This window comes from Pavona decussata, unplaced genomic scaffold (assembly GCF_977016875.1).
Source record: "Pavona decussata unplaced genomic scaffold, jaPavDecu1.1 SCAFFOLD_300, whole genome shotgun sequence".
NCBI lineage: Eukaryota > Metazoa > Cnidaria > Anthozoa > Scleractinia > Agariciidae > Pavona > Pavona decussata.
In genome coordinates, this window is record NW_028145697.1 from 3,871,762 (window position 1) to 3,943,850 (window position 72,089).

The 72,089-nt window shown below is 39.0% G+C and overlaps 2 protein-coding genes and 1 long non-coding RNA gene across 5 annotated transcripts in view; 2 read left to right on the forward strand and 1 right to left on the reverse strand.

Moving 5' to 3' along the window:
- Positions 1–873: 873 nt before the first annotated feature.
- On the forward strand, positions 874–6,096 carry LOC146454704 (uncharacterized). The gene has a single exon (XM_085095369.1). It carries the CDS (start codon positions 874–876, stop codon positions 6,094–6,096), a length of 5,223 nt encoding a protein of 1,740 aa, XP_084951495.1.
- A 14,812-nt stretch (positions 6,097–20,908) lies between these two features.
- On the reverse strand, positions 20,909–50,613 carry LOC146454705 (uncharacterized). 3 transcript variants are annotated; one of them, XR_014859233.1, is made up of 7 exons: positions 50,502–50,613; positions 44,005–44,157; positions 42,900–42,990; positions 25,527–28,913; positions 24,903–24,973; positions 23,179–23,415; positions 20,909–22,820 (listed from the first exon to the last, which is right to left on the reverse strand). It is a non-coding gene; the product is annotated as an uncharacterized LOC146454705 (long non-coding RNA). The 3 variants fall into 3 exon arrangements; XR_014859234.1 differs by having other exon boundaries at positions 20,909–23,412; XR_014859231.1 differs by having other exon boundaries at positions 20,909–23,415.
- Positions 50,614–54,473: 3,860 nt separating this feature from the next.
- Positions 54,474–72,089, forward strand: part of LOC146454706 (sugar phosphate exchanger 3-like) — a 55,065-nt gene continuing 37,449 nt past the window's right edge. Inside the window, exons 1-12 of the mRNA XM_085095387.1 lie at positions 54,474–54,603; positions 58,716–58,815; positions 59,436–59,468; positions 61,213–61,272; positions 62,202–62,233; positions 62,636–62,687; positions 64,429–64,507; positions 64,882–64,948; positions 66,313–66,379; positions 70,161–70,190; positions 70,607–70,691; positions 71,957–72,007. Coding sequence (XP_084951513.1) covers positions 54,542–54,603; positions 58,716–58,815; positions 59,436–59,468; positions 61,213–61,272; positions 62,202–62,233; positions 62,636–62,687; positions 64,429–64,507; positions 64,882–64,948; positions 66,313–66,379; positions 70,161–70,190; positions 70,607–70,691; positions 71,957–72,007 — 718 coding nt within the window. The 5' untranslated portion in view covers positions 54,474–54,541. The remainder of the gene's footprint in view (positions 54,604–58,715; positions 58,816–59,435; positions 59,469–61,212; positions 61,273–62,201; positions 62,234–62,635; positions 62,688–64,428; positions 64,508–64,881; positions 64,949–66,312; positions 66,380–70,160; positions 70,191–70,606; positions 70,692–71,956; positions 72,008–72,089) is intronic.

Sequence of the window (72,089 nt, forward strand, 5' to 3'; positions counted from 1 at the left end):
GAAACATGGCATGCGCATATAATTTTAGTCATAACAAAACATAAGCATATTATTTTCAGCTATCTCCAAATTTGGTGCGCACATCTAATTTTTGCCCATAGCAAAACAAGGCTTGCGCATACAATTTTCGGCCATACCGAAAGATGGCACGCGGATATAATTTTCAGCAACAACAAAATATGACACGCGCATATAATTTTCAGCTATAACGAAACATGGCGCAAGCATACGATTTTTTTATATTCCCCAAACATAGCGTGCACATATAATTTTCAGCGATAACCAAACAGCGCGTGCATATAATTTTCAGCATTAATGGAACATACCGCACACATATAATTTTTAGCGATAACGACACATAGCGCACGCATATAATTTTTGGCGATAACCAAACAAAAAGTGAGCATATAATTTTCAGCAAAAATAAAATATCATGCATAAAAATAAATGACAATGATAACGAGACATGGCATGCGCATATAATTTTCAACCATAAAGAAACAAGGCACGCGCATATAATTTTTAGCAATAACAAAATATGGCATGCGCATATACTTTTCTGTCGGACCCGAAATGGGGTTCCTGTGGTGCGTGTGTGACGTAAGCCGAACCGGTCAGGACCGGTTTTGACACTAGAACACGAGGAGAAAAGGAGCGAGCGATCTTGTGAGTACGAGCGAGTTTATCAAACGAGAAACGAATAAATTTTGTTGAAATCATCGCAACAAAAGGTGGTGACCCTGCCAGGACACCTGTGATTCGAGAAAGTAACAGCGAGCGGCGAGAAGTGAGCGACGAGAGGAATTTTACATGTGAACACAGCGAAGAAACACCGAAGTCAACAACATAAGCGCCGAAGGCGAAATCAAAACAATGCAGGAGAAGATTCAAGGTAAACTGAAAATGCTTGAATTTACAGCGGGAGATACAGCGAAAGTAATCGAGACCGGAGACCTGAAGACAATTGAGAGGTATGGAAGCGCATTGGAGCACGTTATTGACAAAACACATCAGCTCAAATTGGAAGTTCAGGAGTTGCGTATTGAAAGTGGGAATGACCCTGTAGAGGTCAGACTTTGGACCGAAACTTTAGATAGCCAAATCAGTAAATTTGAGGGAATTCTTAAAGAAGTGGAATATGTAGCTACCGGTATTAGATCAATCGAAGAGGAAAAACGCGAGGAAGAGAAACGGAAACGGAATTTGGAGGAAAAGATCCAGCTTGAAAAGGCTAAACACGAAGCGCGAGCGAGGCTTGAGAAAACGGCGAAGGCATCCACGGAGGAATCTGGGAATTTGAGCAGTGTCGGAGCGAAATTGCCAAAACTGGAGATAACTAAATTTCAAGGGACTTTCCGGGATTGGATGAGGTTTTGGAATCAATTCGAAACTGAAATCGACAAGGCTAAACTAACTCAAGTTGCTAAGTTTTCTTACCTGAAGGAGTTACTAGTATCCAGTGTCCGCGCGTCCATTGACAGACTCCCTTTCACGACGGAGGGCTACGAAAGGGCCAAAGCTATATTGAAAACCAAGTATGGTAAACCCAGTGAGGTAGCAAACGCACATATGCAATGCATAATTGGATTATCCACAGTTCATGGTGGACACCCAGCAAAAATCCATGATTTCTACGAGAAGTTAACAAGTCACATACAAGTGCTAGAGACCATGGGCAAGGTTAACGAAATAGGAGGGTTTGTGCGTGCGACGCTTGATAAATTACCTGGAATCAGAGCGGATCTGGTACGTCTAGACGATAACTGGCAAGAGTGGGGATTTGCAGAGCTTATCGAATCCCTGAGGAAGTGGTGTGACCGTAACCCTATTGTCAGCGAAAACCTTAAACCTGAACCGCCAAAGCCTGACCTGCGAAGTCGTTATCCTCCGAACCGTGACCCGCGAAATCGCTTCCAAGCAAGGAAAAATCCTGCTTACCAGACCAAAGATGAGAGTGTGAAGGTGGGGCGTAACTGCATCTATTGTAATGGCGAGGATCACAGCTCCACCCAGTGCAAGAAAGTCCCTGGCTTGCACCAGCGCAGGCAGATCTTGAGTGACAAGAAACTATGCTTCAACTGTACAGGAACAAGACATCAAGCACGGGAGTGCCACAGCAAGTACACTTGTCAACATTGCGGTGGCAGACATCACACGTCTATTTGTGACAGGCTGCCTAGCAACAGTCAAATGATGTTGGCAACTGGTGAGGGTTCTGTTATTTATCCGGTGGTAGTGGTGTTCGTCGATGGGATCAAATGCAGAGCATTACTAGACACAGGTGCGGGTAGCTCTTATGCCTCAGCGGCTCTGATTGAACGGCTTAACAAGCGACCAACTCATATCGAACATAGACAGATTGACATGATGCTTTGCTCAACAGTTCAAAAGGTACAAGGGTATTCAGTAACGGTAAAAAGTGTTGGTGGGAAGTTTGAGATGATGACGAAGATCAATAAGGTGGACAAGGGTGTTCTACTCACAGTCCCAAATCCGAATTATGGAGAACTGATCAGCAAGTATCGTCACCTGCAGGGAGTGGTCATGGATGACGATGACAAGAAGAGTGAGTTACCCATTCATGTAATACTCGGCGCCAGCGAGTACTCAAGGATCAAAACTGAGACGAAACCTAGAATTGGTCAGCCGTCTGAGCCCATTGCTGAGTTCACTATGCTGGGGTGGACGATGATGTCCACAGGGAGAGAAGCCGCGCTATCCAACGTTTATTTGACGAAAACATCGGCAGCGGACTACGAACAGCTCTGCTCTTTAGATGTTTTAGGACTCGCAGATAGACCAGAAGCAGACCAGCAAAACGTGTTTGCCGAATTCTCAGAGCAACTGAACCGAAGTGACGAAGGTTGGTACGAATCGGGTTTGCTATGGAAGCCGGGTCACGATCACCTGCAATCGAACGAACGCGGAAGTATCAGGAGACTACAAGGTCTAGTGAGGAAGTTGCAGAGAGAGCCTGGTCTGATAGACAAGTACGATGAGATCATCCAAGAGCAAGTCACTGAAGGGATAGTTGAGAGAGTTGTAGACGAGCCAAACGAGAGAGTATTTTACATCCCTCACAAACCTGTGAAAAAGGAAACTGCCGTGACCACAAAACTCAGAATTGTATTTGACGCATCGGCTAAGCCAAGTGAAGATAGTCCGTCGTTAAACGAGTGCTTAGAAACGGGGCCTCCCTTGCAGAATCTGTTGTGGAACGTTCTTGTGCGAAATCGCCTAAAGCCAGTAGCCTTAGCAGCTGACATCAAACAAGCCTTCTTACAAGTATGCATAAGACCTGAAGACCGGGATGCACTACGTTTCCACTGGCTCAAGAACAAGGACCCTTCAGTTATTGAAGCCTTGAGATTCACGCGAGCGCTCTTCGGGTTGGTCCAGTCGCCATTCTTGTTGGCGGGAACACTAAAGTTGCACTTGCAAAGTCTAAGAGAGAAATACCCAGTGGAGGTAGACGAGATCTTGAGGAGTCTATACGTTGATGACGTCATCACGGGGGGCAACACCAAAGAAGAGGTTCAGGACCTGAAGAAGACGATCCTATCAGTGTTTGGGGATGCTAAGTTTACCATGCACAAGTGGAACTCCAACGAGCCTCAGCTAGAGAGTGAGAATGTTGTTCCGGTGCACGAGCCTCAGCTAGACGGTGAGAATGGGGTGCCTGTTGATGAACAGCAGTGTTACGCAAAGCAACAGTTGGGAGTTAAGGAAGGTGAAGCCAAGATATTAGGTTTGCCGTGGAACAAGAGAGAGGACACAATTGCAGTGACTTTCCCTGAGGAACCTGTTGATAACACTAAGAGAGGAATGCTACGATTCTTAGCTGCGGTGTACGACCCGCTTGGTGTAGCGTCGCCCACAACATTAGTGGGAAAGCTTCTATACCGCGAAGTATGCGACAGTCGACTACCGTGGGATGAGAAACTGTCAGACAGAATTGGACAACAGTGGCTGAAGTTTGTGAGGAGCCTCCCCAACAAGGTTGAAGTACTGCGGAGCATACCAAGGTTCAAGGAGCCGATCGAAGGAGTCCAGTTGCATGTATTCGGTGACACAAGTGGAGTTGGTACATCAGCGGCCGTCTATGCAGTGATAACGCAAGCCTCCGGCGTGAGCAAGGGCTTAGTAGCAGCAAAGTCAAGATTAGCAAAGAAGAATCTTACAATTCCAAGATTGGAACCTGTGTCCGCTCACATGGCCGCTAACCTGGTGGAGAACGTGAGAGTCGCACTTGAACTCCACTGGATCAAGGGGGGAGGTACTTACAAACAGTTTGTGGCCAACAGAGTCCGCAAGATCAACGACAAAGATTACATTGAATGGAGACATGTCGACTCCAAACACAACCCAGCCGACATAGGAAGCAGAGGCTGCAAGGCAGATCAGCTGTGTAATGTGTGGTTGCCGGGACCACAATGGTTGTCCAAGCCAGAGCTGTGGCCGGGAGACGTAGTGACAGAGCCTAACAAAGAAACGGAAGCAGAAGCTAAGCTTACTAAGGAGGTGTTTGCAGTGGCAGTGGAGGCGAGGGACGACTTCGATGAAGTGCTGGAAAGGCATACCTTCTGGCGAACGATCAGAATCAGTGCATGGGTCATGAGATTCCTTCAAAATTGCCGGAACAAGAAGTGGAACCGAGTAAGCGGACCCTTGACAACAGCTGAGACGGAGATACAGGTCAAGTGGTGGATAAGGCGGGAGCAGCAGAGACACAGTGTAACAGACAAGTTTCTGGAAGACCAAGAAAGGCTCAACCTTCAGAAGAATGACCAAGGAATCTATGTGTGCAGAGGAAGAATTCAAGGACATTATCCGGTGTATTTGCCACCCAGGGTAGTCTTATCAGAAAAAATGGTGCAAGACGCCCACATCTTGACGCTACACGGGGGAGTCGGCCTAACGATGGCGCATGTGAGACAAGAGTATTGGATTCCCCGTCTCCGGCAACTGGCGAAGAACGTGGTTAACCACTGCTATGGGTGTAAGAAGTTCCATGTGACAAAGCTCCAAAATCCACCGCCTGGAAACTTACCAGTGGATCGTACAGAGGGGACATTTCCGTTCCAAGTAGTAGGGGTGGACTACGCCGGGCCCATAACTTACAAGATTTCGAAGAAGAAAGAAGGCAAGGCATACATTTTACTCTTCGCATGCAGTTTAACGAGAGCGGTCCATTTAGAGTTACTCACTGACCAGACCACTGCTGGTTTCATCAGGTGTTTGAAACATTTCATTGCGAGACGGGGGAGGCCTATGAAGATTTATTCGGACAATGGAAGAAGTTTTGTGGCTGCATCCAGGTGGCTCAAGAGTGTTATGAGGGAGGAGAAATTGCAAGACTATCTGGCCCACCACAACATCCTTTGGCAGTTTAACCTCGCCAGAGCCCCATGGTGGGGGGGTCAATTTGAACGGTTGGTTGGAGTTGTGAAACAGTCATTTTACAAATCTATGGGACGAGCGTACCTGACATTCGGAGAGCTTGAAGAAGTTGCGCTTGAGGTGGAGGTGGCCGTCAATAACCGCCCGTTATCCTATGTTGAAGATGATGTTGAACTTCCGGTGCTAACGCCAAACGTCATGATGCACGGGCTACCTAACCTCCTGCCAGAGGAGGATGCAGAGTCAGTGGAGGATGTGGAGCTACGTAAGAGGACAAGATACCTCCGTCGCTGCAAGGACATTCTGTGGTCAAGGTGGACTACAGAATACATCAGGAGTTTGAGGGAGAGACACAATCTCAAACACAAGACCAAGGTGCTGACACTGAAAGTTGGAGATGTGGTGCTAATTCAGAGTGAGGAGCGCAACCGTGGAAAGTGGAACATTGGAGTTGTAGTGAAACTCATCAAGGGGCGTGACGGCGTCGTCCGAGCAGCGAGGTTGAGAGCGGGGAAGTCCTACTTGGAGCGAGCAATCCAACAGCTATGTCCTATGGAGCTGTCGTGCGACGTACGGGACACACAGTTGAGAAACTCGGTGCAGCTTAATCCTCGAGCCAGAGAGTTCGCCCCTAGGCGGGCTGCTGTAGCTGCGGCGAAGCGGATCAGAGAGATTGCAGAGCAAGGGGACAAGTGAACAGACCCAGGGACTTGCGGAGTCACGAACTATTAGAACTCTTTAAAACTGTTGCTGTTATATAAGCATGGAGCTGTGTGATTATATTTGCTCCACTTGCGTGTATCAAATAGGGGGAGAGTGTCGGACCCGAAATGGGGTTCCTGTGGTGCGTGTGTGACGTAAGCCGAACCGGTCAGGACCGGTTTTGACACTAGAACACGAGGAGAAAAGGAGCGAGCGATCTTGTGAGTACGAGCGAGTTTATCAAACGAGAAACGAATAAATTTTGTTGAAATCATCGCAACATTTCAATAAAAACAAAATATGGCACGCACATATAATTTTCAGCAATAACAAAATATTGTGCGCGCATAATTGACAACGACAAGGAAACATGCCATGCGCAGAAAAATTTCAGCCATAACAAAACAAGGCGATCGCATGTAATTTTAACCGATAACGAAAGATGGCACGTGCACTATTTTCAGTGATAATAAAAAACATGGATTGAGTATATAATTGACAGCGATAATGAAACATCGCATGCGCATATAATTTTCAGTGATAACGAAAGATGGCACGGGCATATAATTTTTAGCGATAACAAAAGCTGGCACACGCACATAATTTTCAGCAATAACAAAATATGGCGCGCGCATATAATTGACAAGGATAACGAAACATGCCATGCGAACATAATTTTTAGCAGGAACAAAATATCATGCGAGAAAATAATTGACAATGATAACGAAACATGGCATGCGCATATAATTTCCACCCATAACGAAACAGAAGCATATCATTTTAAGCTATATCCGAACTTGGCGCGTGCATATAATTTTTAGCCATAATGAAACACGCATTGCGCACATAGTTTTCGGCGATACCGAAAGACGGCACGGGATATAATTTTCTGCAATAACAAAATATGTCACGCACATATAATTGACAGCGATAACGAAACATGGTATGCACATATGATTTACAGCCATAACGGAACAAGGCGCATGCACGTAATTTTCAGCAATAACAAAAGATAGCACGCGTTTATAATTTTCAGCAATAACAACATATGGTGCGTGCATATAATTGACAGCGATAACGAAACATGGCATGCGCACATAATTTTCAGCAAGAACAAAATATCATGCGTGAAAATAATTGACAATGATAACAAAACATGGCATGCGCATATAATTTTTAGCCATAACGAAACATAAGCATATAATTTAAGCTATATCCAAACTTGGCGCGTGCATATAATTTTTCGCCATAACGAAACACGCTTTGCGCACCTAATTTTTGGCGATACCGAAAGATGGCACGCGATATAATTTTCCGCAATAACGAAATATGGCACGCGCATACAGTTTTCAGCAATAACAAAATATCGCACGCGCATATAATTGACAGCGATAACGAAACATGGCATGCACATATGATTTACAGCTATAACGAAACAAGGCGCATGGACATAATTTTCAGCGATAACAAAAGACGGCACACGTTTATAATTTTCAGCATATGGTTTGGCATATAATTGACAGCGATAACGAAACAAGGCATGCGCACATAATTTTCAGCCATAGTGAAACAAGGCTCCTGCATATAATTTTCGGCAATGACAAAACATGGTGCGCGCATATAATTTTTGGCCATAACGAAAAATGTCGCGCTCATATAATTGACAGTGATAACGAAAAATAAGCATATAATATTCAGCAACAACAAAACATAGAATGAGCATATAATTTTCAGCGATAACGACAGATAGCACACGCATATAATTTTCACCGATAACGAAACATGTAATTTTCAGCGATAACATACACAGTACACAGTAGCTCTATTGAAAACAACCAGCCATGAATAGCTAACGAACACGAGTCACGTCCTATCAACAATATTCTACTGATCTGTCTGTAAAATCTAATTTTTCAAATGTTTTTCTGTTTGCTTACCTTAATTGAGGCTTTAAGCTGTTTTACAAACTTCAAGCTATATATTTCTTTATTTCATGTTGTAAAACCACTCCCAGTGTCAAATGAAGGAAAATACACAGAATAAAGTTTAAAGGTGTGTTTATATTTGAATCAAATTTATGCAAGGCTGAACTGCGTAGAAAACTTAACACGACTGCGGCATGATAGAGGCCAAACCGAACAGAATGCGGCAACCGTGGACAGCTGTTTCGAGCTGGTTGGCTCTCATCAGCACGGTGTTGCACAGCAAAAAGTAGAACACCAACGCGAGTCGAGTCTTCTACCAAATGCACGTGGTAGCCGGTATCAGATGGTCCCAAATTCAGACATCCGTCCACGTCAGAGCACGTGACTACGAACAATGAACAAAAGAACTGAAATATCATGTCGCTGTCATCAAGTTAAAAGAGAAAAGCAAAACTTTCCTTCACAGGTACATGGCCAAACCATGTTAAAAGGTACAGCATATCGGATCTAAAAAGATCTACGGTCCAAAACATAAAAGCAAACTATGAGCAAGGAACCTCACAACGAAAATGCTGTAGGTATACGCAGGATCTGTAAAAGATCTAATCAGCCAAAAATTCCCGAAATCGAAAGTTCAGAGTGAAGTTGAGCAGGCAGTATCAAATTAAGAGTGAGAAATCAGTCAAATTTCAAATTAAAATCAGGTTTCAGAATACACATACAATTTGACACGAACAGACCTTATCACGGTCTTGGAAGCCATCTTGAATGGTAGACAAACAAGTCCGGAAATAACAGTGTTTGTATTGAAATCCGATGTCAAATAATTTTTATGACATCACTTCTGAAAAATTCATAAATTGGAAACTTTAGGCAGGCAAAGGATTTTACCCAAAATAACTGAGGAATGTAGCTGTGCTAGAAAGCATCTAGTTGCATTTTGACATCTCCCTATTTTGCCTGTAAATCTATTCCAGTGAACCAATAATAAAAATAGTTCACAGGAAAGATACAGGGAAATGTATGGGAAAACCAAAACACGACTGGACAATTTCTGGCACAGCTACATCCCTTCAATTTTTTTTAAATCCTTTCCTAGTGCCAAAAGTTTTCTATTTTTTAGAAGCGAAGTTTTATGAAAATTATTTGACATCTGATTTCCATTAAACACTGTTATTTCAAGACATGTTTGCGTACCATTCAAGATGGCTTCCAAAACCGCGATGAGGTCCACACTGTTGTGCCAAAAAATCTGACCAAACAATATTATTGTAGTGGGTAACCTTGCCTTAAAATGAACCAAGTAATTTTTATAATCTTATTATGGTTAATCTTAATTAAACAATAACATTAAAAATGAAATTGAAGTAGTGTTACTTGTTGAATTAAATATATTTTTGATGAATATAATTCTGTAGTCTGCATTTGGCTATTTTCAACATTGCAGCCTCAAAAGATAAAGTGATCAGCATTATTATTTTATTCTTCTGTGAAATCAGGCCATAGTATGAATTCACTTCACCAACACATGAAATTTGAGGTCCTACAGACCATTGCGTTGCTTTCAAAACAGTCTGTGGGGAAAATTGGGTGATTACTGATAACCAAATCAACCCCAATCCCAGGGCTATAGAATGGTAAAATTCGAAAAAGACCAAGATGCAAAGACTCTCACTTAAAATCTGAGACTGAGATTTGACTATTTTGTTTTCAAATCTGAGCCTTGGACAATGCGAATCAAAAATATAAGTGTGACATGCTGTGAAATCAGCCTTGCTCTTTTAAAGCCATGATGCGGCAATTTACAAGCAGAATTCATCCAAGCCTACATGTGTCAGCCTGCGCGATTGCCATGTTGAGCTGCTTTTCAGTATTTTGTTTTCTGTTGTTTTGTGACGGTCATTCAGATTTAGTAACTTGGCTTGCGAGACTTCGAGATTCAAAATCCAAAATACAAGATTACGAGGCCAGCTTTATTTTTTTATACTAGCTTGGGATTCCAAGATCCCCGAAAATTTGCAGAGACCCATCATTTTTCCAGGACCATTCTATACCCGTAATCCCCAAAGTATACATTATTATAAACTTTGTCGAAAATGAATATTCTGGTTACTTTATAAAGGCGCCAGATAGTCGCCTTCCGCCACTGTTGCTCGGCTGCTAAAAGCATTACCAGGGGCTACGAAATCAAGGACGTGCAACATGTGACTTCACTGGCAGAGCCTGTATGAGACGGAAAGGCATTTCTCAGCATTTGTGAGAATAGCATTTCTATTCTCACTGAGACCTTATTACCAGTGCTTTAAGCCCCCAAAACCATCTCCAGTGTAGAACATGTACAGGCTGTTCAATGGGTGACACAGGGACACATTACAATATAGCAAGAGTCTGAACTGTCTAAAGATACAACAGTTTGGCTAATAACACTATCAGTGTTACTCACGATTATAACCTTCATATCTTTTCAGTTCCAAAGAAAGAATCTATTTCAGAAAGTCCATTCTTCATCAGACCAAGGTTTATAACTCTGTCTTTTCAACCGTTTAAATATGCCTGTCCAAATTGTCTAGTACCTATACTCATAATATTGGCAAATTTAAAAGGTGCCTCATTTGGGATAATGCAACACAGACAATTTACACGGTACCACAAATTTAACTAACATTAGTGTCTATGGTCATAAAAACCACACAACCTTTCTTTCAAGAACTTTGCTTGATTGATGATGATGAATATTAAAGACCTTGTTTTTCCTCCATAATATACATACAGACATCAGCATGTGCATCCAGTCCCATTTGACTGGGAGATACAAGTTACAATCTTTTGGTATTAGATGACCTGTTAAATTGTCTTTGAAATCTTTATCTCATTAGCTTACTTAATAATATTATTCGCTTTCATAGATATTATCATTACTGTAACTTTTAATCTTATTATCACCATTGTCATTTTTAACTTGTATTTAATTAAAGTTGTAAGAGTTCTTGTATGACATAAATTCACTCAAACAGTAACAGTTTAATTTGTAAAAGTGTTTGAATCAAATAAAGTCTGCTATCTTTTGAGGCAATTGTCTTATATTGCTCAAAAACCTTTCATTTAAATTAAGGATACATGGAAAAAATGAGTGTATATAATATGCGAGCCAGACGTACGAGGCATGAACAACCCCCAACATAAATGCTAACCGTTAAGCTAACCGGGGAGCTATTTAAGGTAACCTGAGTGCTTTTAGGGCTAACCGAAGTGCTTTTTAGGCTAACCTGAGTGCCTCGCATGCCTCGCTGGCTCACAGATTGTACAACCCCCGAAAAAACATGCAGTGTTCAAAACTGCCAACTATATTGAATTTTTAAACATATGTTGCTACTGACTACAACTGCAGTCTAGTTGTTGGCTGTGTTTTTTCAGTTTAGTTGAGTAGTTGACTTACATCAAATAGTCTTGGTCAGCTGGTCAGCGGTTACCAACAATCGTGTTTGTAGGAAGCACATTCTTGTAGTCCACCATGTTGAATGTTAAAGTTGCAAGTAAAAGGAAGTTTTGCTATTTGTATTGGCTGCAGTAAACCTTGATAAGCTCTTTTTTCCTTTTTTAAAATAGATTTCCACTTGGCTCAACTAGTTTAAGAGTTTAAGAATTTCCAAGACAGTAAATGATGTTATGACAGATTAGTGCAAGTATGAAAATTTGATCTATGCTGTATGTGTCTTTGGTTCATTTTTTACTTTTACAATTAGATTGGAAGTAGCTCTTATTCTTATTTAGTCACCTCATAGACATAACACTTTTGTAATGGTTGAACTTTAGAGCTAGTGATTCTGACCAAAAGACAAGGTTGTTTAAATCAGTCTGCAGGGCTTTAGTATCATTGCCAGAACCAACCGTCTAAAGATTTTTGTATCATTAGCAAGGCATCCCATCTCAGATGACTCACAGAAATAAGGCAAGTTGTGAACCAACAATACGAACAACAGCGTTCCCAAGAGTGATCCTTTGGGTACACCTGATGTGACAGAAGACTCTCTGGATGTGATGAGTAAATAAGCGCCAAACCAGTCATAAAAGCAAACAGTGACGTTAGGTGGTCCATGCCTTGCAATTTCTCCGTTACAGGAATGTAGCCAGAAGCTGTTGCACATCCCATGTGCCCTGAGACCCAAAGCAGGTGCCCCATGTGCCAACACCTACTGTTCAGGAAGCAGAAGACCAGCTCACCTCAAAGACTGTGTATAGCCGGTACAGAGCTTAAAGGTTTTAATAGAATTTAAGCAGGCTGAATATTCATCTTAAGTATCATTGATCAGAAATACCAATGGACTGAAGGAAGCTGCATGTAATCTAGCAGTATGCAGGGTGTTTTTCCCATGAACCTATTTTAACAGCCTTAGCTCCCACAAGTTTCCTGTAGCTCAGGCACAGGTACAGCATCCAAACTAGTAATCGGAAGGTATGAGGTTTGTCTCCTGATGGTGCACTCAAATTTTTTCCGAGTATGCCTGCGTCACTTACTTAATAATACATCGTTCACATTTATTCCCCAGGCTTAAAATATTCCATCACATTTATTCCATTTGTGCATATATGCCACACATGACATTCCAATCCTAGCAGTATGAAGGATGTTTATTCCATGAACCTAGTTTAATGGCCTTAGCTCCCACAAGTCTCCTGTTGCTCAGTGGTAGAGCATCCGAAGTAGTAATTGGAAAGTCTTAGGCTCAACTCCTGATAGGACAATCAGATTTTTTCAGAGTATGCCTGTGTCACTTACTGAATAATACATCATGGAACACCAAGAATTTTTGGCAATAGAATTTAACCAGGTGGTGTATTCATCTTAAGTGCCACTGTTCAGAAATACCAATTGACTGAAGGAAGCTGCATGTGAATATAATTCGAAGGTACTTTTTTCATTTTAAGTTATTCCCCATGCATGACATCTCATTTAAATGGAACACAGTGATCAGCTCAGAGCATTGATTGTGATCAATTTTTTCTTTTTTGTATAGGAAATCGGTAACCAAATAGATATTCATTACTATGCTAAATGCAAATAAATCCACAATTTTTAATTTAAAAGTTAATGCAAATTAATTAAGTTACTTAAATAAATAAAAAGTTAATTAAATAAATCTTATTGACAAGAATGTATTTTCATTTTAGTGAATTGTAATGCTGTTACTGAAAGAATCGCATAAACTAAATTTCAAGTTATAAAGCAAAGGATGTGACTTTTGATGTAATGTCAAATTCTCCTTTTGTTTCACAAACGAATGCAAGACAATTTGGAAGGACAATCTAGCAATTTATCACAAGTAATTTAAGGTACCCTTGCATTTCTTTTGTTTTCGTGTCCACCAAAACATATCTGTCCAGCTCTTGCAAAGAAAGCAATAGAACGAGTGTACCCCAACTAGGGAAAAAGTTTTGTGTTCAGTCCCATGATCAACTGCAACCAGAGTCCTTTGTTGATGGAGGAAGAGAGAGGATGCTGGGAAAGAGGTTGTCATTTCAAACTACACTGACAAACACCTTTTATGGTAATAATTGTACCATAAAAGATGCAAAATGTAAATTGACATGAACATATCAGGCAACATTATTTGGGGTTACCAGGTTGTCAAAAATGTACAGGTGATATAGGGTGTATGGGTGTTTAAAGCTGTACAAGTTAACACATGGTGTATAAGAGTTTGAAGTATGCAGTATATTTAATGGCCTTAGCCCCCACAAGTCTCCTGCAGCTCAGTGGTAGAGCATTTGAACTAGTAATTAGAAGGTCTTAGTTTCGACTCCTGATAGAAACACTGGGATTTTTTCTTAGTATGCCTCTGTCACTTACTAAATAATACATCATTCTTGTTTATTCACAAAGCTTAAAATATTCCATCACATCATTTTATTCCATTACACATATCCATAGATGGCATCTCAATCCTAGCAGTATGCAGGATGTTTGCCCCATGAACCTAGTTAAATGGCCTTAGCTCCCACAAGTCTAATGTTGTTACGATCAACGTAAGGACACCGAGCATCAACACAACTCAACAACTTTAATGGCGGCGAGCAAAAGACCACGAGGTCCGATTACATAACAATAAATCACGTGATACAGAAATGCATGCTAATTTATGAAGTATCACAACATCTTCCCCTTTGTAAAAAAAAAGTGTCTTACTGAGCCTTGTAAATTGCGACTGAGTTTCTTAGCAAAATAAACAACAATGTTCAAAATAAAGTTTCTAACAAAGTATACAGTTTAAGTTGCAAAGTCCTGAAAACGGGCTGGTGGTTTGACAGTACGACCACTCCTTGTAACAGTGGGAGGGGATGCAGCTTCCACATGTTCAGCAGCAGGTTTCACAACAGGTGGGGGGTCTGTTTGTAGTACTGATTGTAGAGGCTCAGCTACTGGTTTTGCAACAGGGTGGAAATCTGACTGCGGCACTGATCGCAGCTGTCGGCGATTTTGACGGTAGGTTCGACCACCCGATACAACCACATATGAACGGGGGCCAATCATTTTCTTGCAAACAGCTTCTGACCAGGTAGATTCTTTGGCCTCTTCATCCTGACAGTCTGTCCAGGTTGCAACTCAGGTAATGCTGTACCTTTCAGGTTGTAGTAGAAAGCCTGCTTTTGCTTAGAGTTAATCAGTTTATCTTGCACAACCTGTGGGGGAACTGACTTAGGCTCTAGTTGTTTACTTGACAGCAGTAACAAATTGCGTGTTCTCCTGCTGAACAACCTTTGTGCTGGGGATGAACCAATTTCCGTAGGCATGTTACGATAGTCTAGGAGGGCAAGATAAGGGTCAAACTTTCCATGCATGGCCTTCCCCATGATGTTTTCACAGATTTTTACCGCACTTTCAACCTTTCCGTTACTTTGGGGGTTCCGTGGAGAGGAAGTGATGTGTTGAAAGTCCCAGTCACTTGCAAACTTTGCAAACTCTGCAGAAGCATATTGTGGTCCATTGTCAGAAATGACGATTTCCGGAATTCCATGCCGGCTAAACTGCATTTTCAACTTCTCAATAACAGTTCTGGAATCTGTCACGTTAAGCTTATCCACCTCGAAGAAAGAAGAATAATAATCAACAGTAATCAGGTACTGCCGCTAATCAAACAAGAACAGATCTGTGCCAACCTTTTGCCAAGGCCTTAATGGAATTTCATGTGGCATTAGTGGTTCTCGAGGCTGTGCTGGCTTGTACAAGTTGCAGATATCACACTTGAGAATGAAATCTTTTAACTTGGGATTCAAGCGCGGCCAGTAGAACACTTCTCTGGCTCGTCTAAGGCAGCCCTCAATACCAAGATGGGACGAATGGACCTTTTCCATCATTTCCTTTCTTAACTTGGCAGGTACAATGAGGCGCTCGCCCTTGAACAGCAAACCATTTTGGGCTGTGATTTCATCTCGAACTTGGAAGTATGGCTTGACCTCAGCTGGAACTTCATCTAGGGTTTTAGGTCAACCTTCTAGGACATTGGACATGAGAATCTGAAGGATGTCATCCGAGGCGGTGCCCTCTTTGAAATCCTTCAGTCGTGCTTCTGAAATAGGGAGATCCTCCACAAGTACTATCTCCTCGAGCTCATTGCAAAACTCGGTCTGTGAAGGAGGTTCGTCGAGATAGGCTCGAGACAGGGGATCAGACATTACCATCAAGCTTCCTTTTTGATACTTGACATCAAGGTTGTAACGCTGTAAGCGAAGCAACATCCTTTGAAGACGCTTGGGAGCAGAACCAAGGTCCTTCTTAAAGATGGCTTCAAGGGGTTGATGATCTGTTTTAACATGCACCACATCTCGACCATACAGGTATGTATCAAACGTCTCACATTGAAAAACCACGGAGAGAAGTTCCTTCTCAATCTGAGCGTAACAACTTTCCGCTGGAGTTAGAGCTCTTGAGGCAAATGCAACTGGCTGTCCCTCCTGAAGTAAGGAGGCGCCAAGTCCACTGAGAGACGCATCACTTTCAATTGTGACTTCACGATTAACATCATAAAACTTCAACACTGGAGCTTCGCAAACAAGACTCTTGATACTTTGGACAGCTTCATCATGAACAGGCAGCCAACACCACTCAGCATCCTTAAGCTCCAGTCGCCTTAATGGCTCGCAGAAACTTGACAGATTTGGTAAGAACTTTGCTAGGTAAGTAACCATGCCAAGAAATCTTTTCAAGGATTTGACATCTGTCGGGACAGGCATGTCACGTATGGCACGAACTTTGTTTGGGTCAGTCACAACACCATCCGCTGAGAGTAAATGGCCCATGAATGGTACACGTGATAGGCGAAGCTTAATCTTCTGAAAATTACGTGTTAGATTCAACTCACGGCAACTTTGTAGAAAGGCGGTTAAATTCTGATCATGATTCTTCACTGCTTCATCTACCGTGTCTCCAAATCCACAAACAAGGAAATCATCAGCAATTACTTCAACTCCTTGCAGACCCTCAATGGCTTCATGCATCTTCCGCTGCCATTTCTCAGGCGCAGAACTAATGCCGAATGGCATCCTCAGCCAACGGAAACGGCCAAAAGGGGTATTAAATGTGGTAAGGTAACTGGAGTTCTCAGTCAGTTTAACTTGCCAAAAACCACTTTTGGCATCCAAAACACTGAAAACCTTGGCATTGGTGAGACGAGAGGTGACATCTTCCACTGTCAGTAAGGGATAGTGAGAGCGCTTAATTGCAGTGTTCAAATCTTTAGGATCCAAACAGATGCGAACTGATCCATCCTTCTTGGGCACTGCTAGGACACTGGATACCCAATCAGTTGGCTCAGTAACAGGAGTAACTATCTTGTCAGCAACCATCCTGTCAAGCTCTGCCTTCATTGCTTCCTTCTTAGGAACAGGCACTCTTCGTGGGGGGTGAACTACAGGTTGCACATCCTTGCTGAGCTCAATGCTGTATTCTCCAGGTAAACAGCCAATACCTTGAAACACATCAGCAAAAAGGATTAGTAGAGGATCCTTTGTGACATTCTCAGAAACTGCTGACTCTTTCTTTGGAGCTGCAACTACATTATTGACAGAGGTATCAACACCAGGTACCATAATCTTCACAAGACCCATGCCTTGGGATGACTTCAAACCAAGCAAAGGAGTAACATCTTGATCAACAATAACAAAGTTAAGTTCATGCTTGCTACCTTTATGTGCCACTTTCAGCCTTGCAAAACCAAGAGCCTTTCGCTTTGAGCGATCGTGCATAACTAGTGTGATGTCTTTAGGAACAATGTTAGCTTTACTGTAATCTTTTGTTGCCCTGATGTAATCCTGTAGTGGCAAGATATTTGCAGAAGAACCAGTGTCAATTTGAAAGGTTACTGATGCTGAACCATTCAAAGTAAGCGAAACAAGAGCTTGATCTTTACCACTGACACTATGAACGTAAAAGACTTCTTCTTGTTCGACCATGTGAACTTTTGCATCTTCAGACTTGCTTCGGCACTTGACTGCAAAATGGCCTTCTTTACCACACTTCTTGCATTTCTGACCTGAAGCTGGACACAATTTCCTTTCCAGTGCATGTGTACCACCACAAAACAAACACTCTTTAATCTTGGGAGGGTCCTTGCTGGGAGGTTTGCGGCGCGGAACTTTCCCGCGCTTGGGTTTCGACCTTTGCCCCACTGCATTAATATCTTCGTTAGCTGAAAATTCTTCTGAGATTTCTGTCGCTCGCGAGTGAGTAACTTGACTTGCTTTGATAGTTTCGATGGCTTTATCTAGGTCAAGGTCTCGCTTTCCAAGAAGCTTTTCACGAACTCTGTCATCCTTCACACCAAGAATTAGCCGGTCGCGAACGAGCGATTCACGAAGTGCGCCAAAACCACATGATTCTGAAAGCTTCATCAATGCAGTTATGTAACTATCAAGCGATTCATTTGACCATTGCTCACGTTTGAAGAAAACATATCTTTCGTAGGTTTCGTTATGTGCAGGGACACAACGCTCCTCGAACTTTTCCAAGACCTTGTCAATTTTTAGAGCGTCCGACGAGTTTCCCCATTGAAAGGTTTCGTACATGTCCATTTCTTCTTTGCCGATCACATTTAACAACGAAGCCACCCGAACTTCCTGTGCTTTCTTGTGAATGCCAGCCGCTAGCTCGTAAAACTTCCATTCACGACGAAATGATTTCCAATTTTCTCCTTGATGCAGACGGTCGGAAAGATTCAACGGTGAGGGGATTTTAGCGGTAGTACTAACAGCAGCCATGTAAAACGTGCGACGATCCAAACACACTCGAACGAAAACTATAGACTTCAGTGAGCCTACCAATAACGGACGAAGCGTTGGACTTGAAGACTTCCAAGCTAGGAAGTGAACCTTGATAATTTGGTCTAGACCTGCTCTCTGACACCATGTTACGATCAACGTAAGGACACCGAGCATCAACACAACTCAACAACTTTAATGGCGGCGAGCAAAAGACCACGAGGTCCGATTACATAACAATAAATCACGTGATACAGAAATGCATGCTAATTTATGCAGTATCACAACAAATGTAGCTCAGTGGTAGAGCATCCGAACTAGTTATCAGAAGGTCCAAGGTTCGACTCCTGATAGGAGCACTCGGATGTTTTCTGAGTATGCCTGTATCACTTACTGAATAATATACCATTCTCATTCATTCATATTCTATCACATTTATTCCATTGTCCATATGCCACTCATGACATTCCAATCCTAGCAGTATGTATAATATTTGTCCCATGAACCTAGATTAATGGCCTTAGCTCCCACGAGTCTCCTTAAGCTCAGTGGTAGTGCATATTCATTACTATGCTTAATGCAAATTAATCGACAAATTAATTAATTTAATAATTGATGCAACTTAATTAAATAAAGATTATTGACAAGAATGTGTTTGTATTTTCATTTGAGTGAATTATAATGCTCTTACTAAAAGAATCCCATGAACTAAATTTTGCTTTATAGAGCAAAAGATAGACTTTTGATGTAAGGTCAACTTCTCCTTTGTTTCACAAGCGAATACAAGACAATTTGGAAGGAGAATCTAGCAATTTATCACAAGTAATTTAAGGTTTTTTTTGCAGGCACCCTTGGATTTCTTTTGTTTTTGTGCACACCCCAAAATGTCTGTCCAGCTCTGGCAAGGAAAAGAATAGAACAGGTGTACCCCAACTGGGGAAAACGTTTTGTGTGCAGTCCCATGATCAGCTGTAACCAGAGTCCATTGTTGAGGGAGGAAGAGAGAGGACCCTGGAAAAGAGATTGTCATTTCAAACCACGCTAACACCTTTCATGATAATAGTGCTATAATGTAGTATGTATCTTTCATGGCCTTAGCTCCCTTAGCTGCTGTAACTTAGTGGTAGAGCACCTGAACTAGTAATCAGGTCTTAGGTTCAACTCCCAATAGGAGCACTCGGATTTTTTCTGACTATGCCTGTGTCAATTACTGAATAATACATCATTCTCATTTATTCAACAGGCTTAAAATATTCCATCACAATTATTCCATTGCACATATGCCACACATGACAATCCAAATACTAGCAGTATGCAAGATGTTGGTACGATGAATTCAAACTTAGTGCTAGAGTATCCGAACTTGTAAGTGGAAGGTCTTAGGTTCAAGTCCTGATAGGAGCGCTCAGATTTATTCCGAGTATGCCTGTGTCATTACTGAATAATATATCATTCTCATTTAATTATTCACCAGGCTTAAAATATTCCATCAAATTTATTTCAAGAGTATACAGAGTACTTAAGGTACTGTAATTCCTTCCTTAAGGGATATTCAGAATTTTCTAATAAATAATTATAATAATAATGTGTGGAGGCGAGGATTGTAGATAAGGAGAGAAGACAGTAATCCTGTTGGAGATAAGCTGCCCTTTGATTGAGAACGGGAAGCAGAAGGACGAGGAGAAAACCCACAAGTACGCCCCACTACGATGGGAAATCAAAGGAGTACCTGGGCTATAAGATCACACAAATCAACATTATAATGGATGTACTTGGTGGATTTTCTAAGGGACTGAGTAGTAGTTTGAGGGAAATACTAGGAGCAAAGTGTAGCAGAGATGTTCTAGGACAGATGCAGAAGTCTGACCTAAGTAGTAGCCTGAACTTTCAAGGTCTTGTGCTACATTAAGATGCTCAAACTCCCGTTGCATCCACCTAATACCTAGATTAAGCATAGACCATTTTAAGATTTTTAAAATTTTAATTTTTTTTTACTCATATTTTTTTAATATTAAATTGATTTTCTTTGTTTATCACATGATTTTATTGTAAATTTAAACGCAGGGCTAGCCACGGGTTAAAATCTAGCTCCTTCCCTGTGTTTTTTATTTCATATCTGGCATCCACATGTTGACAATACTGCCTCCATAATAATAATAATAATAATAATAATAATAATAATAATAATAATAATAATGATAATAATAATAATATAAACTTACAGCTACACGGAATACACAAATCTATACAGAGTACAAAGGGTCTACAAGGCCAAGGGTATACAGAGTGTACAAGGATATGCATGGTACATAGGGTGTAGAACGGTATATAGGGCACACAGTGTCCAACTTTATCTAGGATATGTATGGTGTACAACATTATGTAGGGTATGCATGGTTCTGTACTTTTTTCTCTGGGTACAGCATTTAAACACATGCATATCATTTTGTTATAGTGACTTCAGTGTGCTGACCTGGATTTGTAGGTCATTTACCTTGTTTGAAATGATGTGTTCCCTCGTCATACAATTCAGAGGCTCATGTGAGCATCTGCAGCAATACAGCTATACAGGTATACCAGTTTTGGTGTGGATTCAGGTTTCCATGCAGGCTGTAATAATCTTGTTTTTATAAGTGATTAAGTTTTCAATCTCCCATTTACATTATTTATACTGGGCATTCAATAAAGTCAAACTGACATTTAGACAGTGCTGCTGACTATGTAAAGTGGCAACTCATTTATTCTAAAATACTCTAAATAAAATCATAAAAGATAAGAAATAAAAAATTAAGAAGATTAAAAATTGTTATTAATAGAAAAGCTGTTTTAAGCATCCGCCCCTGTTTTTTGAGTAAGGAGTTTTGTTCTAGTCAGTCACGATAAGGTTTTGCCATCCCTTTATGTTAATATGCAGACAAAATATCCAGTAACCATGTGTGTTTGCATATAAATATGCCACTCTGTGCAGTTACTCACTGATAACCCAGTACCAGCTTAGCACATTAAAGATTTCATTCCTTTTCTAAGATTAAGTAGGGTCACAGTCAGATAGTGATGGTACTGTTTGATACCAACAGGTCACTCCTTTATTTACAATATTACGCAAAAAAATACCCTTTCACCATGTGCCATGCTGGCATGCTAAAGATTTCATTCCTTTATTTCTACAATTAAGGAGCGTGATAAGAAACAAAAACTAATAAATTCAGGAGTGTCAAGTAGTCAGTCGGTGATAGTTACGGTGGATGGCACCACTCCTTTTGTGAGATTAAGGATTGTCATGTAATCAGTCAGCAACAGTTATGTGTGATGCTAATAGGCTGGCTCAAGTTATATGCACTCCCTTATTAAATACCCTGCAATCACATTCTGTCTTGGCATATTAAAGATTTTACTCCATCACATGAACAAGCAATAAGTATTGCATAGTCAGGCAGTGAGGGTTGTGATTGATGCTCACAGGCTGCCAGTTATTTGTGCATAAGCAGTTAAAACACCTTATGTCCATGTGCCGCATTGCCACATGTAAGAATTTACTTATTTATTTCTAAGGAGTCATGTATTCAGACAGTGAAAGTCATGACTGATGCCAAATAGGTTACCCCTTTATCTGCTATAACTATTCTGAGATAAAATACTCTGCAATCATGGTGCCATCTTTGCATATTAAACATTTTACTCCATCATTTCAACAAGAAATGAGTGTCACATAGTGTTACGTTTGAGGCTGGCTGCACTCATATTTAACATAACTCAGTAGCACTTAGCACATTAAAGATTTCATTCCTTTTCTAAGATAAAGGAGTGTCACATAGTCAGATAGTGATAGCAATGTTTGATACCAGCAGGCTACTCCTTTATTAACAATATTATTCAGATAAAATACCCTGTCACCAGATGGCTATGTTTGACATTCACAGGCTTTCCTCTATTCATATAAAAGTACATAAAGCAATGTATGTCCAAGAAGTCATACATTCATTCAGTGAGAGGTATGTTTGATCCCAATGAACTAACCCTCGTTTTGTTATTACAACATAAAATACTAGGTGAGCATGTGCCATCTTGGCATATAAAAGATTTTGCGCTTTCATTTCTAAGCAAGAAGCGAGTGTAATGTAGTCAGCCAGTAACAATTTGATGTCAACAGTGTACCTCTGTTTGTTCACCCTGTGACCATAATTCATTTTGGAATATTCATCCTTTTAAGCCTCAACATCAACATTCATTTTCTCCTCACTATTCTTCATATTTTTCTCATGACATTAGTTAGAAGTATTTGTCTAAATATTCTCATAGGCTGAATTCTTGAACAAGTCGTGATATTGTGAGGAGAATTTGCATGTGTGTCACTATCTGGGCTTAATGGTTAAAGGAACTATCCCAAAATACTAGAAGTAATTTTTAAATAAATAAATAGTCGGCTCAAAGGAGTCAGCAGATATAATAGCAGTCAGTTCATGTTAATTGCATAGGAGTTGGCTACCAGTGGTCCACGCCAAAGGTAAATGTGACCATTTCTTCTGACCAATACTTTAGATACTGGTAATAAAGATAGAGAGAAAAAAAACTACAATTCATCTTGCATCAAAAATTTAGGCTGTTACCTACAGAAAATTTGATGGAGCCCCGTGAGGCCAGAAGCTGTGAAGTTCAAGTCCAACCTGTGAAATGTTAGAAGCTAGAGTAAAACATTTAGGTGGCCAAAAAAATTGCTTTGGACCTCAAGCAATCTGACTCCTGTAAGCTAACAGCCTTGATCATCAGAAAGGCACTGGACAAACATAATATACTTTCACATGTGGAATATTTAAAATATTTACTTGAGACATTTTTGGCTGCTGAGGCCTCAAAAACAGCCAAAAGTGTCAACAAATTTCTTTGATGTAGTTAGCTTTACCCATAACGTTGTCATCTGTCTCAACATGCACTAAATCCAGCTCTTCATTAGTTGATTGAGGTTCAGCTCAAGCTGTGAGAGCACAGTTGTATCCAGGAGTGGCGTTCTCTGCCCCAATTACTGCATATGAAGGTAGTTGGCTGCAAGGGTGTAGATGATGCAGTCCCAATTTGGTATGATGTTTTCTCTTTCCAATCATCATTTATGTTTTGGTTGGCCTTCCAAATACTTGTCCTGCTGGAAATGATGTCATAAAAAGACGTAGTTACTAAAACAAGGAATGACCTAAAATGACCTAAAATGATCTAAAATGACCTAAAATGACCTAAAATGATCTAAAATGATCTAAAATGACCTAAAATGATCTAAAATGATTTTATTTTTTTAATTTTATAACAAAGACTAGTGAGCAGCACAACAGAACACTTCTTGTAGTTTATTTCCGACGCGTTTCGTCTCTACCAGAAACTTCTTCAGGGAAATTCCCGATAATTACTGTATCACAACCGCGGCTTTGATTGATGCAAAGTGTCTAGTTTTTCCCCAGCAACGTGGTTTTGATTGGTACGAAGTGCCTAGTGTTTCCCCAGCAACGCGGTTTTGATTGGTACGAAGCGAAGTTCCATGTTTCGCCCAGCAACGCGGTTTTGATTGATGCAGCTATTTTATATGGAACTGGCACAGAGAGAGTTATCTTTCATTCATGCGCTACCCTTGACTTGTTAACTGCGTGTTTATTTAAGGAAATAGGCCTTATCATGGTGTTCGACGCCATTTTGACGAGTAGGCAAACAGGCTTGAAAAAACAGTGTTTGTATGGAAATCCGATGTCAAATAATTTTGATAAAACATCGCTTCTGAAAAATTCATGAATTGGAAACTTTTGGCACTAGAAAGAGGATTAAGAAAAAAAAAATTGGAGAGACGTAGCTGTGCCAGAAAGCGTCCAGCCGTGTTTTGAATTTTTCATACATTTGTCTACATAGCGAACCAGCCGTGAACTGCTGCTAAAAATAGTTCGCGGGAAAAAATACCGAAAACCGTGATAAGGCCTATTGATGCACAGATATGCCTTTACATTGTTTACAAAAGCGTTTTATCAGTGTTTACACAAGTATTTAGCCTTGTCGTGTGGCTTTTAATGTGCGACCAGAAAACGAACCCGAAAAAAATTGGTCAGTGCGATATTTTTAGGTCTTCCAGACCGGCCAAAAAAAAAAAAGATTCGCTCATTTTGCGGTTTGTTTACGCAACTTTGTCATCGAATTGGCTTACGTGCAACCATCGGCACTTTTCAAGTCTTCTGTCTTTCCGGTAGTTCACAGCAGCTTCCTGGTATCAGCCTTTACTTTGGTAAGCACTCAGTTCTGTAATTCTGTAATTTTATCTTGGTTTCACTTCATTAAGATCATTTAAGAATATTTCAGATTTATTTTAGATGATTTTAGGTCATTTTAGATCATTTTAGGTCATTTTAGGTCATTCCTTGTTTTAGTAACTACGCATAAAAAGAATGCAATCAAAGGTCACAGAAATTAACTCCATTTTTTTGTCAAAATAAGATTGTGGTTGTTGTGGTGTCTGTTTCCTGAGAGCATGTGTTCCATTTCTTATGACCTTACAATATATGTTTGAGATAACCTTGAAAGAAGAAGATCAAAAGACAAGCTTGAATTTAGGAAAAATATTACTATGTTTGGTGATACAAGTGACCTTTTCCTTACCACATGCTTTTCACTGACTGGTTATAATTTGTGAAAGAGCATCTGCTACTGTTCCTGGTTGCTGTTAGTGACTGTGGAAAAAGTATAAAGATTTAAACTCTAAACCAGCCATAACACAATAAGCTGTCTTCAGGAGTTCAAAGAAGGACAAAACTAATGTTATGTACAAGTATTCACCACTTCCTCTCTAAAGCTTTTAAGTCTTTCATGAGGGTTGAGCAGCTTTGCATTATTTCTAGGACTTTTTAAGTTTTATTTTATTAAGGGTCAACTAACAGGGGTCCGGCTACACAAATCAGGTATCCTTTACATAGAGCACAACAATGAAATTCTGCATAGAGGGAAAATTTGTAAAGTTATTCAATGTCCAGAATCATGCTTGCTTCTAAACTCTAGAACACGGGGAAATTTGAAGAAAAAAAATACCATTTGACAAGTCATTAAGGTATTTACTGTGGAAGTTGAAGGCCATTTACATTCATCTTAGTTTCATGACATATAAATTCCTTTGTGCAAGCAACAAAAGAAAGGTAAATTTCCACACCTCTTCAATACAGCATCCTACAGAAATGTCTATTTTGCAGTAATGTAATGACAGCTACACCCCAGTCAAAGGTCACTTACATGCATGAGGCATTTTCTTTCTTTCTGGATGATCCCCTTTTTGCCTTCTTCTTTGGATGTCAGCCTTCTTCAGTTTTTACTAGTTGAGAGACAAACCTTAAGAGCACTTATGAGAGAACGCAAACCAAAACACTTGGCAACGTTGAAATTAAAGAAACTAAACATATTACACTGACAATACAAAAAGGAGATGAACTCCTTCATGGGGGTCTCTATCGTATCATTTTAATTACTGTGACAGATTGCTTTCAAAACCAGTCTAACAAAGCAATGTCTTAAATCTTAAAATTATAAAACTGTTCCTTCCTGTTTTCTCACTACCAAGACGTTTGCCAGTTAATTATTACTTTCCAAACACGACCATGCACTTGCCAACTATTTTGTGGTTGTTTTACTTCAAACTGGAAAATGTTTCACCACAGATTTCATCAGCTATTGAAAAAATATCCATGTTTTAGCGTCAATGTTATATAGAAAAGTTCAATATCTCTTTCTTACAAAATTCTCATTCAAAACCAGTCTAACAAAGCAATCTACACTTAAGTAAAAGGTTCGTCGTTCCTGTAGAAAGGGAATTCATTCAGTTCTCACAGGCGAATTTCCAGACTAAACACTGCATACTGAAAAAGTGAAAAACCTTTATTGCCTGAGAAAAGTAATGTTTAAAAATAAAATCAAAGCACCTAAGCCCAGAGTTGGGAAGAATGTCCCACAGCACTAGAACTCTTGTTGTGAACTATGGACTTGCCAAATCGGGAATAGATGCCCAATGAGAACCATTGTCTCTTCATTAACATCATAAACCATGGACAATAAAAGGCTCTCTGGTCCTGCAAACAGTGGTCAGGCATTTGTCATGCTTTACAGTGCTCATTGATGGTACAGCTCTGTGGAGGCGCGGTGGTGTAGTGGTAAGCGCGTCAGACTTTCAATTGAAGGGTCGGTGGCTCGTGGCCAGGTTGGTCTCTTCATTGCTCTGTTGTTTCCTAAGACAAGAAACTTTGCTTCTTCACCCAGGTGTATCAATGGGTACTGGCGACATACCGCTGGTTGTAACCGTGCGATGGCCTAGCATCCCATCCAGGGGGAATAGCAATATTCCTAGTTGCAGCATTGAAAAAAATCTCCATGTTTCATTCTCAATGTCATATCAAAAGTTTAATACTTCACACTTTTATAGAATCAACTCTGCATACTCTACATTTCTTGTAGTCAGCTGTCGACACGCCAAGGCGGGAAAGAACAAAAATGAGAAATGTTCCCTAATTTTCAACATCCCAAACTGCAGCCAGTATAAGGCTCTCTGTTGCTGTATAAAGGGCATTCATTCAGTTCTCACAGGCCAATTTCTACATTAAGCATGGCATACTAAATAGGTGGAAAAGTTTTCGTGCCTGAGGAAAGGGATGTTAAAAAAAGGACCTAAACCCAGAGTTGGGTAGATTGGCCCACAGCATTTACAACTCTTGTTGTGATGTATGGACTCGTCCAAAGCGGGAATAGATGCACAATGAGAAATATTCTCTATTCTTTAGCATCCCAATCTGCAGCCAGTGAAAAGGCTCTGACTCTTTCCCTGCATATAGGGTATTTATTAAATTGTCACAGGCCAATTTCCATATTAAATACTGCTTACTGAATAAGTGGCAAAGTTTTACTGCCTGAGGAAAGAGATGTTTAAAACGAAACGGACCTAAACCCAGATTTGGGTAGAATGCCCCACAGCATTTACAACTCTTATTGTGATGTATGGACTTGGCCAAAGCGGGAATAGATTCTCTATTCTTTTACATAAAAACCATAGACAGTGAAAGGCCCTCTGGTCCTGCAAACAGCGGTCAGACGTTTGGTTTGGTTTATGAATACCATTTAAGGAACAACTCTTAAAAAAAAACACTCACATGTTGTAGGCAAATTTATTTCTTGTAATTTGTGGTTTCTCTCTGGAGGTCTTCATCGTATATCTCAAATTTCTGGCAACTGCACAATCTTTGGTTTTTTCTGTTCTGGGAACTGGTCTCCTGATTTTTCTAGCTTGAGAAAAGCCTATTGTGCACTTATGAGAGGAAGCATGTAAACAAATGACAATCCTGAAAACTGAACTAACTGTACTTGTAATGCATAATTACTTAGTTGTTCCAATGCCTTGTTGGCATTATCAAGGTGAAAGATCTAATTGACACTGATTTTTAATTTGATACCTGAATCTATATTGCCCCTGTTCAAAATTTCTGTGCATACATCACTGTATCTTTTATCCCATGCATAAACAATGCAATTCTCCTGACTCATCACTTTTGTATTTCATATAACCTCTGAAAATTTGGCAGTTTTGCATGGTTGCCAATCAACGAAAAGGCGTCCTGTTTTTCTTCCAAGAACCTCCATATTCACGAGTTAAAAGTATTAACCCCTATACAGGATGGATCATTTTAATTTTAATCGCTGTGACAGATTTAGTTCAAAAACCAGTCTAAGAAAGCAACCTACCCTTTTTTTCTTTGGTCTTGTTCAGTGAAATTCATAATAATCAAACTATTGCTTCCTGCATTCTCACTGCCAGGATGTTGTCAGTTAATTGTAATTTTTCTAAAACGACCATGCATTTGCCAACTATTTTTTGGTTGTTTTGCTTCAAACTGGAAAATGTTTTGCCACAAATTTCATCATCTATAAAAAAAATCTACATGTTTCACCTTCAATGTTATATAAAAAGAGCAATATCTCATTACTTTATAGAATAAACACTGCATGCTTAGTGAGTGCAAATTGCTTCATCGTCTGAGGAAAGAGATGTGTTAAAAGAATAATTATCCAAACCCAGGATTGGGAAGAACGGCCTACAGCAATCTTTATAATCAAATGTAGACACAACCAAAGAGGGAAAGGACAAAAATGAAAAATTGTTCCCTATTCTTCAACAACCCAATCTGCAGCCAGTAAAAGGCTCGCTGTTCCTGTAGAAAGGGAATTCATTCAGTTCTCACAGGCGAATTTCCAGACTAAACACTGCATACTGAAAAGGTGAAAAACAAAGGCTTTATTGCCTGAGAAAAGTGATGTTTAAAAATAAAATCAAAGCACCTAAACCCAGCATTGGGAAGAATGGCCCACAGCACTAGAACTCTTGTTGTGAACTATGGACTCGCCAAAGCGGGAATAGATGCGCAATGAGAACCATTGTCTCTTCATTAACATCACAAGCCACAGACAGTAAAAGGCTCTCTGGTCCTGCAAACAGTGGTCAGGCATTTGCCATGCTGTACAATGCTCATTGAAGGTACAACTCTATGGAGGCGCGGTGGTGTAGTGGTAAGCGCGTCAGACTTTCACTTGGAGGGTAGGTGGTTCATGACCAGGTTGGTCTCTTCATTGCTCTGCTGTTTCCTAAGAGAAGAAACTTTGCTCCATATTGTCTCTCTTCACCCAGGTGTATAAATGGGTACTGGCGATATACCGCTGGTTGCAACCCTGCGATGGCCTAGCATCCCGTCCAGGGGGGAATAGCAATACTCCTACTTGCAGAATTGAAAATATCTTCATGTCCCATTCTCAAAGTCATGTCAAAAGTTGAATACTTCACACTTTTATAGAATCAACTCTGCATGCTGAATAAGTGCAAAATGCTCCACTGCCTGAAGAAAGGGGTGTTTTATAAGAATAATTGTCCAAACCCAGGATTGAGAAGAATGGCCTACAACATTTACATTTCTTGTAGTCAGCTGTAGACACGCCAAGATGGGAAAGGACAAAAAGGAGAAATGTTCCCTACTTTTCGACATCCAAAACTGCAGCCAGTATAAGGCTCTCTGTTCCTGTATAAAGGGAATCCATTCAGCTCTCAGAGGCCAATTTCTACATTTAATATCACATACTGAATAAGTGGAAACGTTTCACTGCCTGAGGAAAGGGATGTTAAAAAAAAAAGACCTGAACCCAGAGTTGGGTAGAATGGCCCACAGCATTTACAACTCTTGTTGTGATGTACGGACTTGTCCAAAGTGGGAATAGATGCACAATGAGAAACATTCTCTATTCTTTAGCATCCCAATCTGCAGCCAGTAAAAAGGCTCTGACTCTTTTTAGAATGTTAGATATGTTTGGCCCCATTCATGAAGTAAAGCCATCAGAACAAAATTTGGAGGAAAGAGCCTGCATACTTCATAATTACATCCACAACAGCTTCTCTAGCTTTTGGGTTAGGAAATTTGAAGCTTTTCCTGCTCCGCTTCTACCTTAGATTGATTGTGCTCCACTTTGACAATGTCTTCTTTGAGGGACACATTCCACATCATGCCAGTAAGGGTTGCCACATGGAAATGTTGACAGGTGTTCATATTAATTACATTCACAGCTGATTTCTTGTTGATATGATGATTTTTAAGTGTGGGCCTATTAAAACTCTAGAAATGCAATAATTGATTCTTTTTTATTGCAAATGCTGATGCCCTCTGTAGATGGAAGGGCTGGTGAGGCAACAGATGACAGACAGGAAAGTGAGTTCATGTAAACTTTCGCAGATGCTGAAAAATTGTGGACTGACATGAAACCTAATGCTGAGGATTTAACACCATAGGTGTGGTTTGGTCTATTGCCAGTAGCTAGAAACAGTGTACAGAACATCACAGGTTTGATTCTCATCAGAAACCTAGACGTTTGTGGCTATTGCCTTTGAGGTAAATAGACACTATATCACCATGTGTGAAAGTAAGTTGGGTGGTCAATTTTCTGATTGTATTCAGAACTGTTGGGATCGAATCGGAAAACTAACAGTTAAACAAGTCGGATGTGAACACACGGTTTTACTATAAAATAAAACGCCTTACAGATTTGTCCTAAATTGTTTTTCCCTTTGCAATAAAGATACATCTCCGTGGAACCCAGAATGGAAAGAAATCCCTGAAGAATGGCCAATCTATGAATTAGAGGAAATGGAGATCTTAAAAGCTGTGAAAATACATTTTGTGATGGGATTTGGAAGAGTCTACATTCTGCTCTAACCTTGAAATCAAACCTTGGACTTGAAAGGATTTTACAAGACCCGGGAAATCACAGCGGAATATATATTTTTGTTTTAAATGTTGATATCCTTTTTAACAGCAGTCAAAATTCAGCCAAAATTCTTTAACTTCTGTAATCTGTCTCACAAAGCCATCTGAGTGATGGCTTTGAACAGAGACAAAGGATCTGCAAAAATTAAACGTGTGTTTCCACACACGCAATAAAATCCCAAGCTGTTCTACTCCCTAAGGTATAGGTATTGATTATTTGAATAACATTTTTGGCTGGAGAAGCTTTCATTATTCTTTCGTTGTTGATTCGTGTTTACATTTCAGTAAGGAACATTTCAACATTGACAATTTCCATATTAAAGCCACTCGAAATTTGATATAAGCTTGCACAGGCAATTTTGGATAACAAATTTTACAACTGAAGTCAGTCTAGATTTTCTTCATTACTTTGTTCTTTTGAGATCCGCTTATTATATTTTCTTGTGATCAGCAGTTGCCGTAACGTGACCGACATTATAGCCAAGATGAATCATAAACTTAACCTGGTTCTGACTACGGTGGCAGAAATTGACAAGCATAAAAGAACAGCAAAAGCAGTTGGAGAAAGTAAATATTGATCTCCAAAAAAAGCTTTGCGTTTGTTCATGGGTCCATCGAAGCTTTGACTGAACGAGTTGACACTCAAGCAAAGACCAATTCTGAGCTCAGGAGAAAGGTGTGAACAACTTGACAGAAAGTGTGAACTTTGACAAGGAACAAGCAATTTAATTAGAAAGCCACAGTTGGAGAAACAGTTTAATATTTCATGGCATTCCAGAAGAAAGAAATGAATCCAGTGCCAAGACTGAATCACTGCTTTACTCCTTTCTAGAAGACAACCTGAAGTACAAGACAGCATTGACAAAATCTCGATAGAACGTGCACATGGTTTTGGTAAACATAACACAAATGGCGAGGAGCTACATCCAGTCATAGCAAAGTTTAGTTTCTACAAGAATACAAACTCACATTATCTAGAGCCCATACTCTCGCTGGAACAGACTTTCAGTTTGGATTTTAAGTCTTTCTTCTACGAGCTGTTACTACAGGTTTTCCAAACATTCACCAAATTTGCAAAGTGGTAATTTCCAACCCGATGTGCAGCAACGAAACTTACAGGGCAAAACAAAAACAAAAAAAAAATGTACTTTAAAATTACTGATCATTGAATAAAACACACTAGTAGCGAAGCAAAAATTTTCCAAAAAAAAAAACTTGAAAGTAAAAATGTGATCCTTCCATCACATGGCTGAATTTGATCTGCTCGCTAGAGCATGTGTTTTTTTACACAATAGTGTGCAGGCGTCAAGTTTCATCAACGAAAATAGAAAGGAAAACAGACAAAAAGCTTTCCTAAATAAAAAATTTATTCAGGTAACTCTTTGTTCAAGCCAGAGAAAAAAAATGCATATAGTTCTTAATGCGAGACGAGATACATGCAAGTGATTTGAAGGAACTACAAGTCCATTTCGAAACAAATTTATCTATGTGTGCAGAGCATGTTTTTTGAAAATTTGGCAAGATGAATTAGTCAATTAGACTGGCATTTCAGGACTAATTCACAATCAAATCTGTAATATTCGAATAGTTCAATTCCCAGAAGAACTTGAGAATTACACAGAAAGTCCGTGATTTAAGATGTCTGCTCGCTAGTCGGATTGGTAAAACTGCAATTTGTCCTTAAAGCATAATTTTTCCCGTTATTTCTCAGTTTTTCAACGTGGAAACCGTTGAGTACTCCTTTGTAGTTCTTCTTTCGATTTACCATTTTAAAAAGGTATGTTTCCTTTGGAAAATATGAAAATCTGCAACTAAAAATGTAGGGGTCTGACCCATGTGGCAACAAAACTGAAATTTGAGATCACCCTGACTAGAAAAAAAGCTATTTTGTCTTAAATAAAAGCAAGTGACAAAAGTTTCGTAACACCTTCCCAGTCGGTCTTGTGCATGCTGATATTCTTGCTGGTGCTGCTCTTCTACTGCTGATGTGGCCTTCCTAAACAGTCACAACAGTCAACAGTCCCATTAAATGACATTCTCACGTTGTTTTACTGGCTGGCATTTAAAAGGGCATATTCCTGGATATGTCCATTGGAACGGGTGACCACAGAGCGCCATCGGGCTACAAAATTTAGAGATAGATCTTCAAATTGTTCATTGGTAATACCCACAAGAAGAACATATGTTCACCCAGCTACATCAATAAGGCCAGTAAGGCAACTGCAGATCTATAAAATCTGCTTCAGTTGGGGTGACCCCCACCCCCTCCCCCCGTGCTGCCTGAAGGAATGAGTGGTCTTGGGGTGCCAAGGAAAGCCACAGTATACCATGTCCTACCTTGCTTCCCTACCCCACCCTACAGACCCCAGGCTTCAAAGTGCCTAAGTCTCTGACAAATCTCTCCTGACTTGGATCAAACCTAACTGGAGTCCTGGTACAGTCCCTGAAATGGGAAATCAATTTGTGCCATGTGCATACAGAAAGCAAGGATTAGAATTAGCACATGAACATGAACATAAGTAAGAGGTTAGGATAAGCATTACAAAAAGAGAAGGCCTAGGCATGTTAAAGTTGGCTTTAGCGATAGCAAAAGAACAAGGTTATAGAAAAGTTTAGTATTATGGTGAAGGTTAGGACACAAATTAATCACCTCAGGAGCAGACTTGTATCCAGTGGCTATATATGTGTTTTGTAGGGTGAGAAGATTGGAGAAGAGGATAGATTGAGGTGCGTGGGGTGTCATGGGAAGAGGTGCCTCTTCCCATGACATCCAGCACACCTCAATTCATCGTCGTTAAGTTAGTCATAAGTTATTGTAAGAACTGTAACGTGTGCGGTTAAAAAAAAAAGTTTCTTCCCATGACACCCCGCGCGCCTCAATTCATCGTCGTTAAGTTAGTCGTAAGTTATTGTAAGTACTGTAACGTGTGCTGTAAAAAAAAAAAAAGGAAAAAAAGACTGGGTACGAGTCTGCTTCAGGAGCTGTACAACTACTTAGATGATATCAATATTGAATTTCTACATTGGATCAGAGAAATATTTACTCTTGCTCTGCTTTTTCAGTGAAAGCGTGGTTTAGAAAGGGGAGAGGAAGTGATGTGTTCCTTTTGTTATCCTTCATTTTTGTATACAGTGGCCCTCAACCATTGCACTTGAAGCAATGAAATGACTCTGTACCACTTTACGATCTCTAGTAGACTTTATGAACATTGTACAGATTGCTTGTTACACAGAACAGAACAGAAGGATTCTGTGAGGTTCCAGTTACTACTCAGTGTCTGTGTGGCCTGCTCCAGGGGTGGTACTGCCACTGAATGAAAAGAACAGTAAGTTCTTTCTGTGAAATGTGTTGATGAACTGTTCCACGACCAATGAATCCTCTTGTCCAGCAGAGCTCTGGACAATCTTCCAGATCTTGATGCACTGCAGAAGGTGAGTAGTAAGCTAAACAATGACTGAGTCAGAACTCCAGCAGTTCCAGACTGTGATGCTCAACATTAACATTAGTAACCATCCCCAAAGTGGTTAGACATTCACAACAGCACCTACTCGATCCTGTCACAGTCATCAGCAGCCTTTCCCGAGGGGAGAGAAGAAACTTCTAAAGGACTCCCCGAAAGGAGAACACTGAATTTTGTAACCATACCGGTCCAATCCATTTTGAAGTAAAGGATGGGGTTGTGGTTAGTCAGGACTACAATTAGGAAGTTAGCGTTAGAAGTTATGGTCAATGTTATGGCTATTGCTAGGTTATTGGGTACCCATGGTTAGATTATCTAATCTAAAGGTTAATGATCCTAACTGTTATCCTAACTAACTACACTCCCACCCCTAACTGCAGAATTTAGAGAACTAGAATGGTTACAAAGTACAGTGTTTTCCTTTCAGGATGTCCTCAAGAAGCCTCTTCTCTCCTCTCAGGAGAGGCTGCTGGTGACTATGACGGGATCAAGCAAGTGCTGTTGTGAACGCCTCTCAACAGCACTGGGAATGGTAACTGACGCAAAATGTTCAGCATCAAAGTCTGGACCTGCTAGAGTTATGACTTGGTCATTGCTCAGCTGACTGCTCGCCCCCTGCAGTGCATCAAGGTGTGGAAGATTGACCAGAGCTTTGCTGGCCAGGAGGATTCATGGGTAATGGAACAGCTCATCATCACAATCCATAGAAGGAACTTACTGTTCTCTTCATCAGGTGGCAGCACGACTCCTGGAACAGATGACAAAGTTACTGCGCAGTACCCAGATCCTCACAGAATCTTTCTGTCCAATCCTGTGTAACAAGCAATCTGTCCAGTGTTTGTGAAGTCTGGCAGAGATTGTTGAGTGGTGCAGAGTCGTTTCGCTGCTACAAGTGTAACGGATGATGGCATGTCCTGTCAACTGTCCAGTACAGTAAGGGTGAGGAAAGGAATACTAGACTCACTAGACAAAGGCTAAGAGAATGCAGGCAAGAGGAAATATTTTTTGCCTCTTTCCAATGAAAGAAATGTCGACAGTGATACCATCCCTTGGGACCCCTAGCCAGAACTGAGCCAAGCCAAAGAGAGGTTGGTCGGAGACTTGGGTGCTTCAAGACCCAAGGTCTGTGGGGAAGAGAAGAGATGTGAGGTAGGGCGTGGCACATTGCAGTTTCCCATGACAACCCAGGATCGCTCATTCTTCCAGGAGGCACGCCCATCCCCCACCCCTCCCCACCCAACTGAAGCAGGTTTCATAGATAATGGATTTGCCTTTGTAAGCCATTCATGCATTTGTTGCCATATTCTCATAGAAGTGGACCCAGGCTACGTGTGGAGTAATTGGTGGCTTTTCAGCACATTTCTGTAAGAGTAGAGGGAGGATATAAAGGGGTGGTGGCATAAGATACTTCAGGTTCCAGACAAATATTCTGCAACATTCAATCGGAGCTGCTTTGCCATGACAGTTGAAAGGGTTAAGTCTTTCCAAAAAAGGACAATATTTACGCCTTTAATTTGCCATCCATAAGGCTATAAGTCATATCTTAAAGCATAAGCATCTTTGGCAGAATTAACCCTTTAACAAGTACCCTTTCACAATCAAGTGTAGGTTTCCCTCTGTCATTTGGATTTTAGTCTAGAGTTTCCTGGGTTTTTTTTGTTTCTTCCCCTTTCCTGTATAGAGATGCCAATAACAAATGCATTTTATAATAGCTGAGTGAACAAATGCTCTTCGTTCCTTCAACCTCCACATGGAAATCACCAATGAGCATCATGATGAAACAAATGTTCACATCAGGTGCAATTATGCAAGATGTGTGATGGTGCCTGGAAAATGCATTTCTTTGATAGCCATTAACCCACAGCGTTGCTAGTAAGGGTCACAACTATTTAAACTAATCGTAGCAGAATGCTCATTATAGAGCCTTGATGTTGCAGGGGATAGTGTCTTGTATATGTTTGAATTTACCAATCAGGCAACACATTTGTTGGAAGTGTGAAGCTCATTCCAACATGCAGCTCCAAACTTCACGAGAGCCCTGAAAGGCAATCAGCTGGCCTGACAGTTCTTCACCTCTTACTTTTCAAAATGATACAAGGTCAGAAAAATGTACCAGTGCCACAAGTATAACCTTAAGCTAGTAGCAGCAAGAATAAATGAAAACTTAACCAAGCTTAAAATTTGAAATCATTCTTTGTTCACCAGCATCTTGCACTTTAACTTTTAACACTACTGATCCTAGTTGCATGCAGGATGTGTGTTATCTATACATACATGATTTTCATTTCTTTATGCTAGCCAACAGAACCCATGCTGATTCTCAAATGGGATATAATAAATAATATTAATAGTTGGACAAATTATGTTTAAATTATTTTCATTGACTGATTGGGAACAAACGGCCTAATTCGTTTTATGACCAGTGCTCGCTGTTTTAACCTTTTCAAGGTTGCAGCCTAAGAAAACTGAAAGTTAGGAGCCCAAGCCCCATGCTGGGAGCCAGAATTAACTCAAGCGCTTTAGTCTTTATAAAAGACTCACTGAGAGTCCAAGGCATCGCTTTGTGATAAACGTGATGTAGTTCAACTGGAAATGTCATGCAAAGAGTATATAAACAAAATAAAACATAACATCAGTAAACATGTAACCTTTTTATGGCTGCTGCCTTCTTTGAAGGTCAGTTGCTACTATGCTACCGTGTTGTGTGAAAGTCCGTAAATCAGAAGCTTTAGGAATTGCAGAATTTACCCAAAGTTGGGTCCAGTTCACCACGACAGGTTGATGAGATCTCAGTCAACTTTACTTATACGGAAGATCATTGTATTCAATTCAAAATGGCTGCCGTGTCTTTCATGCGTGGCAATTTGTGGTTCTTGGAAGGAAAACACAGGTTTTCAATACTGTAAATCAAAAGAACAACTTCTAAGGAACACTCGGCTGCTTAAAAAGAGGAAATCAGTGATTTCATAGCCAAAAATTCCTGTTCGAGATTTTGTGTCAAGGCGAAACATGTGCAATCGTAAACAAGATCTGGAAATCATCACGTGAGCTGTAGACATTCTCAGAAATTTTTTCGTTCTCCTGGGAATCCACTCTACAAAATACTACAGGTTTGAATGTGAATTTCACCGTACTTCCTGTTAAATTGATCGATTTGTCATATTTCAAATAGCTTTGGCGAAATTGTCGAAAAACGTACTCAGTTTAAAACAGTTGACAAATTGTGCTTTAGTGACTCGCAGTTTGCTTAGATCGGTCGGCTTCATTCCAGGCGAAAATTGAACGAATTTGCTTTTCAAGCGTGAACACAGGTCTGTCTGAATAAGTTTTTCAAGAAAGAAAGCTTATTGTCCGTTTATCTTGATTCATGGAATTTCTTCACCATGTGATAGCCAAACCATATCTATTACTGTCCCCTGTGTATTAAAGTGTAAACAAACCGAAATCCTCCAACACAATCAAATTAAGCTGCACAATTTTGGCATTGACTGGAGCTGTTCTTTCGCCCCTCCAAATTTTATACAACATTGCTTTTTTACCACAATATTCAACAAAAATAAAGCAGTAGCCACATGCAGTCATAGACTGCCTTTCCTGTAACCATGAAGTTGCATCTCAGATAATGATGAGTTTCGATGGAAAAGGGGATTTGTGCAAACACCTTTCCACCCAAATTCCCTTATTTCCTGGGCTTTCTGTGACAGACGTTTCAGCTTTTTTACTGGTAACACGATATGGGTGCATGATTGCATCGAAACACACACCTGTGAAATCCAACACGATCATTTTTGCTAAAAATAAATTAACTTGAAGAGATAACAATTCAATTACGTTTATTTTCACTAGCACACCATTTTCCTTTGGTAGACTAGGTACAGTAACTTTCATTGTTTTCTCCAACACAACAGATTTTGCTGATGACGCACAATCACGAACATTGCACATGTGAACATGCCAAACTACATGATTATATGTAAAAAACTAGCATTAATAAGAGGTACAAAACTGGAGCAACTGCTTTCCATTTTGCTTTGTTGACAATATGTCAATTCGTCTATTTGGTATCATTGAATATCTTTCTTTTTCTTTAAGTTTGCTCACCAACCCGTTCCGAAAACGTTCAATATCTTTAGTGTTGTTCTACCGTGAATGCCATGTGTATTTGTATGTGTAATCAGCATACTAGACGACATTTCTTGTCACTTTAACTCAGTCACGCCTTCTAAGCAAAATGGCAATGCAATATTGGCTCGCTTGAGTGTCAAAAACCATCATTTAGGCTTCAATGAGATGCCTCTTCAAACCACAAGGTAAACAAACAATTGGTGTCTTGATTGTTATCACAATCGCATTTTGTCTCACAAATTCAACTTACTTCAACGCTTGCATTTTAGGTAGCCCTCACTGCAATATAAGTAGCTTAAATAACCTGATACCAGTGCTCCCTGTTCTATCCTTTTCAATATTGTAGCCTGAGAAAACTGAAAGTTAGGAGCCCAAGCCAGAATTAACTTTAGGACCTGATACAAACACAATACTACATGCTAAAAGAGTGATCTATGTCAAAGGTGTGTTTACAGTGGAGTGGAGTGGTAGCTGCATTTAGTAAAGCAGCCATGAAGAAATTCATAGAGCTTGTTTCGTTGATGATGTTTATACTGGAGGTTGAAGAAAAGTCTATTTAATCAAATTTAGTTAAAAAGCTATTTGTGCCGTTATTTGAAGGTCATTTAATGGTTCTGATGTTTGACCATGTACCTCATTCTGATGTTTGACTATGTGCAGAGCCTTATCTAAATCTGCGTCATTATGTTAAGTTAAGTTTTTCTGTTTTCCACCATGTTTGTAATTTACTGTAATTTTTTTTCCATTATGTTCTCATGCTCATCTTGTCCCGCCTCGACTTGCTTTGTGGCTATTTGCGGGACAAGCCTTTAATGAAATCTGAATTTATAAATAAATTGTTGTTGTTGTTCAATGATTTTCATAAAAGGGCCCAGCAGAAATAAAAATTTGTAGGGATTAACAGCATGGAGATGATGCTATAATCAAGCAAGACGCTGTGGGAACATAGACTTGGGCGTCATTTTATTAGGCGTATTTGAGGATGCATGTTAGTTCAGTCTTTGATGACAGGTAAAGTATAAAAGACTCGCTGAGAGTCCACGACATCACTTTGTATTTGCAATAAACATGATGTAGTTCAATTGGAAATGTTACTCAAAGGATGAATAAACAAAATAATATATAACATCACTAAACATGCCACATTTTGTAGCCATGAAGTGCATCTCAGATATGATGAATTTTGAAGAAAAAGGAGATTTGTGCGAACACCTTTCCACCCAAATACCCTTATTTCCTCGGCTTTCTGTGACACGTTTCAGCTTTTTTACTGGTAACACGATCTGGGTGCATGATTGCATCGAAACAAATACCTGTGAAATCCAACATGATCATTTTTGCTAAAAGTAAATTTGCTTGAGTAGATCTCAATTCAATTACATTTCACGGGAACACCATTTTCCTTTCATACTCTTCTCCAACACATCACTATGATCATCAAACACAATAACAAATTTGGTGATGATGCACAATCGCAAACATTACACTTGTGAACGTGCCAAACTACACGATTAATTAATACGTAAAAAATAAGCATTAATAAGTGAAGAAACTGCATTCCATTTTGCTTTAATGACAATCTGTCAATTTGCCCATTTGGTATCATTGAATAGCTTTCTTTTTTTTGCGCACCAACCTGTCCTGAAAAAATGTTCAATATCTTTTAGCGTGGGTCTACCGCGAATGGCATGTGTATTTGTATGTGGAGTCAGCATACTAGACGACATTTCTTGTCACTTTAATCCAGTTACACCTTCTCAGCAAAATGGCAATGCAATATTGACTCGCTTGAGTGTCAAAAACATCATTAATTTTAGTCACCAATTACAAACAAATAGTGTCTTGATTGTTATCACTCCGGAGATCATGCTTCTATGAAATTTGGTCTCAAAAAATTCAACTTATTGCAACGCCTGTATTTTAGGTATCCCTCACTGCAATAGCCCACTTTGAAAATAAGTCCTGGCCTGGGTCGAGCGTACCTGCACAAGCGATTGTGGGATTGTCTGGGGGGAGACTGAATGCAATGATAATAGCTAACGTCCCCCAAACCTTCCCACAATCAATTGGAAAGCTTCTTTCGACCCAGGCTATCACTCTTTTTCAAAGTGGGCTATATATCTAGCCTAAATTCATGAAAACAAGCAGATGATTTTCTGTTCATTCCATATCTGACTCCCTGTTTTTATAGGGCAAACGTGAGATTTGCTGTTTTTTTTTTTCGTAAAAAAATTAGTACATAGACACGAATAGTGTGGAATGATTCACCTTTGATGCTAACGAAGTACCTCTGATAAATTGAAAACAGCAAGCGGCAAATGAAGTATAAACGTAGCCACATGGTCATCTCAACTTAAACTTTGTCACATTCGCAATCCATCTACAGATACTGTAACTTGCCCAGACTAGCCCAACACACTATTGCACTTTTAAATCCTACGAAGAAAGCCAAATTTATAACTTGGGCTCCACAGAATCCCCAAGTAATAGTTACAGTAAGGGAAGGTTATAACAAGCCTGAAAATGTACGTTCTGTACTGAAATACGAGAATAAGTTGAATGCTTGATACTTCATGAAAGGAAATGTCAAAGCAAGAATGTACACTACTGGTCAACACTACATTTGTAAATTTGGCAAAACATACAATAATTGAACGAACCTTTTCTAGTTAGAGACCCACATGGATTGTTCTTTTGACTTCCTGTTAAGCAAAACTTGCCATGCCTAGATTGGCTCTCTTAAGAGATTTGATATTGCAGTCTCCCTTTTTCTGAGAAAACAAATTGACAAGCAAACTGTGTCTGCAGCAGTGGCTCCTGCGAGGTTCTTGAGTTTTCCCAAAATTAACCGAAATGCACAGTAAAGAAAAAAATCTTAGGCTTTTCAAATTAAAATGAAAATGAGTCCTGGCCTGGGTCGAGAGTAACTGCCCAAGCGATTGTGGGATTGTCTGGGGGGAGACTGAATGCAATGATAATAGCTAACGTCCCCCAAACCTTCCCACAATCGATTGGAAAGCTTCTTTCGACCCAGGCTATCACTCTTTTTCAAAGTGGGCTATATATCTAGCCTAAATTCATGAAAACAAGCAGATGATTTTCTGTTCATTCCATATCTGACTCCCTGTTTTTATAGGGCAAACGTGAGATTTGCTGTTTTTTTTTTTCGTAAAAAAATTAGTACATAGACATGAATTGTGTGGAATGATTCACCTTTGATGCTAACGAAGTACCTCTGATAAATTGAAAACAGCAAGCGGCAAATGAAGTATAAACGTAGCCACGTGGTCATCTCAACTTAAACTTTGTCACATTCGCAATCCATCTACAGATACTGTAACTTGCCCAGACTCGCCAAACACACTATTGTACTTTTAAATCCTACGAAGAAAGCCAAATTTATAACTTGGGCTCCACAGAATCCCCAAGTAATAGTTACAGTAAGGGAAGATTATAACAAGCCTGAAAATGTACGTTCTGTACTGAAATACGAGAAAAAGTTGAATGCTTGATACTTAATGAAAGGAAATGTCAAGGCAAGAATGAACACTACGGGTCAACACTGCATTTGTAAATTTGGCAAAACATACAATAATTGAATGAACCTTTTCTAGTTAGAGACCCAAATGGATTGTTCTTTTGACTTCCTGTTAAGCAAAACTTGCCATGCCTAGATTGGCTCTCTTAAGAGATTTGATATTGCAGTCTCCCTTTTTCTGGGAAAACAAATTGACAAGCAAACTGTTTCTGCAGCAGTGGCTCCTGCAAGATTCTCGAGTTTTCCCAAATTAACCGAAATAAACAGTAAAGAAAGAAAAATCATAGGCTTCTCAAATTAACTTTTTTTTACCTTTAAATCACCGTAAGAGAAACAAGTCATTTTCTGATATAACAAGTACAAGGCTACATGCATTTATCAAGTATTGACAAAAAATAACCTTGAAATTGAAAATTGCTAAAATAGTTTATGTAAACTGCTTGTATACCAAACTTTAATTTCAACCAGGTTATGGAAATTAGTCAATGTTTACACGACGGCACTTCCCAAACACAGCTACGAATTAGCAAAGACAGAATAAATGACAAAAAGCTGCCCAGTCAAAAGATTTCTTACATTTGCTTTTAGGAGCAAAAACTTTGGAACACACACAAAAAAATCTTCTTATCAAGTCCTCTTTTTCAGCGATGGAGTATTCTTCAGTGATGTTCCTTCCCATTGTGAACTCTAAAAAGATGTATGTTACATAGGCGAAAAACATTTCTTGAAAATTTATTACCAGTGTGGCAAAGTGCCAATTTCTGTTTGTACAATCCAACCCCATAAAACTCACAAACATTTCCACAGAAGACTGATTCTGATTGGATGATTGATAGCTCAAAAGGACAAAAAGCATCTAGCAGGGGGTGAAGAAGATTTTGTGTTTTCCTTGCTGAACATGTGCATGGTGTATTAAATGGTACAATAAATTATTATGCTGTGCTTCCTCTCAAAATACACTTTTGAATATTTTTTTTTTTTGGAGGTAGGAGAATGCTGCTTACTTTTTTTATGCCATGGCCTTTTCGTTCACATATGTAATAACATCAAATTACCAAATAAATGGGATTTGTCCTGTGCTACAGCCCATATTGAACACCTGTAACATGTTCCAGTGACAACTCTTATCACATGTCACATGGGAAGTATGCATTACTTCTTTAAAATAATAATTATTATTGCTATAAAAAAATTATACTTGCTCAGCATTTGTCACATCCATTACGTTAATACTTGGTCTGCCAGTGAAGGAACATGTGCAATAAAATGCATAATGGTGGCAGCTTTCACTGAAAAAAAAAAGAAAAGAAAACAACAGGATTATGATTATTATTATACAATGTATTATATGTTCTAGGAGGTTCAAAATAACACATCTAACCTCTCGGAATTTCTATAGCTATTTTATTTTGCTCTCCTTACAAAAATTGAAGCACAGCCATATCATGTATAAATCGTGCAAAATTATCTACATTTCCCTATCACAGTTCCCACTTCACATCAATTACAGTACCACTCAAATGTAAGTTGACAGCCTCAACTTGATGCTCACGACAATCAAGTATCGAGGATCAAGTCAATGCGATTCACTCAAACGTTGACTCGATCCTCGATACACGCGAGAATCACTGAAAGAAACATTCATGATTACTCATAGTTATGACAAAACAAATTATTTCTTGAGGAATGAACAATAGCAGAAACAAGCGCGGAAACTAAAAAGTCCAATGCAATGGATCAGGTACTGTGGAATTAAGTTGTCTTAAAAAAAATGTTAACTTACAAAAGCAACAAGAACTTGGTCTTGTTTTGAGCCAATGTTGCAAACATGAAAACTTTCAGAGGAACTAACCCGAAAATCCAAGAAAATGCCACGAGTGAAAGTATTTAGGTAAAATAGGCAATTTTATAGCATGGTATTATTAAAATCTCATTGATTGTGGGTCAAATGTTATCGATCAGATCACTACGGATGGAACAATTGAAGGGGTCCCTGGAAAAAAGCCGTAAGTGATCAGGTCGATCTGGGACTGGTTTGCTGACCAGAATCAGCAGGAAAAAAAGGCAACTAAAATTGTCACAAAGGTTGCCAATTTGGCAAGTGTTGTGGTGTTGACATAATGTAATGCTGAGAGGTCTCTACATTTATAATTATTGTTAGATCCTGACAAAATGAAAAAGTTAGACAGCATACCGAAACAATATTTCTTAAACCAGTTTCCTTTAAGTTATTTTGGTTTGCTCATACCTTGATTTCTTAACAACCACTCAAAAAATATAATGAAACTTTAAAACCAACTTACCACAGTTATAGGATTGATCCCATCCACAAATTGCAAATTGTTTCATATCTGATATAAGCTCAAGTCTGGTTTCTTCAACAATAGCAGCAGTGCACAGTTAGAGTTCATAGGAAGTTGATCATGATGTCACAAAGTTTGGTCTTTCTCTACAAACTAAATATGGATTTAATACAAATAGGTTTATATAAGAACTTAAGCTCAAAACGAAAGAAAACAATATTACAGTATATGTGCCTATACTTGGACAATTTTTGCATTTATCACAATAACGTACCACATAAGGGCGGGAGCAAGCTGAGACTTTTTCCTAGTGTATTATTACTTCCTTGTGTAAAGACATCCTAAAGATTAGCTGATTGAATACCTGAGGTTTCTCAGTAATTGTGAAAACTATTGTAGAAGTTGGGTGGCCTATTCTTGGACAGGTAGTCCCTATTCTCGGACAGTCATTCTTAGATGAGTAACCCTTTAAGACCTTACAGTGATGAGCATCAAACTTCTCCCTGTAATAACAATACTTACCCAACCCTTGAGGTCATGAGAATTAAGGATATAATCACCCAAGGTGAATTTTCATAAAAATTTTTCAAATGGTCAATGATACATCACGTGCAGTGACTTTATATTGACAAACCTCCTCCTTATTAGTATGCAGTGTTTTATCAGCTGATAAAACACTCCAATAAGTATGCAGTGTTTTTCTTGTATGAAAATTTCCAACGTTCACAAAAGCATAATAATATTATTATGAACTCTATTGACACATGCTTTTCCAGGAATGTTTTTGAAGCTGTTCAAAAAACTTGCAGCACGTATTTTATCGGGTCTAAAGCCACTCTGCTGCGCCTCGTGGTTTAAACTCTCCCCAGTACTTTTATGAGAAAAGCTTGGGGACAAGATAGGAGAGTTTGTTCTTTGATATTAGGGGTTAATCAACTCTTTTGGAAAAAATCCCCTTCACCATGTTAATATACATCTTGTTAAAGAAAAACTAAGTAATATGTTACCCTTTTCCTGACTAAATAAACATTTTAAAGTCAGTTTGGGTGAGACCTTTCTTGAGTATTAGAGCTAAACAATCATTTCTGTTATAGAAGGTTTTGTGAGAAAATTTTTTGCCGCATATCGCACGTTATCTAATACCAGAATTTTACTTCATACCAGAATTTTACCAGATTATACCAGAATTTTATTTCATACATATAACAAGCCGTACAATAAAACATGTGGCTCATGAGGAAAAAAGCACCTCTACCATCCACCTGTCGGGCTCAATGAAACTTAATACAACTTGTACTTGCTTGGTAGAGTTTTAAATCTCAAAACTTGAGGAAAAAATATAGCCAAGTATTGAATTTATCAGTACATCTTGTTTACCTGTTGACACATGTTCCTCCAAACAAGCGATGTTAAATTAAAATACAGTACCGCTTGAAACTATTGGACCATTTGCAGCGATTTTGCCTCGGCCGAATCGCAGTTTTGATCTGCAGTTTCACCTTGGCAAAACCCCGTCTAGCCACAACAAAAACCCGGTTTAGCCTAGGTTTTCCCGGTTGACTTAAGCCATGGTAAAGGACAGGATGCGGTTGGGTTAGAATACGCTATTGTTCACTTTGTTTTCAAACTCTTCAAGTCACAATAAGTTCTACAATATGCAAACTGTGGGTTTTACGGAAGCTCTCACTCAGAAGGGAAATAGTCAAAGCGCTCTGTTCAAGCAAACTTGTGAATTGACCTGGTAAATGTAATAATATTTTGGATTATTATACAAATTATTTGCTTAATGCACAAAATGATTAAACTTCACTAGCAATTTTCCTTTCGATACGCAAAGCAATGCAAATCAATCAATATCAATTGGTGATTGATATCTGATGAGCGGCCGAGCTCAGACCAGGTGCTTTTTAACAACTGAAGTTTATTACCAAATAAGGGCATACATCAGCTGGTGCAAAACTATTATGTAATCTAAGCAAAGCCTATCATACCAATATCGATTGAAATCAAAAATTTATTATTGATTATTATTGATTGAGATAATGGATAATAACTGATAGCAATTGACAGTAATTGATAACAATCACTAATCCCAAGGAGTCCCTGGAGGAGTATTTGTTTCAAACATATTAGATGCCATTACTATCTTGTAAACAATACAAGACCGCATTCAAATAGTTAAACATTTTATTATTTCAGCATCTAGTCCTATCGGGGTCAGGACAAAAAACACAGAAAATTACTTCTTTTACATGTGGTCTTCCTAGTCAATATCTATGGAGAAAAGTTTTTACTTCTGTGCTGTTGGATTATTTTTTTTATTTCTTGCTCACCCTGTGATTTGCTATTATGCTTATTTCTTCAGAAGCGATGTTTTATGAAAATTATTTGACATCGGATTTCCATAAACACTGTTATTTCAAGCCTGTTTGCCTACTCGTCAAAATGGCGTCGAAAACCGTGATAAGGCCTATTAACTGAGATTATAAAGACACTGACTTTGCTGTTTATTTTGCTTCATATTTATGGCGTTGCCATAGCATGACTAGAGGGTTGTACACCCATACTTAGTACTTTGGCTGCAACTTCCTCTTCTTTTATTAATCATGCTGTGATAAAAATACCCAATTACTTCTGTTATTGCTCTTGTTCTTTTAGTATCAGCTTGTTGACATTTGCATTGCATATCCATAATTGAATGACTCAATGCATTGTGTCAATTTTTAACTTGTAGAAATTGACAAAAATGGTTACAGATAAAAATGGACGATAATTTATTGATAACAATCGATAAACCAGTCCTCATCAATTTCCAACACAACTTTTTTTCTTTATCCATTCCTATCAAGTGGTATCAGAATTGCTATAATTGATTGTTATCAATTACTCAAGCAGTTTAAGGCCTGGGTTAAGGGCTTTTTAGAGAAAAAATGGTTTATTCTCGATAACTTTAACAAATTCAATGACACTGAACTGAAATTTGGAAGATAAAAAGATCTTATCATTCTGAAAATTTCTAAGCATAATAAGTGGTGCTATAAATCACGTGACATGTCATGTGATCGTTTTTGTGAAAAAAGCAAAGATTTGACAGGTAGCCGACGGTTTTAAGAGAAAACATCAAACAAAAGCGCGTTTCTAATAAAGATTAAATATCTCCATCGCTTCACGTTTGGAATGATTGTCCATTGTTCTCCAGAAAAAAATTATCAGCACAAAGGTCATTTTTTAGTCCACAATTCAACCTTTGATTGTTAATTTCTCCAATTTAAAAACTTAAGGACAGTCATTCCAAACGTAGAAAGTTAAATATTTAAAATTTGCTTCTGAAACACTAATTCAGTTATCTATATAAAGAAAATTCGCCGCCATATCGCCGATTTACGTAATTTTCATTTTTTGGTCACGTGATGTGTCACGTGATCAAAATTATACGTTAAGGATAAAGAAAACATCAAGCTCAATATTCAGGGAAAATTTCATCCTGTTCTAGGCAGAGAAACCGAAGATATAGGGGATCATTCATAATTTCTGAACACCCTTGAAACCCAGGCCTTAAACTGCTTGAGTATTGGTTTATCGATTGACTACGCCTGGAGGTCAGTGAAAGGCCGAATGGTAATCAACGAAACAAAAAGAGAGTACTTCCAGGTCTTCTCAAAGGGGTTAAAATGGCACACGTCGGGCATAAGTGAAAAGGCACTACCACTCCCCCCGTCGCTGAATAACAAACTGCAAGCAGCCAGTTTTCCTCCAAGAACCGTCGTAGATTTTGTTCTTTGCATCCTGATGTTGTCCAATGAAATGTGATACACGTGAAGGAATTTTGTTGCCTAGCATGTGACTGAAATCTTCCCGGTGTTTTCAGTGAGACAGTTTTTTTTCTATATCCAAACAATGGCTTCTCTCAACAACTTATAACTTCGTGAAGGGCTTTCAATTTTGCTCTTTATCCAAAGTACATATAAAAATAAGTTAAGTGAGTGTTGCAGTACTCACCGTGCATAGGCAAATTTTCAGTGTTTACGTCTGTTCCAAGTGAATCGATCTAAATATCGCTAACACTCAATCCTGAATTAAATTTATAAGTTTGCGAAGTTTTAGATTGAGAGATTTTCAGTTTGTTTTCGTCCACATTCGCACCGTACTCGGGCTGCCTATTTTGAACCCAAATGGTGCAAACATCGCTATCTTGATCAGTGTCATTCTCATATATGGCATTGCGCACTTTACATCAGGAGGCTAATTAAAAGAATATCTTTCTTGACTGTGTGGCGTTAACAGCAAGACTTATCTAGACTGAAACTATTTCTGTTGCTCCGTGATTATTGCCTGTAGAGTGACAAAAACTGAGCAAGTTCCCAATGTAGAAAAAGAAACATCAGTCTACAAAAAAACCTCAGTCCACAAAACAAATTGTAGGTCGTTTGGCTTCCAATTCAGAAGAACACATATGTATGTTTTTTTTTTTAACAATACCCTTACAAAAGTAATTAGTCCCTACAGTGTTTTTACCGAGGCATTGTCGTATCTAATTCATTGCGGCTTTTGGTTGCTTTCGTCCTTGCTGTGGTCGTGGTAACTTATATAAACAAGTTTTTCCCGTGTTCTTGCTCGAAAACGTGAAAGAGTTAACTAGTAATTCTAACTTGGAAGCAAACGTTGTTCTTTTGGCCCGACGTTCTCCAAAAGGTAGTAATTTGTGTTGAGTATTTTGCGAGAATAATAAAGTGCAAACTAAAACGATGTATTTCAACAGATTTCAAGGTGCAGCGAATGCGAACTTAGACTGAAACACATTTTACGTAGCTACCTTCACAAGATATTCCCGCCTAAAGCCAACGAAACCGGTCGCAAAAAGAGTTAGCGAAAGTAGACTATAAACTAGAAATACGTGACTCGCAAAACCTCGCGAAGCTGGGGCTGGGTGGAAAGCCCTCTTTCGTGTTGTAGCATCAAATGAGGAGATTAAAAGGTTTCTGAACATAGCAACTATTTTGATGAGCATGGTCTTTTCGCAGTTCCACAGGTTAGTTTGCGGTTAAAAATCTATTTCTGGCGCGATGAAATGTACAACGGGCGTGCAGCGCTGTCGTGTTCGATGAATTTATTTCCCACGGAAAATTATTTTACCGCGGCCTCAAAATGTGTAATTTCTTCAATGCAATCTTTCACAAAAAAAGATTTCTAAAAGAGAAAAGATTCTGGAGAGATAGTTCTGTATCTAGTGAATATTGATGAACTTGCAGCTGAAATTTGATCATGCACGCATATTTTTTCCGATGTATGCAAATTTTTTTCAGACAACGCCAGACAGTCTGACGTCATTCATACTTTGTTTTTCACCGTTGCTAGGCAACATTGCGGACACCTTCAACTAAATATATATACAAACATACATAAACAAAGAAACAATACAATGATTGCTTCACTCAGTCGCAGGAGTGCTCGATGCAAAAACATGCAGAGCGAAATATAAATTTAAGATAGAAAATATAACACAGTTACTCGAGTTTCACGCACTAAGCGATCATCAGACTGTTCCGTTGGAGTTTCTAGAGTTTTAATTTAAGGAGGGCGGTTGGAGCGATCTTGCTTCTGATTGGCTGCGTAGAATTTATTTTCATGCCTGCATTTTGTAATTAACTCAGATCGTTTATTGAGGAGGGTAGATTTGCCAGCAGATAGGATGCAGAGCTTCTCAGATAAGCACAAATTGCAGCGCGAGGGATGTCCGTGATATGGATTTGCTCGTTTGATAATGGACCATTTGATCGTGTAAGCACCGCAAACATTCACATGACACTGTTCTGTCCAAATACATCTGGGACCAGAAGGATAATGGCACCGCTTACACGATCAAATGGTCCATTATCAAACGAGCAAATCCATATCACGGACATCCCTCGCGCTGCAATTTGTGCTTATCTGAGAAGCTCTGCATCCTATCTGCTGACAAATCTACCCTCCTCAATAAACGATCTGAGTTAATTACAAAATGCAGGCATGAAAATAAATTCTACGCAGCCAATCAGAAGCAAGATCGCTCCAACCGCCCTCCTTAAATTAAAACTCTAGAAACTCCAACGGAACAGTCTGATGATCGCTTAGTGCGTGAAACTCGAGTAACTGTGTTATATTTTCTATCTTAAATTTATACAAACATACATACATTCATATATATAAATATATTTTTCGCTCGAATTCGCGCGGCTTAGCTCCACTCGGGCCGGTTCGGCCCGACAAATTTATTAACCTCGCTACGCTCGGGCCTTAATTCGGCCCTCGCTTCGCGAGGAAATCAATAACTCATTGGAACCTATCTTACGGGTTTTATTTAAGCTTTAAGTTTACGAAGAATAAGCCAAACATTAATTCCTAAGTCCGAATAGGTGCGTTCGTGGCAGAAATAGGCACACATACTGTAAGCTACTGTACGGTAATCCGTTGTTCGAGCACACTTGTAAATATTTGGAGATCACCTGACTTATAAGTACCTGTGGGTGTCCAAGAAGTCTTTGAAACAAACAACCGCATGGTAGTAGCCAGCGAATTACTATCTAGAAGCCACCAGCTTCGGACTTGTTTCCCGCCAGTCTACAACCGCAGAGCTTGCTGGTCAATCTGGTCTCCAGAGCCCACGCGCGTTTCAGGCCAGCGGTGGCCTTATGTCCAGCTTTGATTGGCCACCTGGGCCTGTTCGAAAGCCGATTAAGCTAATCCTGGATTAACAACAACTTTGGTTCGAGTTTAATTACACAACAATAAAGATTTTTCAAAAGGATTTTTGTCCCTCAGTTTTGACGTTGACTTTTCTTTACCACTAACTTAACATTAGAGTTTAAAAACAATTTTAACCACGGGGGGCCCACACAAACTATGTGACCGTTTGTATTTTGAATTTATAGAGGCAATGTATGGGAATATCGAAAATCCTCGTATTATCGTACTAGATTGCGATAGATATTCTCATTTAACATCAAAATAAACGTAGTTTTACCTTAAATGTTGTGTGTTGTCGTTCCTGAGGTTGAAGACGGCGATTTTAGCCATTTGAAGGGTTCGGCGTTGAACGTTCACTCGAGCGTAATAGAAGAGTTACGCTCGAGTGAACGTTCAACGCCGAACCCTTCAAATAGCTAAAATCGCCGTCTTCAACCTCAGGAACGACAACACACAACATTTAAGGTAAAACTACGTTTATTTTGATGTTAAATGAGAATATCTATCGCAATCTAGTACGATAATACGAGGATTTTCGATATTCCCATACATTGCCTCTATAAATTCAAAATACAAACGGTCACATAGTTTGTGTGGGCGCCCTGTGTACCAACTCCAAAAGGATCGTAGGCTCTGGGAACGCATTTGCGATTTTTTCAAATTTTGCCGCGTCGCCAGCGCGAGATGAAAGTTGCCAACACAATCTCCCCCACGAATTCACTCATGTCATGATTTACAGGGACCGCGCAGCACTTTTGCGATTGGGGGTGGGGGGGGGGGGGGTAAATAAAATGCCGAATGCATTTTTAGCGCGCGCTGCAGGCGCAAGCGTCCTAGGGTGGTCCCTCAGGAGTCACAGGAAAGAAAGGCGTTCCAGTTCCAACCTCAAATCTTCCACTGAGGAGCTCTTTTGTTTCTTGTTACTTCAGGCTCCGTAATAGAAACATGAAGCTGTTTTCTGCAAAGTACTGTTTGATAAAAAGTTGCAAAAAGGTCATAATTTCTGATCTTCTTCAGTGCATCCTTCGTCAGCTTGGCATTGAGTTGTCCACTGGTGGCTGACATGCCGGCTTTCTGTAAGGTCTCCGATAGATTATCTGTATGGGAGAAACTGATCCTCTGACTCAAGTTTAATCCAAAGAAAAAGTCAAACTTTTTCATCTGTGCTTCAGGCATCCAATTATTCCACCACGAACATCTGATTCTAGTCTCGTTTCAAGGCAATCATTCCATAGCTTTAACAATGCGTCATAATTGTCGATGACTCTTTGGAAACAGGTTGTTCTCACAGTCCACCTTGTTGCACAGAATTTAGTCAAGCCGGATGCTGAAATGCCTTCTTCTCCATCTTCCATTTCTATATTTGACTTAATTTGGCCGAGCAAGTTTTCGCGTTTTGGCGAGAACCTGACTAGCTTTTCAATTTCATTTGTCGCTGTTATTTACTGTGTCTAACAATATTTTGCAGTGACTCGTTACGTCTTTTGATTCAGTCAAATTCGTCACTAAGTGTGACCGGGGGGAAAGAAACAGAACTTTCGCAGTTCCTTGCTTGCAAACTAACCCCCAACTATTGCACACACAAAGACCAGACCAGCACATCGGGAACCCCATGCCCTACTCTTTTTTACATTTAAACTTAGCGGATGAGCATGGCAATGTGTAGGATGAGCTTTTTTCTAAATATATCTTGAATTTGCTTCGCAACCCCCGACCTTTTACCCAACATATTGCAAAATTATTGGTAGGGGGGGGGGGGGGCTGGAGCCACCCCAGCCCCCCCAGCCCCCACGGCTCCGCGGTCCCTGAATGAATTGTCAAAATCGATTCTCATTTAACAGGAGCTTATGACCCGCATTTAACAAGGAACGTTACCATGGTGCTTAGCTTCCTCACATAGCTGAGACGGAAACAAAATGGCGTCTTCAAGGCCAATAAAGAGATCGATAAAGGTTGCCAAATCAGCACTTGAGGAAGCCATAGAAGAATGCGATAAACTGCTGAAGACGTCAAACAAACAAAGGAAAAAGAAACGGGTATCGCATTTCTCGGAATCCTCTCACCGTGAAACGCAATGCCAAACATCCTTATAAGAACCCTTGTAAAGTGTACGTGTATGAGATCGAATTAGAATTTAGAAGTGTTGGTTAAAAGGGTTAGGGAGGAAAACCCGGAGAACCCGGAGAAAAACAAACAACAAACTCTACCTTCATATGACGGCGGGTCCGGGGAGCGAACCGGGGTCACATTGGTGGGCGAGTGCCATTGCACCATTCCAGCTCCCTCTATGTTATTACACAGGTGGCCCAAGTTCAAGCTGCGAGTGATGATCATCTTGCGTAATAGCGGTCACGGCGCAAATATAAGAGTTTGTATGGGAATATTAACAATCGTTACGAGGTACAAATACTGGAAAGTTCTTAATAATAATGACTTATACCTTACTTCTAAGGTGTACCGTATTGCCGATTGTCTTTTTGCCATTTTGTGCTGATTTGAGGCCTCAAATCAGCACAAAATAACAAACAGACAATCGGCAATACACCTTAGAAGCAAGGTATGTCATTATTATTAAGAACTTTCCAGTATTTGTACCTCCTAACGATTGTTAATATTCCCATACAAACTCTTCCGCTACTACGCAAGATGATCATCACTCGCAGCTTGAGCTTGGGCCGCCTGTGGTTATCATAGCCTTGAGAAATTTTCAAATAGTCGCGTAAATGTGAATGGATAATTTTTTCAGTTATCCAGAGAATATTACGTGGTCTGTATAACCGCTGAAATCTGTATTGCGTTTATAATGTGAGCAATAAGCTTGTTAATTGGTTCAACGTCCCCTTTGGCTTCTTAAAACAGTTAAAAAGCTTAACAATAGGGGCTTGTAATTGGAAAGAGTTAAATATTTCTTTAAAAGCTACAACTTGCTTCTACGGGAGTGGAATTTTGCGTCTGAGATTGGGCGGGGGGGGGGGGGCTTCCTTTCTGTTTCTTTATTTGTTCCTTTCTTTACCTCTTTACCTGTTTATTTCTTTATTTACTTATTTCTTTCTTTCTTTTTCTTTTATATATTTGTTCTTTCTTTTTTACTTTTTGTGTATATTTTTAGTGCTTGCTCTTTCTTGTTACGTGGGTAAACAAATTACATTGACCTTTTATTTTTTACATGGTCTGTAATGGGTAAAAAAGCAAAACCGTCAAATTCAGTGTTCCGGAGTGTTCCGGTGTTCCTGGTTTTAGTACAAGCCGTCAATATGGATGAAGATTTTGCGATGATGCTTTTATATTCTTCCGAGTTTCTCTGACACACGATTCCAACAGACTCGCACTCCCCGCGACGGGACCAACAACACAAGTGAGAACTAACCTGCAAGAGCTTGCTCGCAGGCTATAATTACGAAAACTAAGACCCCATCTTACTTGAATTATTTGAATTTTTCCTTATCTTTGACCAAATGTTCGGTTGCTTATAACTGGCGAATGAAGTAGAAAAGCCGAGATGCTCTGGGGTCGAGAATGAGCTATGCGGACAAAGGGACCCGGGTGGGGACCAACACAAAACGTCCCCCCAGTTTTCAGAAAATCTTCACCACACATATCCAGCTCGGTAAACCTACAACCAGTGGCTTTACGATCACCATAGTCAAGACTGCCACGAGCATTTCCGGGACTTGGAGGAGATCCTGGGTACGAAAAATTATTTGGCTCTAGCCTGTCCTCAGTGTTGTCCTCAGTAGGGCTAGGGAGGGGGAAGCGCTTGGCCATGGGTCGGTCACGCGATTTCAAGATGATCATGTGACACGAGGAAAGAAACATGGCGATTCACAAGAAATGGACGCTTCATCACTTGGTAGTGTTTTTACTCACATTTTTTAGGTAAGTATACCCAGTAAAAACACTAAGCAATCGAAAATTAAATAGCTAACTTGTAAAACATATTGCTACGGCAATAATAACGTCTGTGAAAATAAGCATCTCTTTAAAATTACCTTTTTATTATTATCAAAATACAGTCGAACCTCTCTAATACGGACACCGAAGGGACAGAGCAAAGTGTCCGTATTAGAGAGGTGTCCGTGTTATAGAGGGCATGAATACTACGTCACTTTAAAGGCTCCATTGATGGTATTAAGTGTTCTTTAAGTCAAAACTGGCCCAAACAAGTCTTTGAGGTGTATTTAAATTGTTTAATGGACAGCACAAATCATTACAATACAAGCTGTACAATTCCAAATACATATGGCAAACTATAATACAGTTTCCGAACAGTAACATAATAGAACAGTAACAAGTGTAGCGAACACTAACATAGGAGAGCATTTAATGAAAGTTCTTTATTATTGATTCATTTTGCGTTAAAGAAGTCTGTACAGTCTGTAATGTTCTTCTGAACAGCATTCGCTAGTTGTCAATGTATGTGGGAAGGCAGTTAATCAGGGCGGAGGTTAAGGCATGGAGATCCCATGTGAATATATTTTTTTCACTGGACCGCACAAACTCATTGAGCATTTAGAGAAATGCTTGGATCTTACAGAAAACCCAGCTGTCCGTAAAGATACTCTTTCAAGTGAAAATGTCGAGAACAAAAGAGGTAGAAAAAGGAAAGCAACAACTGGAGAGTCTTCAAAGAATAAGAAATCCTGATGACAAATGCCAATGACATGTCGATATATAATTTTTACTGATTGAAAACAAATGATACTGTTATCGTATGAACAATGAGACAATTGATTACACTTTGATACGTAACGACAAACAGGAAATCATGTTGAATAAGAACTGTCATCACTGAAGTGTCCGTAATAAAGAGATTAAGTTTGTATGAATTTTCCCACTGGGGCCGAGATTTTGTGTCTGTTGTCCGTATTATAGAGGGTCCGTATTATAGAGGTTATTTTTACAAAGAATGTATGGGCATTTTCCCGGGACCAAGTGAACTGTCCGTATTAGAGAGGTGTCCGTAAGGAGAGGTTCGACTGTAACATTTTACGTTTAGCAGTGAACTAAATGTGCATTGTCAAAAAGACCTAGTTAGTGGTATGGTTTGTATTCATCATACCGTGCCTGCATCATTCTTCTGCCCAAAGGTTAAGCTAACACTGTTGCTTACAAGTTATACAGCCCTCCCTTTAATATCTTAGATTGTAGCTAGCGCTCTCAGCTAACAGTTATCATCAAACCTAAACATGTGGAGCATTCTTCACATGGTCTTCCCAGTTTTTCTTTGGCCTGTCGGACCTGACATAATTTATATACTAGCTCACCCAAGAAGAGCTGTTTTACTGGTAGAATACAACTATATTGGGTATGCAGTCATCTTGCCACCAGGAAGACCAATGCCATCCACCACCAATAACAAAAAATGTGTGTGTGGTTGGGTCAGAGGGGTTGTAAGTGCAAAAGAAAAATTGTTAAAATAAAAAATAGTTAGAGGTTAAGGATAACTTAAGAGGATGATTACTGTGAAGCAGTATTCCCTAGCTCAATAAAGGTTAATAAAATAAACCAAATCTCTATGGATGAACAGAAAAATGATAAACTAAATTTGTCAAGGGTTTGGTTTGGTTCATTCCTCTGCACTCTTTTAGCTTAGGTGACAGAGCACTGGAACATTTAAAGCCTTCATTATTAGATAGTTTAAGTCTGTAAATTTTGATCCTGTTGCTCTATAAGTTAAAGCGTCCTTCCCAATCTTCCTAGGACTTCATTATTATAGAAGTTGGCATGAAAAAATTAACGGGGTTGGACATGGTTTTAGCTCATTTCATATTGCTTTCAAAACAGAAACAAACCATGGAAGTATAGAGCAGTATATTTATACTTTTTTAATATTTTGCTACAAATCAATGTCCTATTCAATTATTCCTCTCCATGTCATTATGTACAAATTGTAGCTTCTTTGTGTGTTTCCATGTCATTTGTCTCACATTTGAGTCAAGTTTTCAAGTTTCAAGTTTATTAAAAGATCATTTTAAACATATACAAAAAGAAGATAAGCACTGCTCGCAGTTAGCTACAGCTATTTGAAGTGAGCAGTGGTTTTGACGCATAACAAATAACAGCAGTTCAACCGTACAGAATTAAAAAAAAGTAACTTACAATACAGTAGCAGGTAAAACAAGAGAAAAGAAAATACATGACAAAGAACTAGGACTAGATGTGCACAGTTAAAGAAACGAGATTTGGGATAAGAAGATACTTAGCTGAACACTTAACAATATTTAGAGTAAAACAGGGGAGTTATATTACTTTGAGTACTTTTAAAGAGTAAAGTTAGGCGAACATAGTCATGGTGCGAAACATAATACACAAGTACCGTTATAAAGTTGACAAGAGCAGCATGGATTATGCAGATATAATATGCTGAGTTTTCAAGATATTTTCACTTTTTGATCAAATCAGATAGGTCAATGTAATCATCTGCCTCCAAGAACTTTTCAAGAAGCAAATTATGGATTTTGTGTTTAAAATTCGTTTTGGGCGTGTGACTTAATTCAACAGGCAGGCTATTCCAGACTTTAACATCGACCTGTGAAAAGGACTCATTATGTTTTTCTAATCTAGAGTATTGGATGAAGAAATTACCTCTTGACGATGATCTTGTGTTATAGGAGTGAATACTCGATTGGAAATTAAATATATTATTTTGTTATTTTCGATGGCGATAGATTATTGAAGACATCATGCATTAAGATAGCAACTGATTTGAAATAAAGAAGGTCTAGAGGTAAAAGATTAGAGGAGATGAAGAAAGGTATTGGGTGAGATTTAAAGTTACCAAAAAGCATAAGACGGAGAGCCCGTTTCTGCAGGCGTTAGACTTTGGTTCTGTAGATTTTCCCAGCACGGCCCCATGCTACAATTCCATACAGTAAGCAAGGTTGAATTTAAGTGATCTATATATATGATGTAAAGTATGCAAAGGTACGAAGCGTCTTAATTTAGCAATAATACCAATTGACATGCTTATTTTCGATGCAATGTAAGAGATGTGATGTTTCCAAGAGAGGTTCTCGTCAATAAGCACGCACAGATATTTGACATAGTTTTTGTGGTCCATTAAAGAGTCACTTACATTGTAGATGTGAATTGTGATGTTTTGATGCTGTACTGGTCTTCCTCAAGCAGTTGTGTTGACTGATTGTGTATCATTATAAATAGTACTATGGTGATGACCGTCATGCACCAATTACATGGTGCTACTTATAATCATTATAATGATACACAGTCAGTTCGCACCATTGCCTGATGAAGACCATCCTTGAAGCATCATGATCCAAATCCAAAGTGACTTAATCACAAGACAAATGATCTAAACCTTACTACAATCGCTGACAAAACTGATAAGAAACTGTTAGTCAATCTCCAAATTTAAGCCCTACAATGACACGTCAACAACACAGCAGGCCCCCCTCCCCCTCATCAATGTTGCTCTGTCACTGAAAGAAACACTGGGTCATCATTCGGTCTTCAAAACAACATTGAGTTAGGGGAGGGGAGGGTCAAGGTTTGGTACTTTCCAGGTGGTGTTTTCTTCAAGGTAGATTGAAATATATGCGCAAAATTTGCAGTTTTCTTAACGAGTTTTGTCCACGGTTGTAAGCATCATTTCAAACCATAATGACTAACATCTTTCATGGTAATAGTAAATTGTGATGCTATTTGTATACCAGTAAAGTGTTATGTTTTTACACATTGAACATTGGTGTGTGTAAGTTAAGGTTGAGTTTTTCATCATTCCAAAATAATCAATGCCTTTTTTCATTTTGCTTTGTGTTTAATAATTATTGTAAGGTTTGTGTTCATCTTTGTTTTCAGAATTTTGTGTTTCTTTCAATTTCTCTGTTTCTCACACCATCTTCACAGTATTGTTTGGTTCAATGATAAGGACTTCAAATCAGGACTTATCCAAAAAATTTTTGTAACATAATTTCCAGAAAATAAAACAGCTATGAAATGAATTGCTGCTATTTTCTGTTATTTAATAGTTACTCCTGCTTTCATGCCACAAGAAAAGCTTTTAGCAATGTGAAAGATGCCATGCAGAAAGAATGGACAAACAACTCTGTTACCTTGGATCCACCTCAGGTAATATTTCTGGTATTCTGACTATAACCAATGTAGACCTGGACAATATTTGACTTCTTATGTAATATATTTAACACAAGAAAGCGTGTTTCATCAGATATCCGAACACTGAGAAGTAGGTTGAAAAAATGAGGCACAGCCAAGTTTTTTAAACGACTTCAAGGTGTTTGGATATCTGATACCTGATACACTTTCGAGTGTTTGATATGGCTTCTCAAATGATCAATATTTCTTGAAGAAAGGCTAAAATTGGCAAAACACAACACATATCCACATATCCAAACGACGGTCATAGTTACTGTAGTGTTTTTTCTTTGTTTTCTCTTGATGTAGCATTAATAAGTTTGAGAAGTACTTTTCTTCTTTACAATTGAAGGGCTTGGTGCAAGGGGAGTGTATGTCTGTTTTTGGGCTTGAAATTATTTTATCCAAATTGTAAGAAACTAGCTCTCTTAGCTCTCTTCTCTCTCAAATCAGAGCTGATTTGGAGCAATATGGAAAATTTTCAAGCCTTATAAATTATAACACACAGTATACACATGTACATGCAACCTCTTGAACTAAACCGTTCAATTTATTTTATCCTTTATCTTTTCATATTTTTCTGTCATATTTTGTAGATATGGGAAGATAGGAATTTCTTTGAAGACGAGGCAAGTCACATCTGTTTTATTCTTGCTAATTTTTACTTCAAAGGCTCCACATACTCAGACACCAACCACTATTCCACTATTCTGTTCACTATTCCACTGCTGCAATGATTTTTACAACGCTTCCATTGCTAATTTGGGACCTCTTATACCCCTGTTGTAGGACTTAATTTCCATCATTAAAGCTGATGTTGTTCCAGCAGCATAAATGCCTGATTCTATTAGCAGATCATCTAGCCCAGATTTGGTGAACTTCTTTCCAGTCAGTGACAAGAAGTTCAGTGTAATATTGAAACCCTCCATATGAATTACTGTATCAAAGAAATCTTCTGGACACCTCGACTGAACTTGCTTAGCCTTGGTAGAAATGGCTAGATCAAACGTGATAACAGAATCGACTTGCAATACTTGAGCGGATCTTTTGTGTTTGTTTCATAACAGTGTGTACACTGTACTGAATTCGGTAGATCAGCTGTCTATCATGGGGCTTAGAAACAGTTAATGGAATTAAGTGCACTCCATCTTGGAACAACTGGGGTAGTGAGGAGGTCATCAGGTGTCTGTGAGTTTAATTCTGATGGACTGAAACATGAATTAAAGCGTCCAAACAATCTGTATGTGTTTTGAAAAAGTGAATGTTTCACTTCCCTCTGTGAACCATTCACTCCAAGAAGCGACATTACTGCTGGCTTTCACCTGTGTGCAGAGAACTCTTGAATTTCCTAAATGTTACCTTGCATTTGAAAGGATCTTCTTTTTTGTGAATGGTCAGCAGCCACAGTTGGTGGAGGCTCTGGACCAAAGGGCTTACACTGCTAAACAACCATAATTGTAGTTGCACGAGTTGTGTTTTTACCATCTAACATCTCCTCATTAAAATCGTTGTTGATGTCAGCTGCAAATTGAGTAAATGAAATGGGTGGTATTTTTGATGGGATAACAGTGCCAGATTCCTCAGTCTTGGCTACGACCTTCATCGCAAGGCTTGTGTCAACACTTTGAAATTCCTCATAGGATGAGCAATGACCAGCAATCGCAAGCGAGAAGGTTGTTTTGAATACCTAAGTGGACATAATGTATGAATGAACAGAGATTTTCAGTGTACTTTTCGTACAAATCTCCAATTTTAACTGTAAGATAATGTAATGACTAAGCCAGACACAGGCAGATACAGACTTGACTCACGTTTCCTATTGAATCATTGCTTTATGGCTTTTCCCACCAGAATGAAAACAACAAAGTCTATTCATCAATTTCACGTTCATGTTACTGGATAGTGAGGTTGGCCTACCAGTGTATTCAATATAAAGAAGAAATTCATACCCGTTGTAGCTGAGACTTAAAAGATTTCAGCTCATGGACTTTCTGATTCACTTTGAGAACCACAATCTGTCCCGTGAATTTATATCTCAAAGCATAATTTCTCCCCGAGAAGAGTCTTTTCGGGGGAGGAGCGTGGGCTCATTTCCTGAACAGCGGCTGGAAATCGAGCCTAAGTGCTAGTAGACACTGCAAATAATGATTAGTCGTATTTACTGTAACTCCTCATTTATCAAGTCACCTCTGTCAAGGAGCTGCTAAAGTTGTGCAACTAATAAGGAAATAGGAGTAGTACTGAAGGCAATGATGGGTGAACTTACATGTGAGGACAAGTTTGCATTGATACGCGACACTGTTATTAATATTGTTATCCAATTATCCAACATTTATGGTAATCAACACCATTAAATTCTCTTATTTTACACAGCATCATGCTGAAGTATTCCTGGGTGCAATGGATACTACATTCCTCTTGGCATATGCTGTGGTAAGCTAAGGCGACAATTTTACAGTTTCAATAATTGATATGATTATTATTTCCCATTGCCCTCTGTTAGAACTAACTGGGGTAAACAGCAGTTAGTTTTTCATGCTGTTAAGGAATGGAACAAATTAAGTAAAAATATTAGGAACTGTGAATCTCTGTTAATATTTAAATCTACTCATTTTTTAAGTTAATTATTTATTTAGTTACTTTTAATTATCAACTTGCTATATTGTATTATTTTATTGTTTTTATTTGTTTCTCAGTTATTGTAAGTTGTTATTTTTTGCTTTTTATATTTCAGTAAATATTCAACCCAGAACAACCCTTGAAAATCGCTTTGTGAAGGTTCTTTCTGGTTAAATATTGATTAAAATAATAATATTACAGGTGTATAATATACAGTTAAGGTTATAAGTGTAGGCAAAAACATTGTAAGAAGCACAATCAAGAACAAATAATTATTAATAAATAAATATTTGTTGCCGCTACCCTTCAATCTTGCTTTTATAAGATAGATCTACGCTTAACAAAATAATGTATTCTGTGAAGTTCCTTATTAATTACTGCAATCATAGCTTTTTATCCCTAACATGTAAGCATGGTTTTGTTTTTCCAACAAATTCAAATATTTCAAAAGCTTAGTGGATTAATACAACAGTTCCCATGACTTGGGAAATTGGGCAACCAGTGCCCACATTGTCCTATCTAAAACAGATACAATCTTACTTCACCATCCCACTCACCCCCTGACAGAGCCATCTGACTCCATCAGTTAACTTGACTTTGCTGTGTGCTGCCATGGCTGTTGGTCAGTTGTTTGAAGCAACTGTATGAATTAGGTTTTAACACCACTTAAGACAATGAAGATACAATGTAACACTCTGTTAAATTAGTGTGCATTTTAGCTGGTTCCTTGTCTTCTTTCGCAGGGTCTGTACATTAGTGGAATTTTGGGTGACAGGTAGGGATGATTTCAGGCGATTTTACTGTTAGTAATGTTTGTACTAGTTCTAGTTAGTACTTATTGCACTGCAACAATACAACATACTGCATCTATGAGGTTCTTTAATTTGTACAGTGTTGTCCTGTTTTTTCTCATCATGCTCTGTATTGGAAGGGCATAAAATTTTGTCCTTTTTCAGAGACAATCCATGCAAGTAATATAATTGGAGATCTCCAGTAATTGTTATTTACTGTGAGTAATTACCAAACAAGTGGCCAGGAGGCATTTCTAATTTTAATTTAAGGAAAGATAGTATCTTTTTATTTATTTATTTATTTATTTATTTATTCATTTATTTATTTATTTATTTATTTATTTATTTATTTATACAGTAATTCTGTATTATTTTGTTTTCAACAGGTTCAACTTAAGAAACGTCTTAGCATTTGGAATGTGTTCATCAGCAGTTATGGTGAGAGACATATTTACTTCCCTTCTTTTCTCTCTCATGGGTTCACCCTGAATTGCCATCACTGTGTGAAAAGTCCCCAACTTTAATGTCTTTGCATTAGTTCTTTATTAATTTTTGCATACAGTGAAAGCCATACTTCCTGTGCACAACTCTTTATTACTAACATTTTGTTACAAAATGTCAGTCCATGGTTATCCTTTGATCTCTACAATCCAAAGATGTGTGAATATTTAAATATGCAATTGTATGGGGGTATTATTAATAAACCTCTCTGAGAATTCTTCAGTCTGCTTGCAAGATAAAAGTACTCCCACCACCCCATGTTTTTCTGGTTTGTGGGTAAACTCGTAGAAAATATTTTATTTTAGACTGTTTTTAATGGATTCTTGACAAATTTCATACCTTTGATGAACAGTTAATGTTCACACTAATTTTGCTTTCATTTGCCACCTCACAATGTGTACCAATTTTTAACTAAAAAATATCAAATTAATATATTAATCTTATTAGGAAAAGAATATCATGTGGGAAATTGATCTAATCTATGACTGTTCAGTCTTTTTGGGACCAAAATCTAGACTCATAACTTCATTTTCAACTATTTCTATTAGCTATTTGATAATTGGTTGAGGTCACACTGACGGGTTTATGTGGTAAACTGCCTTTAACAATGGTGAAAAGCATGTTATTGTAAAGGTTTAGTATTAATGGTAGGACGTCCTTGCAGACATTAGTTAACACTTTCCAGATCTATGCTGTTTAGACCTGTTCCAAGTCACTTTTATTAATATGTTTTCAAGACTGTATTCTGTAGCTGTATAAGCAGTCAACCCCAAGCAATCACTAAGCCATTTCCTGGGGGTGACTGCTTAATAATTATACAGGTTTGACTTTAGTAAACTTTGCTTCCATCTTGTCACCATTGCTAACGAGTGTGGCCAATGTGGGAGCCAGCGAGCCAGTGAGCCAAACGTGCGAGCCATGCGAGCCAAATGTGCAAGGCATGCGAGGCAGACGTGCGAGGCATGAACAAAACATGCGAGGCTTGTGAGGCATGAAAAAACCCGAACATAAATGCTAACCGGGGAGCTATTTAAGCTAACCTGAGTGCTATTTAGGCTAATCGGAGTGTTTTTTAGGCTAACCTGAGTGCTGCACACGTCTGCCTCGCATGGCTCGCTGGCTCGCTGGCTCGCAGATCATCAAGACCCTTGGCAACAAGACAGTTTACCATGGTCAAGTGAAAATAGTCGGTCACACTATCATCTGTGTTTATTATTGATAATGGTAAACTTGGTTTCACTGTGGTAAAAAGCCCTAGTGTGACTTCAACAACTGTAGGTCATCTTCTGCTTACCACAAGTAACCATCCTACTGCGTATGTGGTATTGTGTTGTAATAACTCACTCGCCAGTTCCCTTCAGTTGATAGAACTTCATGCATGATCAGTTGCTCAGAGCATTACACTGACATCACAAGCTCATGACACAAATCCTTGATCAAGGCTTTCTTTTAAATACTTAAAATTGTTCAAATTACCGTTAGTAACAGCAAATATTGTTTTTATGCTAGCTTTAAATCTAAAAATAGTAGGAATTGATTATCAAACTTTTCAATTACTTGCTTATTTTAGGCCATTTCCAAGCAACATAAATGGTTACAAGAATTGCATGTACAGTGTAAGAACTTGGCTTTAACTTATAAAGACTGTGTTTTCTTTTATTCTTCATGGTACATGTAGGTATTCATGTTTGGAACAGTCAGCAAATGGATAGGGGTTTATAACATTTGGTATTATGGAGTTTTCATGGCTCTGAATGGTAAGCCAATGTATCAATTTTAGACAAAATCATTCGATAATTTATTAATTTCATTGAAGGAAAATGGTTGCTACAGGTTTTTAGGTTAGAATAATTGTGTTCCACGTAGGAGGAACGCTTCCTAATACGGATTTGAGTCTAGATTTTATGGGACTTGTCATGGATGGGTTGATGGATCTTGGGACGCACATCTGGCATCCCCCGCAGATTTTTTTTGCAGGGGCGGATGACATCTAAGAGAGAGAGCCTGGGATCGAGATTGGCTTGCCAAAGGACAAAGAGCCTGGTGACATCGAATGCACTCTCTAATCTACGATTATTACTAGTTTTTAACTACTGGCTTAAATGGAAACTTCTCAATACATATTTTTCAGGCCTTCTTCAGTCCACTGGTTGGCCATGTGTGGTAGCAGTTATGGGAAACTGGTTTGGAAAGTCAAGGTAGTCATACTGTGGATGCAATCACTATTGAGTTATTTTATGGAACAATTTTGATTGCTTTTTTAACTCGTGAATGCGCGCATGCGCAATGAACGAGTTATAGCGATAGCTGGCTTTTGACTTGGTCGGTCGATCAGTCGGTTTTGTCGTTAACTTTCGGGCGTGCGCAGTGAGTGAGTTTCAAATTCAATTAGTGGGAAAAACACGCGAACATTTATTGTTCACGGCGCATCAGGAAATTCTTATTCAATATGTAGAGAATAATTTGACGATCATTTAGTGCAAGAATGGCGATTTTTCGTTCAATCTGAGCAAAGTTTCAAGTTTTTTCAGTTTTTCAGAAAGTCCGGGGTCGTAAACTCAATTAGTGAAAAAAAAAAAACGTGAAAATTTTTTTCACGACGCGTCAGAATTCTCTCATTCATTCTGTAGAGAATAATTTAACAATCATTTTAGTGTAAGAATGGAGATTTTTCGTTGAATCTGAGCAAAGTTACAGGATTTTTTCGTTTTTTTCTACGAAGTGCGGTTTCTTTTAAGAATTAAAAATAATTTAATTTAAAAATAATTTAATTAAAAAATAATTTAATTTGTCAGTTTTCACGCGAAAGCGGAACGTGCCATGTCACGCATCATTGACGTCGTAAACAAAATTATGCAAATTTCTGGTGAAATGAACACTTTAAGATCTTGTCAGCTTCAAAGGGAGAAAATGTTTCGTTTTCGAAATTTACAACTGGTAATTTATGGGAAAGCAAAAGGACGCGGTCGATAAATAATTCTTATTTAGCAAGAGCTTGTCATAGTTCATTATTTTTACTTGAGGATTACGTGGACTGAACTCCAAAGGAAAAATTTCACGCATTTATGTCGGGCATGAAATGTAATGCGATACTTTGTTGAACAGATTTCCCTTTGTGAGATCGGCTTGCCCAACAGTAATTTTGTAATTTTAATTCCCAAAAAAACTTCACTTGCCCATCGGGCAAGTGATGGTTAGAATCCACTAGCCCGATCTCGAAATTCAGTAGCCCCGGACTATCGGGGACACGAATTTGCATGACATAGCTGCACATGGCGTGCTCCTGATGAACTTTGAATTAAAAAAACACGTGATTTTTTTTTAATCGGCGCATCAGAATAATCGGCTTATTCAATCTGTACAGAATAATTTGACAATCATTTTAATAGTACAAGAATGGTCATTTTTCGTTACATAATCGGGCAAAGATATAATTTCTTTTAGCTTTTGAGGAAGTTTCCGTAGCCGTCTAAATTTCAATTACTATGTGTCATCTGCATTCACGAGTTGGCTCACAGGAGCCTTTGATATAATGTATTTATTATTCATGTTCTGTTTGCAGCCGAGGAATCGTTTTTGGCTTATGGAGTGCTAATGCCTCAGTTGGAAACATTTTTGGAGCTTTACAAGTAAGTAGCATGAACAAAGACCCTGAAACTAGAGATTTTCATTGTTCTCTTGAAACTAAAATTCAGTGTGAAAGAGAAATTGCAATAAAAAACAGCAACTTTACTAAATATAGGAACAAATGGACCTCTCTGTGCATTCCTGATACGCGTTGTGACTTCTTAAGTTAATTTAATCTCCAATAGTCACAGGAATTGGCAGCCGATTTGCGGTTTTCTCATCAAAAGCATTGCTTCACATCTAGCCGAGTGAGGGGTTAATGAGTTCTCTTGGCACCAGCTGTTCAGTTCAGATAAAGCTCTACTTAAAGAAGTGACAGTGTTATCGACAGTGTCGCCAATACAATAAACGGTGGTGTCATCCGTGTACATAAGAATAGGGCCGGAGGTGACAGCACTTGGAAGGTCATTAGTGTACATTTAGCGAACAACGTGGGGCCCAGTACTGACCCTTGGGGAATCCTGCAGGTTACGTTTAAATAGCACAGTTAAGTGATGGCCATTTACTACCGAAAATTGAGTTCTCTCAGTTAGATAGTCAGTCAGCCGTGATAGTAGGGTACCTTGAACTCTAAATTGAAAATTCAACTTATGCAGTAGGATAGCGTGAGGTACACAGTCAAAAGCTTTTGTAAAGTCAACAAAAGCCACAGCAACTACTTTGTTGGGGTTGATTGCTGTTCTCCAGGTTTCCGAGAGATGTACCAGCAATAGTTTAGTAGAGTGCCCCCCGCGGTAGGCCCACTGTTTATCTGTGACCAGGTTATTTTGGAAAACATGTCGGATGACTGCATCGGATACGCAAGATTCCATAATCTTGCTAGGAACACTAGGAAGCAATATAGGGCTGTACGTAGTTGTCTATGTCAGCTTCATCATTTTTCTTCTACGCAGGAATCAGGCGAGCTTTCTTCCAATCGGTAAATGTTTCTCCAAGGTTTGCGCAGAATGAGAATAGGCCAGTCAAGGGTGAGACAATGGCAGGCTCAGCTAGTTTTAATAATTTTGGTGTCATCTTGGCCTGGTGATTTATTCGGTTTAATATCTTTTAGTTTGGGTCGGACCGAATCCTCGCAGACAGTGATATCAGTCACAGAGGGCACTGAGCCAGTGCGATTGCTCTGCTGTGGATAATTGCCATGGGCTCGTCCAAGTCTAGTGCCGATATTAGCAAAGAAAACATTTATTAAGTTTGCCTTTTCTGTATCATTGACGGTAAGGCTTCCATCCTCCCTCTTTAGTGGACCAATCCTATTTCTTCTAGCTGGATTTGTCGGTTCCGCAATTAAATTCCAGTAAGCCACTGCAGACTTAACTTTAGCTAACTTCTTGTTGAAGTACTACTTAGCATTTCTTTTCTGAGATTTGGTCTCATTTCTTACTTTCTTGTATCTTGCTTAAATTTCTTGGTCTTTAGTGCTAACTGCTGTCTTACACAACTTAAACCTTAAGTTCATCTTTCGTCTGATGTCATTGTTTATCCAAGGAGAAGATTGACTTAGGATCTTAACACGCTTCATAGGTGCATGTAAATCACAAATATCTTTGAATAATTTGTGCCATGCCCAGAGAACATCATCCTTTTCGTTGAAAACCTGAGCTACTTGAAATGGCGCAGCTATAATATCAGCCCGGAATTGATCAACCTGAAACTGTTGAAGTATCTAACATTTATCACATTTGGCGGCAGCCTTTTGAGCTTGAGATTAAGAGTTGCATAAATTAGGCAATGGTCTGAAAGTTCCAAAGGTAGGACGCCTTTACCGTTGATTAGGTTAGGCTTTGTTGTGACTATCAAATCAATTAAAGTGCTTGATCCAAGTGTGATCCTTGTAGGCTTGTTGACAATGTTTTGCATGTCGAAAAGCTGAAACAAGGTCAACAGTCTTCTCGTCTTAGGATGAATTTCAGATCCTGTTTTCCTATCAATACCTTGAAGGTCACAGTTGAAGTCACCAAGTAGAATGATAGTGTCAGATTTCATCCACGCCTTCTCGAAAACACCATATATGTCCATGAAAATGAAGAAGTTAGGACATTCAAGTTCCGATGTGTAAATAATTGAAAATGATGCAGAAGTAGTGGGATGTTTAATCTGGACCCAAATTGCCTCAAGGTCTTTTGAGGCCAAATCTTTACGATGGGTCACCTTCAAATATTCAGCACAGTACATGATACATCCGCCTCCTAGTTGCATTTAGTCCTGTCTCGGCGGGAGATCTTCATCCCATGCATCTATGTTCAAAAGGTTATTAGAAATTGAGGTGTCCAGATGCGTTTCTGTAATGGCAATTATATCGAAACGACAAGTGCTTTGTAGTACTCTTAGCTTGTCGATCCTGTTGCGGATACTACAGACATTAAGATGAGCAATTTTTAAGTCCTTTGTTGAGGAGTTAAGATGTAGGGCAGCTTGTTGAAGATAATTGTCATCATCATCCCTAAGGTTCGCTTTGTTTAGCGAGACTGCTATGTTAGAATTAAGTTCATTGTGAGTGCTGTACTCCTCTGATGCAGTCTCATTCCCAGTTTGGTCGAAAAATGAGTCGCCAGATTTAGAGAGAGAACAAAAAGCACACTCCCAATCAAGGTGATGGTTTTCCAAATAATATTTGAAGACATGCTAGCTTGCCCTTACCTATGCATCTTGTGTGAAACCATTGATCGCACGCAGCACACAAAATGGCATCCTGGTTGCTTGGGACGGACTTCTGACATTCGCTGCAGGGGAACTTTATGCCAGTCCAGGACGGGCAAGGATTGGGATGGACATCACCAGAGAGCTTGTTTAGTTGGAATGAGCATATTCCTGACATGTCAAAAGCAACACAGCTAGTCATAAACGCTCTGCTTGTCCTTTTATTTGGAACTGTCGAGAAGCTTGGAAGTAAAGTGAAAGCTTTAACAGGTTCTGTCGTTGTACCGCTCGCCTCCACATGTAGACGCGAATAATGGTAGCCAAGCTTATAGCATTGAGCATCTCGAGCAGATAAAATAAGTAGATGAATGATAAGAATAAGCAAAATTGCGTGGGAGGATAATTTGACACGTCCATCCGCCATTACACATGCATAAGCGATGTTACACCTGTAGTGCCAGTATGTTTATCATTAAAAAAAATGAACAAAGTGCTACATACATGTAAGCATTTTCCAAATGGTTGAGACACTCTAACCGAAATCATCAATTCTTCTGAAAAATGCTCACTTAAGGGCAATGTAAAAGATACAATCCATTTCTGACCCCCCTTCCCTTTTCAATGTTGTGATCCCATTTGTTTGAAAGTCTACTGAAAATTTTGTCAACATTGATAATGGGTTGGGGAGGAAATAAAGGGTTGAATGAAAGAGTCTTTTCATTGTGTGATTAACAAGTCTTTTTGCAATTGCTTGTAGCTTGCCATTAACCCTCCACCATAGTAGCTTAGCCATCCAACAGGTGTGCAGATAATCATGGCTAATGCTTCCAACTCTGTTGAGTCCGGTTTACTGTTACTTTAAAGGTCTTCCCATTCTCCTGACAAACTGGGTAGATTTTGTTACTGGCTAAATGGGCAAGCTTGACTTGTTACATTTACAGAATGACCTAAGGTGATCTAGCTTGACACATAAGTGTGGTTCCTCTCCCCCACCAACCCATCAGTGAGTGCTTGAGGTTAAGTATAGAAATCATTGAAAGCACAATTTAGCTAGTAATCAAGATTATGTTGATGTTTAATTGTTTTTTGTTTGTTCATTATTGTTTGAACCAACAGCAGCAATTTATTTTCAATTGTGTTTTCCAGGTGGCTGCTTTATTAGATTATGGATATGAGGTCAGTATTGTGTCATCTCCAAACATAAGTTATATGTGATGTAATTAATATTATCAGCAGATGTCGTTACAATTTAGTCTCAGCTTTAGTACGTGTATGCATGAATCCTTCATATCCATCTCCTTTTTGTCGCTGGTAAAATGTGACCCAAAGATAGTAATGATTCATTCACAAGTAGTCTCAGTACAAACATGGCTTACAAAGAGAGGATTGTTTGAGACTTCATTTATCTCGTAACAGGATTATTAGATAGTTATAATGCCTTGAAACTTTTCTTTGCCATTATTTTGTGAAACTAGTTTTCCTTAAACTCCCCTTAAGTATTATACAACTGGCTATTGAAAATATTAAACTTGCAAATATTGGAAGTCAAGGGTTTATCACTATCATATATATGATTACTATCTTGATTGCAGTATGCAATGCTGGTACCAGCTGCTGTGTTATTTGCCTTTGGGATCCTGATATTCTTCTGTTTGATTCCCTCACCTGATCAAATTGGTAAGCAAATTATTGACATCTTGGGACACCTCCTTCTCCTCCTTCTTCTCTTTCCCCTCCTCTTTTTTCTCCTCTTCCCTCTTACTCTCCCCCTCCTCCTCCCCCTTTTTAACTCGTGAATGCGCGTAGCGCAATGAACGAGTTATAGCGATAGCTGACTGTTGACTTGGTTGGTTGGTTGGTCGGTTTTGTTGTTGACTTTTGGGCGTGCGCAGTGAATGAGTTTTAAATTCAATTAGTGGAAAAAACACGCGAACATTTATTGTTCACGGTGCATCAGGAAATTCTTATTCAGTATGTAGAGAATAATTTGACGATCATTTAGTGCAAGATTGGAGATTTTTCGTTAAATTTGAGCAAAGTTACAAGGTTTTTCAGTTTTTCAGAAAGTCCGGGGTCGTAAACTCAATTAGTGAAAAAAAAAAAAACGTGAAAATTTTTTTCATGGCGCGTCAGAATTCTCTCATTCATTCTGTAGAGAATAATTTGACAATTATTTTAGTGTAAGAAGGGAGATTTTTCGTTGAATCTGAGCAAAGTTACAGGTTTTTTTCGTTTTTTCTACAAAGTGCGGTTTCTTTTAAGAATTAAAAATAATTTAATTTAGAAATAATTATCGGGGACATGAATTTGCATGACGTAGCTGCACATGGCGTGCTTCTATGAACTTTGAATAAAAAAAACACGTGATTTTTTGTAAATCGGCGCATCAGAATAATCTTATTCAATCTGTAGAGAATAGTTTAGCAATCATTTTTATAGTACAAGAATGGTTATTTTTTGTTACATAATCGGGCAAAGATATAATTTCTTTTAGCTTTCAAGGAATTTTCCGTAGCCATCTAAATTTCAATTACTATGTGTCATCTGCATTCACGAGTTGGCTCACAGGAGCCTTTGATTCTTCTCCTAAATCTTCCCTCTTTTCCTTCTCCTCCTCCTCTTTGGACAGAACAGTGCATATTAGTGTATGGATGCTGCTCCAAGTGATTATAAATGGAATCTGTGTCTGTAGATCAATCAATATTAACCAAACATTACCAATCAACCCCTAATGGTTCACACAGTCTCAGCTTAAACCAGCATGTGAGGTAACTAGTATTATTACTCCCTAATTTGGATTAACAGTTTGAGATTCCTAATGGATTGTTGGAATCCATGTAATCACCTACATGTACATGTACATGAAGAGAGACATTGCAGCAAGGTTGCTTGACAACTGCAGTGTTACAGTACTAATTAGTTATCTTTATCTCTACAAACAGGATTGCCAATGCCAGAAGAAGAAAACCAGTCTTCACAAGCAAGCAGTAATGGTAAAAATGTTCTTGATATTTACTTCAAATCACCACTCTGAAAAATATGTCGTATCCTGCAATCCACATCATTTCTTAAGGC

Coding starts and splice junctions, on each gene's coding strand:
- LOC146454704 (XM_085095369.1), top strand. CDS start 874: ATGCAGGAGAAGATTCAAGGTAAACTGAAAATGCTTGAATTTACAGCG.